We start from the raw sequence: 72,089 nt of genomic DNA on the forward strand, positions 1-72,089 counted from the left end.
CCACTAAGTTCAAGAAAGGCAAGGGTAAAAAGAACTTCAAGAAGGATGGCAAGGAGGTTGCCGCGCCCGGCAAGCAAGCTGCTGGGAAGAAGCCAAAGAATGGACCCAAGCCTGAGACTGAGTGCTTTTATTGCAAGGGAAGCGGTCACTGGAAGCGGAACTGCCCTAAGTACTTAGCGGATAAGAAGGCCGGCAAAACAAAAGGTATATGTGATATACATGTAATTGATGTGTACCTTACTAGTGCCCGTAGTAGCTCCTGGGTATTTGATACCGGTGCAGTTGCTCACATTTGTAACTCAAAGCAGGGGCTGCGGAATAAACGGAAACTGGCAAAGGACGAGGTGACGATGCGCGTTGGGAATGGTTCCAAGGTCAATGTGATCGCCGTCGGCACGCTACCTCTGCATCTCCCTTCGGGATTAGTTTTAAACCTTAATAATTGTTATTTAGTGCCAGCTTTGAGCATGAACATTGTATCGGGATCTCGTTTAATTCGAGATGGCTACTCTTTTAAATCTGAGAATAATGGTTGTTCCATTTTTATGAGAGATATGTTTTATGGTCATGCTCCTATGGTGAATGGTTTATTCCTTATGAATCTCGAACGTGATGCTACACATATTCATAATGTGAGTACCAAAAGAAGTAAGGTTAATAATGATAGTCCCACATACCTGTGGCACTGCCGCCTTGGTCACATAGGTGTCAAACGCATGAAGAAGCTCCATGCTGATGGACTTTTAGAGTCTCTTGATTATGAATCATTTGACACGTGCGAACCATGCCTTATGGGTAAAATGACCAAGACTCCGTTCTCAGGAACAATGGAGCAAGCAACCGACTTATTGGAAATCATACATACTGATGTGTGCGGTCCGATGAGTGTTGAGGCTCGCGGTGGCTATCGTTATGTTCTCACCCTCACTGATGATTTAAGTAGGTATGGGTATATCTACTTAATGAAACACAAGTCTGAAACCTTTGAAAAGTTCAAGGAATTTCAGAGTGAGGTTGAAAATCAACGTGACAGGAAAATCAAGTTTCTGCGATCAGATCGTGGAGGAGAATACTTGAGTCACGAGTTTGGGGCACACTTAAGAAAATGTGGAATAGTTTCACAACTCACGCCTCCTGGAACACCTCAGCGTAATGGTGTGTCCGAACGTCGTAATCGCACTCTGTTAGATATGGTGCGATCTATGATGTCTCTTACCGATTTACCGCTTTCTTTTTGGGGCTATGCTTTAGAGACTGCCGCATTCACTTTAAATAGGGCTCCGTCGAAATCCGTTGAGACGACACCGTATGAATTATGGTTTGGGAAGAAACCTAAGCTGTCGTTTCTAAAAGTTTGGGGATGCGATGCTTATGTCAAGAAACTTCAACCTGAAAAGCTCGAACCCAAATCGGAAAAATGCGTCTTCATAGGGTACCCAAAAGAAACTATTGGGTACACCTTCTACCTCATATCCGAAGGCAAGATCTTTGTTGCCAAGAATGGGTCCTTTCTGGAGAAAGAGTTTCTCTCGAAAGAAGTAAGTGGGAGGAAAGTAGAGCTTGATGAAGTATTGCCTCTTGAACCGGAAAATGGCGCAACTCAAGAAAATGTTCCTGAGGTGCCAGCACCGACTAGAGAGGAAGTTAATGATAATGATCAAGATACTTCTGATCAAGCTCCTACTGAAATTCGAAGGTCCACAAGGACACGTTCCGCACCAGAGTGGTACGGCAACCCTGTCTTGGAAATCATGTTGTTAGACAACGGTGAACCTTCGAACTATGAAGAAGCGATGGCGGGACCGGATTCCGACAAATGGCTAGAAGCCATGAAATCCGAGATAGGATCCATGTATGAAAACGAAGTATGGACTTTGACTGACTTGCCCGTTGAACGGCGAGCCATAGAAAATAAATGGATCTTTAAGAAGAAGACAGACGCGGATGGTAATGTGACCATCTATAAAGCTCGGCTTGTCGCTAAGGGTTATCGGCAAGTTCAAGGGGTTGACTACGATGAGACTTTCTCACCAGTAGCGAAGCTGAAGTCCGTCCGAATCATGTTAGCAATTGCCGCATTCTATGATTATGAAATATGGCAAATGGACGTCAAAACGGCATTCCTTAATGGTTTCCTTAAGGAAGAATTGTATATGATGCAGCCGGAAGGTTTTGTCGATCCTAAAAATGCTGACAAAGTGTGCAAGCTCCAACGCTCGATTTATGGGCTGGTGCAAGCATCTCGGAGTTGGAACATTCGCTTTGATGAGATGATCAAAGCGTTTGGGTTTACACAGACTTATGGAGAAGCCTGCGTTTACAAGAAAGTGAGTGGGAGCTCTGTAGCATTTCTCATATTATATGTAGATGACATACTTTTGATGGGAAATGATATAGAACTCTTGGACAGCATCAAGGCCTACTTGAATAAAAGTTTTTCAATGAAGGACCTTGGAGAAGCTGCTTATATATTAGGCATCAAGATCTATAGAGATAGATCGAGACGCCTCATAGGTCTTTCACAAAGCACATACCTTGATAAGATATTGAAGAAGTTCAATATGGATCAATCCAAGAAGGGGTTCTTGCCTGTGTTACAAGGTATGAAATTGAGCTCAGCTCAATGTCCGACCACGGCAGAAGATATAGAAGAGATGAGCGTCATCCCCTATGCCTCAGCCATAGGTTCTATTATGTATGCCATGCTGTGTACCAGACCTGATGTTAACCTTGCCGTCAGTTTGGTAGGAAGGTACCAAAGTAATCCCGGCAAGGAACACTGGACAGCGGTCAAGAATATCCTGAAGTACCTGAAAAGGACTAAGGAAATGTTTCTCGTTTATGGAGGTGACGAAGAGCTCGTCGTAAGGGGTTACGTCGACGCTAGCTTCGACACAGATCTGGATGACTCTAAGTCACAAACCGAATACGTGTATATTTTGAATGGTGGGGCAGTAAGCTGGTGCAGTTGCAAGCAAAGCGTCGTGGCGGGATCTACATGTGAAGCGGAGTACATGGCAGCCTCGGAGGCAGCACATGAAGCAATATGGGTGAAGGAGTTCATCACCGACCTAGGAGTCGTACCCAATGCGTCGGGGCCGATCAAGCTCTTCTGTGACAACACTGGAGCTATTGCACTTGCCAAGGAGCCCAGGTTTCACAAGAAGACAAGGCACATCAAGCGTCGCTTCAACTCCATCCGTGAAAATGTTCAAGATGGAGACATAGAGATTTGTAAAGTACATACGGACCTGAATATAGCAGATCCGTTGACTAAACCTCTCCCTAGAGCAAAACATGATCAACACCAGAAATCCATGGGTGTTCGATTCATCACAATGTAACTAGATTATTGACTCTAGTGCAAGTGGGAGACTGTTGGAAATATGCCCTAGAGGCAATAATAAAAGCATTATTATTATATTTCCTTGTTCATGATAATTGTCTTTATTCATGCTATAATTGTGTTATCCGGAAATCGTAATACATGTGTGAATAACAGACATCAACATGTCCCTAGTGAGCCTCTAGTTGACTAGCTCGTTGATCAACAGATAGTCATGGTTTCCTGACTATGGACACTGGATGTCATTGATAACGAGATCACATCATTAGGAGAATGATGTGATGGACAAGACCCAATCCTAAACATAGCACAAGATCGTATAGTTCGTTTGCTAGAGTTTTGCAATGTCAAGTATCTTTTCCTTAGACCATGAGATCGTGTAACTCCCGGATACCGTAGGAGTGCTTTGGGTATGCCAAACGTCACAACGTAACTGGGTGACTATAAAGGTAGACTACGGGTATCTCCGAAAGTGTCTGTTGGGTGACATGGATCAAGACTGGGATTTGTCACTCCGTATGACGGAGAGGTATCACTGGGCCCACTCGGTAATGCATCATCATAATGAGCTCAGAGTGACCAAGTGTCTGGTCACGGGATCATGCATTACGGTACGAGTAAAGTGACTTGCCGGTAACGAGATTGAACGAGGTATTGGGATACCGACGATCGAATCTCGGGCAAGTAACATATCGATAGACAAAGGGAATAGCGTACGAGGTTGATTGAATCCTCGACATAGTGGTTCATCCGATGATATCATCGTGGAGCATGTGGGAGCCAACATGGGTATCCAGATCCCGCTGTTGGTTATTGACCGGAGAGTCGTCTCGGTCATGTCTGCTTGTCTCCCGAACCCGTAGGGTCTACACACTTAAGGTTCGGTTACGCTAGGGTTGTAGGGATATGTATATGCAGTAACCCGAATGTTGTTCGGAGTCCCGGATGAGATCCCGGATGTCACGAGGAGTTCCGGAATGGTCCGGAGGTAAAGATTTATATATAGGAAGTCCTGTTTCTGGCATCGGGACAAGTTTCGGGGTTATCGGTATTGTACCAGGACCACCGGAAGGGTCCCGGGGGTCCACCGGGTGGGTCCACCTGTCCCGGGGGGCCACATGGGCTGTAAGGGAGTGCGCCTTGGCCTAATGGGCCAAGGGCACCAGCCCCACATAGGCCCATGCGCCTAGGGTTTAAGGGGGCAAGAGTCCTAGGAGGGTAAGGCACCTCCTAGGTGCCTTGGGGGGGAGGGAAACCCCCCTTGGCCGCCGCACCCCCTAGGAGATTGGATCTCCTAGGGCCGGCCACCCCCCCTTGGCACCCTTATATATAGTGGGGGAGAGGAGGGACTTCATACCTGAACGCCTTGGCCTTTGGTTGCCTCCTTCTCCCTCCCCAACACCTCCTCCACCTCCATAGTGCTTAGCGAAGCTCTGCCGGAGTACTGCAGCTCCATCAACACCACGCCGTCGTGCTGCTGCTGGTGCCATCTCCCTCAACCTCTCCTCCCTCCCTTGCTGGATCAAGAAGGAGGAGACGTGGCTGTTCCGTACGTGTGTTGAACGCGGAGGTGCCGTCCGTTCGGCGCTGGTCATCGGTGATTTGGATCACGTCGAGTACGACTACATCATCACCGTTCTTTTGAACGCTTCCGCTCGCGATCTACAAAGGTATGTAGATGCATCTAATCACTCGTTGCTAGATGAACTCCTAGATGATCTTGGTGAAACGAGTAGGAAATTTTTTGTTTTCTGCAACGTTCCCTATCAATATCTACCATCCATATTGCACTTGTATCACCATCTCTTTGTCAAACTAGTGCACCTATACAATTTACCATTGTATTGGGTGTGTTGGGGACACAAGAGACTCTTTGTTATTTGGTTGCAGGGTTGTTTGAGAGAGACCATCTTCATCCTACGCCTCCCACGGATTGATAAACATTAGGTCATCCACTTGAGGGAAATTTGCTACTGTCCTACAAACCTCTATACTTGGAGGCCCAACAACGTCTACAAGAAGAAGATTGCGTAGTAGACATCAATGTAGCATGCACTTGCACAATATGAGAAATTTGTGCGGTTTGGCTGTACTCACTTGCCAACAATTCGTGGCACCATAGCACTGATACGTCTCCAACATATCTATAATTTTTTATTGTTCCATGCTATTATATTACCTGTTTTGAATGTTTATGGGCTTTACTTTACACTTTTATATCATTTTTGGGACTAACCTACTAACCGGAGGCCCAGCCTGAATTGCTATTTTTTTTTTGCCTATTTCAGTGTTTCGAAGGAAAGGAATATCAAACGGAGTCCAAATGGAATGAAACCTTCGGGAGCGATTTTTTTGGAACAAACGCAATCCAAGAGACTTGGAGTGGACGTCAAGAAGCGAACGAGGCGGTCACGAGGGTGCCTGGCGCGCCCCCACCCTCGTGGGCCCCTCGAGCGTCCACTGACCTACTTCTTGCTCCTATATATATCCACGGACCCCGAAAACATCTAAGAGCACCACGAAAAACTATTTCCACTGCCGCAACCTTCTGTATCCGCGAGATCCCATCTTGGAGCCTTCGTCGGTGCTCCGCCGGAGGGGGAATCGACCACAAAGGGCCTCTACATCATCTCCAAGGCCTCTCCGATGAGTTGTGAGTAGTTTACCACAGACCTTCGGGTCCATAGTTATTAGCTAGATGGCTTCTTCTCTCTCTTTGATTCTCAATACAAAGTTCTCCTTCCTCTTCTTGGAGATCTATTCGATGTAACTCTTTTTGCGGTGTGTTTGTCAAGATCCGATGTATTGTGGGTTTATGATCAAGTTTATCTATGAGAAATATTTGAATCTCCTCTGAATTCTTTTATGTATGATTGGTTATCTTTGCAAGTCTCTTCGAATTATCAGTTTGGTTTGGCCTACTAGATTGATCTTTCTTGCAATGGGAGAAGTGCTTAGCTTTGGGTTCAATCTTGCGGTGTCCTTTCCCAGTGACAGCAATGGCAACAAGGCACGTATTGTATTGTTGCCATCGAGGATAAAAAGATGGGGTTTATATCATATTGCATGAGTTTATCCCTCTACATCATGTCATCTTGCTTAATGCGTTACTCTGTTCTTATGAACTTAATACTCTAGATGCAGGCAGGAGTCGGTCGATGTGTGGAGTAATAGTAGTAGATGCAGAATCGTTTCAGTCTACTTGTTGCGGACATGATGCCTATATACATGATCATGCCTAGATAATCTCATAACTATGCACTTTTCTATCAATTGCTCGACAGTAATTTGTTCACCCACCGTAATAATTATGCTATCTTGAGAGAAGCCACTAGTGAAACCTATGGCCCCCGGGTCTATCTTTTATCATATAAGTTTTCCATCTACTTTTATTTGCATCTTTTATTTTCCAATCTATATCATAAAAATACCAAAATTATTTATCTTATCATATTATCTCTATCAGATCTCACTTTCACAAATTACCGTGAAGGGATTGACAACCCCTTTATAGCGTTGGTTGCGAGGTTCTTATTTGTTTGTGTAGGTGCGTGGACTTTTAAGGAGCCTCCTACTGGATTGATACCTTGGTTCTCAAAAAATGAGGAAAATACTTACGCTACTTTGCTGCATCACCCTTTCCTTTTCAAGGGAAAAACTAACACATGCTCAAGAGGTAGCAAGAAGGATTTCTGGCGCCGTTGCCGGGGAGGTCTTCGCTCAAGTCAAGACATACCAAGTACCCATCACAAACTCATCTCCCTCGCATTATATTATTTGCCATTTGCCTCTCGTTTTCCTCTCCCCCACTTCACCTTTGCCGTTTTATTCGCCCTTCTTCTGTTCGTCTTTTTGTTTGCTTTGATGTCTTAGTTGGCTCGTTTGCTCGTTTGGTTGGAATAGTTGTTTATTTATTGCTAAACAAAGAACCTAAGATCTATGGATCCTCATCGGCTTGCTAATCTTTTTAAGGGATCCAATTATGATGAACCAATTGCTAGTGAGTTTTGTGCACTAGATTATCTTTATGAAGCTTTGCTCGAAATTTGTGAATCTGAAAATTATGATGAAGAAAGTTATGAAGAGATTCACGATAACTCCTTGAATAACAAGCATGATTGCAATGATTTTACTATAAATTCTCTTGATGTCAATTGTGCTAATAATATGCAAAATCCTAAGCTTGGGGATGCTAGTTTTGCTATGTCTACTACTTGTTGCAATGATCATGATTGGAGTGATTCTTCTTATGATCTTGAAAATTTATTTAACCCCCATGATGAATATGAGATTTATAATAGTGTTTGCAATATTATTGAAAGTGGGTTTGGAAGAGTGTCATCTTTAGATCCCACATATTTGGATTTTGATCAATCTTATGAATTTTTTGATAAAAGTGGGTTTGGAGAGGTCATGACTTTAGTTAATATTAATCCCACTATTTTGGAAGAGTGTCAACTTTGCATGCATGTGGATCATGTTGAAAATATTTTATGTGATAGCTATTTTGTTGAATTTGCTTATGATCCCACATGTAATTATTATGAGAGAGGAAAATATGGTTGTAGAAATTTTTATCCTACTAAATTACCTCTCGTCATGTTGAGATTGCTATCGTCTCTTTATTCTTCCTTGCTTATGCTAGTTTTTGCTTGCCTTGCAATTTTTTTTGTTTATAATATGCCTATGCATAGGGAGTATGTTAGACTTAGATGTTTTTGTCACATGTTTTATGATGCTCTCTTTATGCTTCAATTCTTGTTTTTTATGTGAGCATCATTGAAATCTCAATGCCTAGCTAAAAAGGCTTCAAAGAAAAGTGCTTGTTGGGAGACAACCCGATATTTTTCCTTGCTGTTATTCAATAAATATCTCATATAGCCTCTGGTTATATGTGTTTTTATGTTTTAATTAGTGTTTGTGCCAAGTAGAACCTATAGGATAACCTTGGGTGAAAGTTAATTTGATTCTGCTGAAAAATAGAAACTTTGCGCTCATGAGAAAAAAATCAATAAATCACAGAAACGTGATTTTGCGTTGATTCTTTTTGAAGTAGATCAATAGACAAATTACCTAGGACTTCCTATTTTGGTAGGATTTTTAAGGTTCCATAAGTATTCGAAAGTTTCAGATTGCTACAGACTGTTCTGTTTTTGACAGATTCTGTTTTTCATGTGTTGTTTGCTTATTTTAATGAATCTATGGCTAGTATCGGGGGGTATGAACCATAGAGAAGTTGGAATACAGTAGGTTAACACCAATGTAAATAAATAATGAGTTCATTACAGTACCTTATGTGGTGGTTTTTCTTTCTTGCACTAACGGAGCTCATGAGATTTCCTGTTGAGTTTTGTGTTGTGAAGTTTTCAAGTTTTGGGTAAAGATTTGATGGACTATGGAATAAGGAGTGGAAAAAGCCTAAGCTTGGGGATTCCCATGGCACCCCAAGATATTCAAGTACAACCAAAAGCCTAAGCTTGGGGATGCCCCGGAAGGCATCCCCTCTTTCGTCCTCATCTATCGGTAACTTTACTTGGAGCTATATTTTTATTTACCACATGATATGTGTTTTGCTTGGAGCATCTTGTATGATATGAGTATTTGATTTTTAGTTTACCACAATCATCCTTGTTGTACACACCTTTTGGGAGAGACCCACATGATTTAGAATTTATTAGAATACTCTATGTGCTTCACTTATATCTTTTGAACTAGATAGTTTTGCTCTATGTGCTTCACTTATATTTTCTAGAGCACGGCGGTGGCTTTATTTTAAAGAAATTGTTGATCTCTCATGCTTCACTTATATTATTTTGAGAGTCTTTTAGAACAGCATGGTATTTTCTATGGTTATAAATTTGGTCCTAGAATGATGAGCATCCAAGTTGGGTATAATAAAAGGGCCATTTGCATTTCTGTCCCTAACTCGAACCACCTAATCAGATATACCCCTAATTCGAAAGCCTGCTCAAAATGCCCCTCCGCCGTTATGTGCACTTATAGAAATGCCCTTCCGCTTTGTTACCGTCCGGACAAAGGGGTTTGACCATTTTCTGGACGTTAGTTGGACAATTTGCCCCTGAATCCATGTGACACTTACATGCGGGACCCCCTCTAAAAAAATAAAAGGAAAACTAGGCCAACTCAGCCCTCCCGTGGGTCAGCCACTTATCGGTGGGACCTACCTAGGAAAAAAAATCTCTCTCATCCATCTCCTCCCAACGGGACCCACTATGAGGGTAAACACCCCCGGTCCACGCATTCCCGCCCGTGAGTGCCTGCGCTCGCCGGCGGCTCGCCGTAAGGGGAGGAGGATGACCGTGGGAGGACGGGGCCTACTCCGCGAGGCACGCAAGCTGCGCGAGACGCGCCAAGCAAACTAGGAGCGGCAGGGTGTAGATGGGGGCATGCACGACCGAGCCAACCAAGGTTGGTCATGGCGGCCGGATTCTGTCAGGGTGCTTCGGGCACGGAATCGGGCGGGGGAAGAGCGGAGTAGGGGCACCTGCTTTCCTTGACGACGGAACATGGGTTGGGTAGGTCAAGAATGGCTTAGAGCGGCCGAATTTAGGACGGGAAGAGCAATGGCCATGGCGGATTTCGACATCCCGGGCGTCGTCTACGGGCAGCCCCAGGCCAGATCCACTGCGCAGGATGAAGGAGAGGCGCCCGCCAAAGCTCATGGACATGCTCGTGCTGCTCGATTTGGACTCCGACCGCGGTGGCTAGCAACGGCGTCGCCGGCAAAAGATCTCATGCGCTCTCAGGATTTAGTTCCGATGATAGCTTCGGCGATAGCTGCGGGCGGCGGCTCCACCCCCTCAGCCGTACCACCCCGAGCCTGCCACTGTGGTCCTCAGGCGCAGGCACGCTGGCCCTCGCCGGCGTAGGCCACCGGCCGAGCCGCCAAGAGGGAGAGAGAGATTCCGAGAGAGGGAGAGAGTTTTTTATATTGGTGGGGTCCATGTGTAAGTCAGAGAGGGGATGAGAGAAAGAGAGTTATTTTTCCCGGGGTAGGCCCCACCTGTAAGTGGCATGTGCATTGAGGGGCGAAAATGTCCATTAAACATCAGGAAAATGGTCAAAGCCCTTTGACCAGACGGAAACGGCACGGAAGGGCATTTCTGTAATGGCACATAACGGCAGAGGGGCAAATTTGAGCATGCTTCGAAACTAGGGGCAAATCCGATTAGTGGGTTCGAGTTAGGGACACAAATATAAAAGATCCATAATAAAAACTATCATAGAAAGTGCATTAAAAACTATGATCAATTTGATGCTTGATAATTGTTTTGAGATATAAAGGTGGTAATGTTAGAGTCATGCTAGTCGGGTAATTATGAAATTGAGAAATACTTGTGTTGAAGTTGGCAAGTCCCGTAGCATGCACGTATGGTAAAAGTTATGTAACAAATTTGTAGCATGGGGTGCTCTTTGATTGCTTTCCTTATGAGTGGCAGTCGGGGACAAGCGATGGTCTTTTCCTACCAATCTATCCCTCTAGGGGCAATGCGTAGTAGTACTTTGCTTTGAGGGCTAATAAATTTTTGCAATAAGTATATAAGTTCTTTATGACTAATGTGAGTCCATGGATATACGCACACTTACCCTTCCACTTTGCTAGCCTTTATTATACCGTGCAACTTTCACCGGTATCATGAACCCATTATTTACCTTCCTCAAAACAGCCACCATACCTACCTATTATGGCATTCCCATAGCCATTCCGAGATATATTGCCATGCAACTTTCCACCGTTCTGTTTATTATGACACGCTCCATCATTGTCATATTGCTCTTTGCATGATCATGTAGTTGACATTGTATTTGTGGCAAAGACACCTTCATAATTTTTCATACATGTCACTCTTGATTCATTGCATATCCCGGTACACCGCCGGAGGCATTCACATAGAGTCGTATTTTGTTCTAAGTATTGAGTTGTAAATCAATAAAAGTGTGATGATCTTCATTATTAGAGCATTGTCCCAAGTGAGGAAAGGATGATGAAGACTATGATTCCCCCACAAGTCGGGATGAGACTTCGGACTTTATAAAAAAATAAAAGAGGCCAAAGAAGCCCATACAAAAAAGAGGCCAAAGAAGCCCACCAAAATAAAAAAAATGAGAGAAAAAGAGAGAAGGGACAATGTTATTATCGTTTTACCACACTTGTGCTTCAAAGTAGCACCATGATCTTCATGATAGAGAGTCTCCTATGTTGTCACTTTCATATACTAGTGGGAATTTTTCATTATAGAACTTGGCTTGTATATTTCAATGATGGGCTTCGTCAAAACGCTCTAGGTCTACGTGAGCAAGCAAATTGGATGCACACCCACTTAGTTTCTTTTGTTGAGCTTTCATATATTTATAGCTCTAGTGAATCTTTTGCATGGCAATCCCTACTCACTCACATTGATATCTATTAATGGGAATCTCCATAGCCCGTTGATACGCCTAGTTGATGTGAGACTATCTTCTCCCTCTTTGTCTTCATAACCACCACCATATACCACACATAGTGCTATGTCCATGGCTTGCGCTCATGTATTGCGTAAGAGTTGAAAAGGCTGAAGCGCGTTAAAAAGTATGAACCAATTGCTCGGCTTGTCATCGGGGTTATGCATAAGGGGAGTATTTTGTGTTACGAAAATGAAGCATAGCCTAAATATATGATTTTGTAGGGATAAGCTTTCTTTGGTTATGCTATTTTGATAAGACATGATTATTTGTTAGTATGCTTCAAGTATTACTATTTTTATGTTTTATAAGTTTTTATCTTGAATCATTTGGATCTGAACAATCATGCCACAATAAAGAGAATTACATTGAGAATTATGCTAGGTAGCATTCCACATCAAAAATTCTGTTTTTATCATTTACCTACTCGAGGACGAGCAGAAATTAAGCTTTTTATAATTTTTTATTGTTTCATGCTATTATATTACCTGTTTTGGATGTTTATGGGCTTTACTCTACACTTTTATATCATTTTTGGGACTAACCTACTAACTGGAGGCCCAGCCCGAATTGCTGTTTTTTTGCCTATTTCAGTGTTTCAAAGGAAAGGAATATCAAACGGAGTCCAAACGGAATGAAACCTTCGGGAGCGATCTTTTTGGAACAAACGCAATCCAGGAGACTTGGAGTGGACGTCAAGAAGCGAACGAGGTGGTCACGATGGTGCCCGACGCGCCCTGTAAGGGTGGGCGCGCCCCCCACCCGTGTGGGCCCCTTGAGCGTCCACCGACCTACTTCTTCCTCCTATATATATCCACGGACCCCGAAAACATCCAGGAGCACCACGAAAAACTATTTCCACCACCGCAACCTTCTGTATCCACGAGATCCCATCTTGGAGCCTTCATCGGCGCTCCGCCGGAGGGGGAATCAACCATGGAGGGCCTCTACATCATCTCCAAGGCCTCTCCGATGAGTTGTGAGTAGTTGACCACAGACCTTCGGGTCCATAGTTATTAGCTAGATGGCTTCTTCTCTCTCTTTGATTCTCAATACAAAGTTCTCCTTCCTCTTCTTGGAGATCTATTCGATGTAACTCTTTTTGCGGTGTGTTTATCGAGATCCGATGAATTGTGGGTTTATGATCAAGTTTATCTATGAGAAATATTTGAATCTCCTCCGAATTCTTTTATGTATGATGGGTTATCTTTGCAAGTCTCTTCGAATTATCAGTTTGGTTTGGACTACTAGATTGATCTTTCTTGCAATGGGAGAAGTGCTTAGCTTTGGGTTCAATCTTGCGGTGTCCTTTCCCAGTGACAGCAGGGGCAGCAAGGCACGTATTGTATTGTTGCCATCAAGGATAAAAAGATGGGGTTTATACGAAAATCCGTTTCGATGCCCAGGCTCAGATGCACCTGAAATCTATGCCGCCAAGTTTTCTCGAGATGTGTGATGCATGTTGTATTCCTCGCTGTATCTGCTTCGTATCTTTAATTCATGATGAACTCGACCCGCATCATTCAATGAAGCTTGGTGACGTTCGCGTTCTTACGGCCCATCTGAAAGGCCGATGGCCCAACTCACTTTCTGAGCCGTTCCGTGTCTTCATGTGTTCCTCGATCCCAAACAACCAACGTCATCTGCTGCCGATTCTTTTCTAAAAAAAACTACTGTTGATTCTCCCCTAAAAAATTCTACTGTCGATCCACTTTCTTCCTTGATCTCACTCAACAGTCAACACCACATCTCCGCCACCACGTTCGCGTACTGGACAGAACCATGAGCTACTCCAGTCCACCATCGGCCATTGCATCGGTGATGTTTTCCTCCTCTGTCCCGCTTTCAGTCCGCTCCCATCGACCGGCGCCTGGCCAACATTCAGCGAAGGGCGACGCCCCATTGGATTTGACGGGCACGGTGGAAACTGCCTCCTTCTAGGACACAAGCAGCAGCCCGACCGAATATAGATGCTCCTAGCTATCAGCGAACCATCCGGAACTCCAGTCCACCATCCGCCATTGCAGCTCCGTCAATTTCGCCTGCTGAAGCCACCCAACGATCTGCATGAAAACTCACTGAAAGCAACGGCTGCACAGCAATCAACACTCTCAATACACTACCTTCGGATATTGGGAACGTGCCTACCAAACTAATCACAATTTTGGTGCTAGCAACCCAGATTCAAAATAGGTGTCACCGGCTTCAGACTGGGCAATGGCCTAGATGATCTGCACTGATCCTAAGCCACGGTTCAGAACGCACTACCACACGCCACTATCTGTCCCAGTCACCATATGCATTGTTGCCCTACAGAATGACCCCACCATACATCCTTGTTCATGTGTGTATTCTCCGGCACCATGCTTTTTTGATGCACCAAACCTGACACCTGCCAGCCAATTACTCGGATCCCCATACATCATTCAAGGGACATGATATCAGGTCCATATGAGACCGGGCACCAAAACGCCCCTCCCGGGGTTTATATCATATTGCATGAGTTTATCCCTCTACATCATGTCATCTTCCTTAATGTGTTACTCTGTTCTTATGAACTTAATACTGTAGATGCAGGCAGGAGTCGGTCGATGTATGGAGTAATAGTAGTAGATGCAAAATCGTTTCGGTCTACTTGTTGCGGACGTGATGCCTATATACATGATCATGCCTAGATAATCTCATAACTATGCACTTTTCTATCAATTGCTCGACAGTAATTTGTTCACCCACTGTAATAATTATGCTATCTTGAGAGAAGCCACTAGTGAAACCTATGGCCCACGGGTCTATCTTTTATCATATAAGTTTTCCATCTACTTTTATTTGCATCTTTTATTTTCCAATCTATATCATAAAAATACCAAAAATATTTATCTTATCATATTATCTCTACCAAATCTCACTTTCGCAAGTTACCGTGAAGGGATTGACAACCACTTTATCGCGTTGGTTGCGAGGTTCTTATTTGTTTGTGTAGGTGCGTGGGACTTTTGAGGAGCCTCCTACTGGATTGATACCTTGGTTCTCAAAAACTGAGGGAAATAGTTACGCTACTTTGCTGCATCACCCTTTCCTCTTCAAGGGAAAAACCAATGCATGGTCAACAGGTAGCAAGCACCCCCACGGAAGTGTGATGTATGTGCCATTGTGAGTGAATCGCATAATCTTGCACCGTCAATCCACCCACTTGGGGCGATATGGCTCCAACCAATCTACGGCCAGAATAATGTCATAACACCCAAAATCTAGGCCGTGCATGTCATCTACGAATTTGTGGCCATGCACAGACCATTCCAGCTGGGGCACATAGGTGTCACAAGAAATTGAGCGCCATTTTCCACTATGAGATCTACAGGAGGGCACAACTGGATCTTGCAGTGGAGCCACATAGCCATATCTGTGCTGATGAATGTGCCCACGTTGTGCAAGTCCATGCGAATCTGAACATGGTGCTTGCCCACGTAAACATGCAATTGGAGTGCATGTTTGCGCTTGGGTGTACTCAAATATGAACCAATTAGCATCACCTCTGAAGCTTGTTCTTCATTGTCGTTGTTCTCATGCTCATTTTCGTCCCTCGGCTAAGAGATAACGAGCACCTCAAGCAACCCTTTGATGATATGAAGTGGGACTTGTCGGTCTTACTCTAGGGTTCGTCGTAGGTGAAACATAGCCCTTTAGAACAATAGAAGGCTTTGTGTGCCTCCACCTTGTCGTCAATATTGGCCAGTTCACTACGTTTGCCTTGATCCACCTTGGAGTGGAACTGTGACTTACCATATCACTAAGTGCCCCCGGCTGGACCAAGCTTGCTGGAAGAACAATGCTTGCCCAATTCCATGTCATCTTCATGCAGCAATGCCAACAAACTCGCAGTATCCTGTCTTGAGGTCGATGGAGCCAAATAGCAGATCAAATTTCCTCTTTCAACCCATTTAAGAACTCATCAACGCAAAATGCTTCCTCTAAATTGAATGTGCAATAGCAATTGGTGACGGAGGTGTTCAAATTTGTCGACATACTCGGTTATTGTACCGGTTTGCCTTAATGCACGAATCTATCTACGACATCTATCATAATTAATTTTACCATGTCCATGTTGCACACGCTCACAGAACTCACTCCAATCAATTCTACCTATTTTGGTCTCCACATTCTGAAGCCATAATGCAGCAATGTGCTGGAAGTTAAGAGATGCATAGCGCGTACGCAAATCAGGGTGAACATGGTACATCTCAAAATAGGTTTCACGTTGTTGCCATAGTTTGGGGTTTTGACCATCGAATTTAGGGAATCCAGCCTTAGGCGACGGGGTATGCCACTCCCGTGGCCGTTGCTCGTCCAATTCATGCTACTGGTGGAAAGCAGGATGGTGTTGGGGCAAATTTCCCATACCTGTTATCGGGGATGGCTTGTGGACCCCAAGGATCCCAGGTGCGTCTACTGGGTGCTCGAGGATCAAAGGGGCTATTTGGCCCGAACATGTTGTCGCTCGTCGATGCTTGGAACGACGGGCTGTGGTTCCGGGTTGCTGCTCCATTGGTTAAGGGTGCGCTATATAGGTGAGGCTATCGGCGATTGCAATGGCCTTCACCCCCAAGGTTCAGGTCCCTTGTCCCGAGTCCTGACCTGTGGCACCATCCCGATCTGTAACGTGGGTGGTGGCCTTGTCGCTCTCACCTCCCCCAATGGCTTGGTTAGCTACATTTTGATCCTTCACATTGAACTCTATATACTGTGCGCTTACGCATTTAGAGGTCCCAATGGATAATAACATAGAATTTTGAAAATTGAAGATTCTGCTAAAAGTTAAGATTTTCATGTGGTATCTTCGGAGAGGTGTTGTGCTAAACAAAGACATCTCGCCAGTTGCAATTGGCAAGGAAGCAAGAAGTGTAGTTTTTGTACACACGATGAGACAATTAAACACCTATTTTTCTAGTGTAAGTCTGGACGTTCTACATGATTAGTCATCCAAATAACGTCCAATTTAGATACGCCCACAAATATTGTCAAATTTATTCCTTTGTCCCTGTTTGAATGGAATTCCAAAAGATTTAGATTGCCTACAAGCGTATGTCTTACTATGGTTGCTTTGGCTATGAAGAAATATTTTGTTTTAAATAGCAAAAACTCTTCTCCATTGCAATGGTTGCTTTGGCTGTGAAGAAATATTTTGTTTTAAATAGCAAAAACTCTTCTCCGTTGCAGGTTATTTTCCGCAGTACACATTGGTTTCGTACATGGTCTATGCTACATTGAACGGAGTACCAACCGTTGTTCAATCTGGCTCAGTGACCAACCAGGAGATACCTCACATGCTGACACCAAGTTATAACTATATACTGGAATCTCTGAGCTTGACATTAAAGGCGTTTCAATCTGCCTTCGCAACAATTTGCACGTACTAAAAATTACAAACCTATACCTGAAAACAAAGTGGTCATCCAGCTAGAGCCTAGGGATCAAACATGTTTGCTGCAACACGGAGATAAATACACAAGTCGATTATTCCTGCATGGTGTGTCATGCAATTTTTCTTTCACCAGAAATGCAAACAGAACGATACAAAAACGAATGCAACCAGAGCTGGAAACAGAAGGACGTATGGAAAACTTTCTTCCATTGGACCCAATGTACACCAGGTCAAATAAGAATTGCATACATATTAAATGCGACCACAGTGCACTAGATATAAGTTGAATATATGAAAATGCCAAATGTTGACCTACATGTAGCAAACCAAGCTTATGGGTGGAAACGGAAAAGAAAAATGTTATATTACCAAGGGTACAAATACCCAATCTAAGACTTGACCTTGTCACCGATGGGACGCTTGATTTGCCAGGTGACACTCTTATCACCCTTCAATGGGTTCCTTTTCATGGCTACTGAGCAATGGTCAACCCTTCTACCATTTGCATTCATCTCCACTTGTGCCTTCCTCCGCCTCATGCGGTTCTCCTGCCTCAGACTCCTTAAAGCCTGTGCCTTCTTCTCAATCTCCAGTGCTTCTGAGAAGTTCCAGACCCTGACAGCGCCATCCTCGCCTCCACATATGATTCTATCTGCACCGATGCCGATGGAGAAAAGATAGCATCCAAAGCCATGAAGCATTCGCTGTGGAGGCTCTACGGTGCTTGGATCGAAGGGCTTAACCCTGAATCGGCGCTTTGATGAGTTTAGGGGGGTCAGGATCTTCCTCAAATCAATTAGTGCGATCCTGCCATCACTAGAGGCAGAAACAAGCCATGGGTACTCAAAAGCAAGAGAATGAACAGGGCCAGAATGCGGCAACCAAGTGGCAGCTGGTTTAATATTCTCATTATCAGATATCTCAGAAACATCGAACAAGCGAATTGCCCCATCCTCTCCTCCAGTAAACAGCAAACCTGCCAGGTGTGTTCGAGCTACAGAATATGCATTACCAACATGGGCATTGGAAATTATAGTTGTTAATTCACCACTTCCGATATCCCACACATATGCGTCTCTACCAGCTGTACTGGCAACAGTATTTCCATGAGGAGCCAGGGCCAAAACCCAGTCAGCATGCATGAACTTTTGCACGCACTTCATCTCGGCTCTGTCCCAAACACGAACAGTCATATCCCAAGAACCACTGTAAATCCTTGTTGAATCCAAGGAAAGACAAGTCACAGGCCCTTCATGCCCCCATAGGCGAAATTCAGAATTCTGGTTAGTACCATTCCCAGAAATGTGGAAAAGGTGCGAGGCCCCCTCAATAGCCCTCCAACACTGAATGAAGGCTTTGGATCCTCCAGTTACCAAAAGCCTACTGTCAGCTGCAATTGCCCGGATAGTGCAACCAAATGGGCGGGACTCATCAATCAGTAGACCTTCCTCCATATTCCACATCCGAACCACAGAATCATGGCCACCAGTGAATATCAGATTTGCTGACGCCAGAAGGTACACAGTGCGTACATCCTCATTGTGACCGCGGAGAACATCCACACTAAATCTTCCCAGGAATGATCTACTTTGAAACTCCCGATCCACAAACAATGCTTTCCACGACCTCCCATCTGGGGTTCCACCTGGAACTAGGGGTCCGATGGGAGCATTCGGAAGTCCCCACCTCTCACAGTAGAATTTCTTCCATCCCTGATGATCTGTGGCTAGGGTCTGCAGAACTGTGGAGACACAAGATACAACCCCAAGCCCCTTTGGATCAAGGCGCGCAAGGACTTCACAGACCAATGCAGACGGCAGATCAGTGAAGCACATAGTGCTACACTCTGAGGCAGTTCCATCATTTCCTGTCTCACCATCTTCCTTGGGGTCAGTAACCCTTGGAAGTGATCCATGACTTGACTCCGGGTTGTTCAACTTGTTGAGGCTATTCCACTTTTTAGCCTTTCCACAATGAGTTAAGGTGTTTGCCTGGATGAGTGTGCCCTCGTTGCAAATGCTAAAACAATGCTTGGCTGAAGACTCTCCTGCCTTATTGCAATCAAAGTCCATAAAATTCTGAAATCCTATCTTGTGATGAACTTCCCTAGCCTTCCCCCAAACCCAGGCAAATACAAATACAAATCCCTGCAATGCAATAATCAAACACTTCAGCTCAAAATTCATTAAGAAAAACTGATAAGTTCAGACAAGCATCATCAGGAAAAATAAACCCTTGGTCATCTAGTCACCGAGAGGAATACAAAATCTAGTTGTTCACCGCACCGCGTGCTAAAAGGGAATGTACATAACAACTACTCCCTCCGTAAAGAAATATAAGAGCGTTTAGATCACTAAACGCTACGGAGGGAGTACAATCCACTTATTTATGAATATATTCAAAATCAGGAACCTAAATCTGCGAAGCAAACCGAGTAAACTCAGCTACAAACTTGTAATCAGATTCTCTGTTGAAGGTAAAAACATGGAATAAGGTTGAAAGGACTAATCCCAGGGGTGACTAAACTCTAGTTCGAACCAAAATTGAAATCCTCAGCCTGCACAAAAAGAGGCGTCTTTTTCCTGTACAAAACATCCGTGATAAAGCTGTGAATTCGCTTCAATTGAAGCAAAGCAACACCCCGCACTACACAGAGCGAGAAGCTCCGATAACCCGCATCTGAGATTGGAGCGACCAGACCCACCAACAATTGCTCCAATTAAGCATACGAAAACGGGAAACCAAGCATCGAATCGAAACATGAGGAACATATCCGACGATTCTAGGCCAATACATCCTAATTCGAAACCCTAATTCGAAACCAAATCCACAGCCGCGCAGAAGAGGGAGGCGTAGACAAATCACAAGTGGTTCCTCTCGAACGGGATGCGTGCGAGCGCACGGAAAATTGATGGTAAAATTAGCTGACGGAATTATAAGAGCGAGAATCACCTCGAGCTGTGCCTCCGATCTCGATTTCTGCAGACTTTCTCCTCTTCTCTCTCTCTTTTTTTCCCCTTTGGGAAGGAAAACTGCGGCCGCAGGGAGCCAAAGAGACGGACGCTTCGTCTGCACCGCCCGTGCTCGAACGGGAACTGACGGTCGGGATCCTGTCCTTGCTCCCGATCCGGACCGTCGGTGCACGAGATGGCAAAAGGGCTCGTGCTGTGGCTTTTCTCTGGGCCAAACTCTTCCGTACCGCCCGAGCAATTCGACCCAGAAACTCTTCCATACAACAAACCAGCCAGCGACATTCGACTGGCCCATTTAGCAGTTGTGAATCTGATTTTAGGAACTTTTGCAGTTTTATTACTACTGTCCGGTTTTTCTGGGTTTGGCAACCTTCTTAGATGGTTTTGGGTTCGGTTTTTGTTTTTTATTCTTTTTTGTATTTTTTTTAAAATGCAGAGAGTTTTTAAATTTTAGTTATAATTTAAAATGTATTGGAATTAAAAAAAATGGAATTTTCAAAATTTGTTCCTATTTAAAAAAGTTGGGGAATTTCTAAAAATATTCTCAATTTTTTCAAAATAAATACGTTTCCCAAAATATGTTTGAGAATTTTTTTTAAATGTTCATGTTTAAAAAAGTCAGAATTCAAAAGTCCTTTGTGTCCCATCACCAAGTTGCCAGAGAAGAAGCTTTGTTGTAATGCCCCGGTCCACACCACAATCGAGGATCGGGAAAAACACCACACACCGGGCAATTGTTGAGACGCTAGATCTGCCATCACATACAACGTCCAACATGCTAACACACTCGCCGATATCGGGTACACCCCGACCATCACAAGAACACGAGGGATAGTAACTGGAGATGATCAGTTGCAAGGCAGGACGCATGGGGTGCCCCGCCACACAAAGTGAAACAACCAAGTCATGCGTCCCACCACAGAGAAGCCACCACTACCAAGTCCATCGGCCGCTCCACCGCATGTACACAGGAAGGAAATATGCCCTAGAGGCAATAATAAAGTTGTTATTTTATATTTCCTTATTTCATGATAAATGTTTATTATGCATGCTAGAATTGTATTAACCAGAAACTTGATACATGTGTGGATACATAGACAAAAACACTGTTTCCCTACTAAGCCTCTACTAGACTAGCTCGTTAATCAAAGATGGTTAAGTTTCCTAACCATAGACATGTGTTGTCATTTGATGAACGGGATCACATCATTAGGAGAATGATGTGATGGACAAGACCTATCCGTTAGCATAGCATATTGATCGTTCAGTTTTATTACTATTGCTTTCTTCATGTCAAATACATATTTCTTCAACTATGAGATTATATAACATCACAACGTAACTGGGTGATTATAAAGATGCTTTACAAGCATCTCCGAAGGTGTTTGTGGGGTTGGTATAGATCGAGATTAGGATTTGTCACTCTGAGTATCGGATAGGTATCTCTAGGCCCTCTCGGTAATACACATCATAAGAAGCCTTGCAAGCAAAGTGACTAATGAGTTAGTTGCAAGATGATGTATTACGGCACGAGTAAAGAGACTTACCGGTAACGAGATTGAACTACGTATAAAGATACCTACGATCGAATCTCGGACAAGTAACATACCGGTGGACAAAGAGAATAACTTATTTTGCCATAATGGTTCGACCGATAAAGATCTTTGTAGAATATGTGGGAGCCAATATGAGCATCCAGGTTCCGCTATTGGTTATTGATCAAAGAGTTGTCTCGGTCATGTCTACATAGTTCTCGAACCCGTAGGGTCCGCACGCTTAACGTTTGTTGACGATATATTATCATATGGTTTATGTGATTTGGTGACCGAATGTTGTTCGGAGTCCCGGATGTGATCACGGACATGACGAGGAGTCTCGAAATGGTCAAGAGGTAAAGATTGATATATAGGACGATGGTATTCAGACACCAGAAGTGTTCCGGAGTGTATCGGGTATTTATCGGAGTACCAGAGGGGTTACCGGAACCCCCGGGGGGAGATATGGGCCATATGGGCCATGAGAGGGGAGCACACCAGCCCACAAGGGGTGACGCGCCCCCCTATGGCAGGAGGCCGAATTGGGAGAAGGAAAAAGGGGGTTCGGCCCCCCTTTCCTTTCTCTCTTCCCTTCCCTTTTCTTCTCCGATGAAAAAAGGCAGGGGGCGCCACTTGGGGAAACCCCAAGTAGGATTCAGATCCTACTTGGAGCGCCCCCTGGCTGCTCCCTCCTCCCCCTGCACCTATATATATATGTGTGGGAGGGGGTGCCTAGCACACCCCAGACATTATCTTAGCCGTGTGCGGCACCCCCCTCCAAAGTTTACGCCTCCGGTCATAACTTCATAGTGCTTAGGCGAAGCCCTGCGGAGATCACTTCACCGTCACCATCACCACACCGTCGTGCTGACGGAACTCATCTACTATCTCGACATCTTGCTGGATCAAGAAGGCGAGGGACGTCAATGAGCTGAACGTGTGTAGAACTCGGATGTGTCGTATGTTCGGTACTCGATCGGTGGATCGCGAAAAAGTTTGACTACATCAACCGCGTTGTGAAACGTTTCCGCTTACAGTCTACGAGGGTACGTAGACACACTCTCCCCCTCGTTGATATGCATCTCCTAGATAGATCTTGCGTGAGCATAGGATTTTTTTTGAAATTGCATGCTACGTTCCCCAAAAGTGGCATCATGAGCCAGGTCTATGCGTAGATGATATGCACGAGTAGAACACAGAGTTGTGGGCGGTGATCGTCATACTCCTTACCACCAATGTCTTATTTTGATTCGGCGGTATTGTTGGATGAAGCGGCCCGGACCAACCTTACATGACCACGTTCATGAGACCGGTTCCACCAACAGACATGCAACTCGTTTTGCATAAAGGTGGCTGACGGGTGTTTGTTTCTCCTACTTTAGTTGAATCGAATTTGACTGCGACCGGTCCTTTTTGAAGGTTAAAACAACAAACTTGATAAATCACCGTTGTGGTTTTGATGCTTAGGTAAGAACGATTCTTGCTAGAAGCCCGTAGCAGCCACGTAAAACTTGCACAACAAAGTAGAGGACGTCTAACTTGTTTTTGTAGGGAATGTTGTGATGTGATATGGTCAAGACATGATGTGGTATACATTATTGTATGAGATGATCATGTTTTGTATTCTATTGGCAACCGGCAGGAGCCTTATGTTTGTCTCTTTATTGTATGAAATGCAAACGCCATGTAATTGCTTTACTTTATCGCTATGAGTTAGCAAGTCATAGAAGAAATAGTTGGCGAGACGACCATGACGCAACGATGGACATCAAGGTGTCGAGCCGGTGACGATGGAGATCATAACGATGCTTTGGAGATGGAGATCAAAAGCATAAGATGATGATGGCCATATCATGTCACATATTTTTGATTGCATGTGATGTTTATCCTTTATGCATCTTATTTTTCTTAGAACGGCGGTAGCATTATAAGATGATCCCTTCACTATATTTCAAGGTAAAAGTGTTCTCCATGTGTATGCACTGTTGCTACAGTTTGACGTGTTGAGACACCATGTGATGATCGGGTGTGATAGACTCTACGTTCACATACAACGGGTGTAAGAAGATTTACACACGCGGAATACTTGGGTTAAACTTGACTAGCCTAGCATGTATAGACATGGCATCGGAACACTAGAGACCGAAAGATCGAACGTGAATCATATAGTACATATGATCAACATAGATATGTTCACCATTGATGACTACCTCATCTCACGTGATGACCAGACATGAGTTAGTTGATTTGGATCATGTTACACTTAGATGACTTGAGGGATGTCAGTTTAAGTGGGAGTTCTTAAGTAATTTGATTAATTGAACTTTAATTTATCATGAACTTAGTCATGATAGTATTTGCAAATTATGTTGTAGATCAATAGCTCGCGTTGTAGCTCCCCTATGTTTTTTGAGATGTTCCTACAGAAAACTAAGTTGAAAAATGATAGTAGCAATGATGCGGACTGGGTCCTTGATCTAAGGATTATCCTCATTGCTACACAGAAGAATTATGTCCTCAATGCACCGCTAGGTGACAGACCTATTGGAGGAGCAGATGCAGACATTATGAACGTTTGGCAAGCTCGATATGATGACTACTTGATAGTTTAGTGCACCATGCTTTACGGCTTAGAACAGGAACTTCAAAAACATTTTTGAACGCCACGGAGCATATGAGATGTTCTAGGAGCTGAAATTGGTATTCAGACTCATGCCCATGTCGAGAGGTATGAGACCTCTGACAAGTACTTTGCCTACAAGATGGAGGAGAATAGCTCAACTAGTGAGCATGTGCTCAGAATGTCTGTGTACTACAATCGCTTGAATCAAGTGGGAGTTAATATTCCAGATAAGATAGTGATTGACAGAGTTCTCTAGTCATTAACACTAAGCTACTAGAACTCCGTGATGAACTATAATATGCAAGGGATGACAAAAACAATTCCTAAGCTTTTCGCGATGCTGAAATCGGCAAAGGTAGAAATCAAGAAAGGGCATCAAGTGTTGATGGTTAACAAGACCACTAGTTTCAAGAAAAAGGCTAAAGGGAAGAAAGGGAACTTCACGAAGAATGGCAAGCAAGTTGTCACTCCCGTGAAGAAGCCCAAAGCTGGACCTAAGCCTGAAACTGAGTGCTTCTACTTCAAAGGAAATGGTCACTGGAAGCGGAACTAGCCCAAATATTTGGTGGATAAGAAGGATGGCAAAGTGAACAAAGGTATACATGATATACATGTTATTGATGTGTACCTTACTAGTGCTTGTAGTAGCCCCTGGGTATTTGATACCTGTTCGATTGCTAAGATTAGTAACTCGAAGCAGGAATTGAGAATAAATGGAGACTAGTTGAAGGTGAAGTGATGATGTGTGTTGGAAGTGGTTCCTAGATTGATATGATCATCATAGGACAATCCCTATACTTTCGGGATTAGTGTTGAACCTAAATAAATGTTATTTGGTCTTTGCGTTGAGCATGAACAAGACATGATAGTGTTTATTGCAATAGCGTTATTCATTCAAGACAAAGAATAATTATTATTATGTTTACATGAATAAAACCTTTTATGGTCATACATCCAATGTTAATGGTTTATTGAATCTCGGAGGTAGTGGTACACATATTCATAATATTGATGCCAAAAGATGCAAAGTTGATAATGATAGTGCAACATACTTGTGGCACTTCCGTTTAGGTCATATTGGTGTAAAGCGCATGAAGAAACTCCATATTGATGGGCTTTTGGAATCACTTGATTATTAATCATTTCATACTTGCGAACCATGCATCATGGGCAAGATGACTAAAACTCTGTTATTCGGAACAATGGAGTAAGCTAATAACTTGTTGGAAATAATACATACCGATGTATGCGGTCCGATGAGTATTGAAGCACGCGGCAGGTATCGTTATTTTCTCACCTTCACAGATGATTTAAGTAGATATGGGTATATCTACTTGATGAAACACAAGTCTGAAACATTTGAAAAGTTCAAAGAATTTCGGAGTGAAGTGGAGAATCATCATAACAAGAAAATAAAGTTTCTACGATCTGATCGTGGAGGCGAATATTTGAGTTACGACTTTGGCCTTCATTTAAAACAATGTGGAATTGTTTTGCAACTCACTCCACCTAGAACACCTTAGCGTAATGGTGTGTCCAAATGTCATAACCGCACTTTATTAGATATGGTGCGATATATGATGTCTCTTACTGATTTACCACTACCATTTTGGGGTTATGCATTAGAGACAACCGCATTCACGTTAAATAGGGCACCATCTAAATCCGTTGAGATGACATCATATGAACTTTGGTTTAGCAAGAAACCTAAGCTGTCATTTCTTAAAATTTGGGGTTACGACATGTCAAAAGCTTCAACCTTATAAGATCAAACCCAAATCGAAGAAGTGCGTCTTCATAGGATACCCTAAGGAAACAATTGGGTACACCTTCCATCATAGATCCAAAGGAAATATCTTTGTTGCTGAGAATGGGTCCTTTCTAGAGAAGGAGTTTTCTCTCGAAAGAAGTGAGTGGGAGGAAAGTAGAAGTTGATGAGGTAAATGTACCTTCTCTCGAATCGGAAAGTAGTACATTAGAGAAAATTGTTCCCGTGATGCCTACACCAACTAGAGAGGAAGCTAAAGATGATGATCATGAAACTTCATATCAAGTTACTACTGAATTTCGTTGGTCAACCAGAGCATGATCTGCACCAGAGTGGTACGGTAATCCCGTCCTAGAAGTCATGTTACTAGACCAAGGTGAACCTACGAACTATGAAGAAGCTATGATGAGCCCAGATTCTGACAGATGGCTTGAGGCCATGAAATCTGAGATAGGATCCATATATGAGAACAAAGTGTCACTACTAGGGAAAAGCTTATAGGCAGACGCTTACTAGTAGCGCAGGTTTATAACCCTCGCTACTGCTACTTACTAGTAGCGCGGGTTTTTACCCCTCGCTACTACTAAGTTGATAGTAGTAGCGCGGGTTTTTAACCCTCGCTACTACTAAGCGGTCTCTATCGTTCCCTCCTGGGACATGCCATAGTAGTAGCGAGGGGTATAAACCCGCGCTACAACTAAGTTGATAGTAGTAGCACGAGTTTATACCCCTCGCTACTACTAAGTACAAGGTAGGTGAAGTCCCCATATCCTCGGCCGAATCCCTCCTCTCTCCCTCACTCTACCCCCTCTCTCCATAGGCTCTCCGGTGGCGAGGTGCTCCTACCCAAGCACATCTCCTCCTCCATGGCATCAAATGAGTCCGCTTCCTCGCGTCACTGGCGTCGAGGAGCTCGCCCATCTTCCCCCTCGCCTCCATGCACTACAAAAAAAAGACACATCCATGACATTTTGGGCCGAACAAAAAAAAATTATGTCATACTTATGACACTTCTATGACGATAATTGTGAAAAAACCCGGTATCATCATAGATGTGGTGGGCTCCTACTTCTATGACAAAAAATCATGATAGAAAATGGGATTTTCGTCCTGGGCGGGCCAGAGACGCAGCTGCATGACATTCTTTGGGCCGTCCATGATGGAAAAACCGTGGTAGAAGCGAGGGCGAGGAAAATTTCGGGGAGTTCCCGGTTACGGTCGGTGTCGGGGGCCGAGCGATGCGCGTTTCTCTAGTACACGTACGCGCATGTGTGTGATGTTGTTTCTAACTGAACCCAAGCAAGACATTGGGCTCTAACTGAACCCGATCGATTGAACTGCAGGCTACGCGTTACTGAACCCGAGCGATCGATCGATGGCTATTAACTGAACCCGATCGAGCAATTCCTTCGCTACTGCTGCAAACTGAAGCCGATCGATGCTGCCTCTGGATGAACAGTGAGTGTTGCGGGGGGGAGGGGTGGATGAACAGTGAGCGGTGGGGGTAGATGAACAGGACCCGTGGCGTTGCCTCTGGATGAACAGGACCCCGATCAATCGAGCCGGTTGGGGCTGGATGAACATGACCCCGTGGAGGGCTGGATGAACAGGATGACCCCGTGGAGGGGTGGATGAATAGTAGCCCGTGGAGGGGTGGTTGAACAGGAGCCCGTGGAGAGGGGTGGTTGAATAGTAGCCAGTGGAGTAGCGCGCGGTGGAGGCTGGATGAACAGGAGCCCGTGGATGAACAGTTGCAGGTGGAGGCTGGAGGAGGTCGACGGTGGATGAACAGTAGCCCGTGGAGGCTAGAGGAGGTCGACGGTGGAGCTGAACAGTATCCTGTGGAGTCTCGTTTTGTGGTACGCCACACCCCTCCCGATGAACAGGACCCCCATTTCGACCGTAGCGCTCCAACACAAGTCCGTTTCGTCCGTTTTGCGGTACACTACACCCCTCCCGATCAACAGGACCCCCGTTGTCGGTGTCAAAACTGGCGGATCTCGGGTAGTGGGTCCCGATCTGTGCATCTTAGGCTGATGGTAACAGGAAGCAAGGGACACAATGTTTACCCAGGTTCGGGCCCTCTCGATGGAGGTAAAACCCTACTTCCTGCTTGATTAATATTGAAGATAGGAGTAGTACAAGAGTAGATCTACCACGAGATCGTAGAGGCTAAACCCTAAGAGCTAGCCTATGCTGGTATGATTGTAATTGTGATCGGCCTTCTAAGGACCATCCTCTCCGGTTTATATAGACAGTGGAGAGGGCTAGGGTTTACATGGAGTCGGTTACAAGGAAGGAAACATAATATCCGGATCGCCAAGCTTGCCTTCCACGCAAAGGAGAGTCCCATCCGGACACGGGCCGAAGTCTTGAGTCTTGTATCTTCACGCTTCAATAGTCCGGACGATGTATATAGTCCGGCAGTCCGGATACCCCCTAATCCAAATACTCCAAATACTCCAAATACTCCAAGGTAATTATCGAACACGTAGACCGTGTCCGGATCTGCAAAATGATCTTCATATAGCACCGTAGAGAGAATGATATTTCACAAACGTACTCTGCCGACAACTTTTTAGACGTAACATGTCATTACGGTCAGGTCATTATTCGAACCGTTTTCCTTCGACCAGCCACAATGCATATTGCGAGGCTGTTTCCTTGACACGTCTTGTCAAAACATAGATCGTGTCCCCTTATCACGGGATTCTCATCAATACGGGTATGGGTAATCCCGCCAAGCCATCAATCGTGGCGCTCGGGAGGTGAGCGATTCCCAATGGGCAAGTGGGGAGGCGCACCGCTTCCGTCGCCTCTATAAAGGGATAAGAGTTCCCCATTTTTACCCACGCCTTCTTCCTCCTTTGCACACTCTTGCCCCCTTGAGCCCCAGCGCCGTAGTCCAAGTATTCTCCGCACAGCAAAACATGTCCGGAGCAGGAGGTAAGTGGGTGGCTTCCACCGTGAAGGAGAAGGATATCGCGAATTTTCGGGCGGACGGATACTTGGCCGCACACATAGCGCACCGGCTACCAGACGACGGGCAGGTCATTCCAACTCCTAGGACCCCATGAGAGGGTCGTGTTTCTCGCCCACTTCGTCCGTGGACTGGGGTTTCCACTTCACCCCTTCATCCGCGGGCTCATGTTCTACTACTGGCTAGATTTCCACGATCTAGCCCCGAACTTCGTCCTCAACATCTCGGCATTCATCGTCGTATGTGAGGCTGATAACCCACAAGTATAGGGGATCGCAGCAGTTTTCGAGGGTAGAGTATTCAACCCAAATTTGTTGATTCGACACAAGGGGAGCCAAAGAATATTCTCAAGTATTAGCAGCTGAGTTGTCAATTCAACCACACCTGGAAACTTAGTATCTGCAGCAAGGTATTTAGTAGCAAAGTAATATGATAGTGGTGGTAATGGTAACAAAAGTAAAGACAACAAAGGTAATGATTTTGGTATTTTTTAGTGATTGTAACAGTAACAACAGAAAAGTAAATGAGCGAGAACCAGTATATGGGAAACTCGTAGGCACCGGATCAATGATGGATAATTATGCCGGATGTGGTTCATCATGTAACAGTCATAACATAGGGTGACACAGAACTAGCTCCAGTTCATCAATGTAATGTAGGCATGTATTCCGAATATAGTCATACGTGCTTATGGAAAAGAACTTGCATGACATCTTTTATCCTACCTTCCCGTGGCAGCAGGGTCCTATTGGAAACTAAGGGATATTAAGGCCTCCTTTTAATAGAGAACCGGAACAAAGCATTAGCACATAGTGAATACATGAACTCCTCAAACTATGGTCATCACTGGGAGTGGTTCCGATTATTGTCACTTCGGGGTTGCCGGATCATAACACATAGTAGGTGACTATAGACTTGCAAGATAGGATCAAGAACTCACATATATTCATGAAAACATAATAGGTTCAGATCTGAAATCATGGCACTTGGGCCCTAGTGACAAGCATTAAGCGTAGCAAAGTCATAGCAACATCAATCTTAGAACATAGTGGATACTAGGGATCAAACCCTAACAAAACTAACTTGATTACATGATAAATCTCATCCAACCCATCACCATCCAACAAGCCTACGATGGAATTACTCACGCACGGTGGTGAGCATCATGAAATTGGTGATGGAGGATGGTTGATGATGACGACGGCAACGAATCCCCCTCTCTGGAGCCCCGAACGGACTCCAGATCAGCCCTCCCGAGAGAGATTAGGGCTTGGCGGCGGCTCCATATCGTAAAACGCGATGATTTCTTCTGTCTGATTTTTTTCTCCCCGAAAGCCAATATATGGAGTTGGAGTTGGCGTCGGAGGGCCACCAGGGGGCCCACGAGGTAGGGGGCGCACCCAGGGGGGCGCCCCCACCCTCGTGGACAGGGTGTGGCCCCCCTGGTCTTCATCTTTGGCGAGGATTTTTTATTATTTATTCTAAGATATTCCGTAGAGTTTCAGGACGTTCCGAGAACTTTTGTTTTCTGCACATAAAACAACACCATGGCAATTCTGCTGAAAACAGCGTCAATCCAGGTTAGTTCCATTCAAATCATACAAGTTAGAGTCCAAAACAAGGGCAAAAGTGTTTGGAAAAGTAGATACGACGGAGATGTATCAACTCCCCCAAGCTTAAACCCTTGCTTGTCCTCAAGCAATTCAGTTGACAAACTGAAAGAGAAAAAGAAAAACTTTTACAAACTCTGTTTGCTTTTGTTGTTGTAAACATGAAAAGCCAACATTCAAGTTTCAGCAAATACTATGAACTAACCATACTAACAATAACATAAAGGTCTCACAATTACTCATATCAATAGCATAATCAGCTCGCGAGCTATAATAACAAAACTCGGATCACAACACTTTCTCAAAATAATCATAACATGATATAACAAAATGGTATCTCGCTAGCCCTTTCTGAGACCGCAAAACATAAATGCAGAGCACCTTCAAAGATCAAGGACTGACTAAACATTGTAATTCATGGTAAAAGAGATCCAGTCAAGTCATACCCGAAATAAACCAATAATAATGAATGCAAACGACAGTGCGCTCTCCAGCGGGTGCTTTTTAATAAGAAGGGTGATGACTCAACATAAAAGTAAATAGATAGGCCCTTCACAGAGGGAAGCAGGGATTTGTAGAGGTGCCATAGCTCAGTTTTAAAATAGAGATTGAATAACATTTTGAGCGGCATACTTTTGCTGTCAATGCAACAACTATGAGATGACGATATCTTCCATGCTAAACAAATTATAGGCGGTTCCCAAACAGAATGGTAAAGTTTATACTCCCCTTCCTCCACAAGCATCAATCCATGGCTTTCTCGAAACAATGAGTGCCTCCAACATTCAACGGGTCCCGAGGGGAGTTTTGTTTGCAATTATTTTGATTTAGTTTGCATAAAGCATGGGACTGGGCATCCCGGTGACCAGCCATTTTTCTCGTGAATGAGGAGCGGAGTCCACTCCTCTTGAGAATAACCGCCTAACATGGAAGATAAGGGCAGCCCTAGTTGAAACATGAGCTGCTCAAGCATACAAAATATAATTTCATTTGAAGGTTTGGAGTTTGGCACATACAAATTTACTTGGAATGGCAGGTAAATACCGCATATAGGAAGGTATAGTGGACTCATATGGAACAACTTTGGGGTTTAAGGAAGTTGGATGCACAAGCAGTATTCCCGCTTAGTACAGGTGAAGGCTAGCAAAAGACTGGGAAGCGACCAACTGGGAGAGCGACAACAGTCGTAAACATGCATCAAAATTAATTTACACCGAAGACAAGCATAAGTAGGATATAATCCACCATGAACATAAATATCACGAAGGCTATGTTGATTTGATTCAACTACATGCGTGAACATGTGCCAAGTCTAGTCACTCAATTCATTTAAAGGAGGATACCATCCCATCATACCACATCATAATCATTCTAATAGCATGTTGGCACGCAAGGTAAACCATTATAACTCATAGCTAATCAAGCATGGCACAAGCAACTATAATATCTAAATGTCATTGCAAATATGCTTACTTCATAGTAGCTAACCCAGGAATGATGAATCATCATATTTATAAAAACAAGAGAGGTCGAGTTCATACCAGCTTTTCTCATCCCAATAAGTCCATCATATATCATCCTTATTGCCTTTCACTTGCACGACCGAACGATGTGAATAATAATAAGAGTGCACGTGCATTGGACTAAGCTGGAATCTGCAAGCATTCAATAACCAGGAGAAGACAAGTAATATGGGCTCTAAATTAAATAATCAATCATGCATATAAGCGCCACTTCAACAATTTAATCATGGGCTTCTCCTACTGACCTCCAAAGAAAAGAAAAGGAAAACTATTTACACGGGAAAGCTCCCAACAAGCAAAAGAAGAACGGAAAATATTTTTGGGTTTTATTTTTAATTACTACAGCAAAGAAATAAACTACTACTAATTTTTTTGTTTTTTCTTAAGGTTTATTAAACACACAAGAAGAAAGCAGGAAAAAGAAAATAAACTAGCATGGATATTACAGTGAAAGAGTATGAACACCGACATCTAGCAATGAGTGTGTGTGAACATGAATGTAATGTCCGTGGGAAATACGTACTCCCCCAAGCTTAGGTTTTTAGCCTAAGTTGGTCTATTGCCAGGGATGGCCTGGCGGATACCCGTAAGTGAAGCTGGGGTCATACTGTGACGCAGCGGCTATCGCCTCCTGAGCTGTAGTGTAGCGTCTAGCTGCCTCCGCTCTCCTCTCGTATTCATCTGCCTCCTCTCTGGTAATAACATATCTTCCTTTCATCTGAAAATCAAAGAAGGCAGGAGCAGGAAGAGCAATATGGACTACATGACATCTGTTAAAGATTAGTCGATACTGGAGAGGTGGCTCTGTCCTCTCAACAAACCAGTGAGAAACCATAGAATCAAAATCTAAATAAGAAGGGGGTAACTCCATTTCACCTTCACGAATATCTATCTCAAGAAAATTAGCTAGGCGGGTTGTATAAATTCCTCCAAAGAAATCCCCGTTATGTCTATTCTGATGCAACCTATGAGCTACGATGGCTCCCAAATGATAAGATTGGTCTCCTAGCACAGCACTTCTGAGAATGCTGAGATCAGGATCACACAAGTGACATACTTCATCCTTAGCATTAATGCATCTACCTATAAAGAGAGCAAAATAATATATAGCAGGAAAATGAATGCTCCCTAAAGTGGCTTGTGTTATGTCTCTAGATTCCCCCACAGTTATTTTAGCAAGAAAGTCTCTATAATCAGATTTAAGGGGATCCCTGACATTACCCCATGATGGAAGCTTGCAAGCAGAAGTGAAATCCTCTAAGTCCATGGTATAAGATTTGTCATAAAGGTCAAACATGACTGAAGGAGAATTACGCGAAGATGTAAACTCAAACCTCCTTACAAATGAACTTGTGAGATCGTGATACTGGGGCATTTGTCAGCTTCAAAGTCCTCAAGACCGGCGTTGCGCAAATATGCGCTAAATTCTTCTTTGATTCCAACTTGATTCATAAAATTTTCTGAAGGTCATTCACAGGGCCTAACCGGAGCATCTCTTGGTGGTTCCTCATCAGCATCACGTATTGCAAGCCTGGGACCTTGTTTCCTTGAAGATCCACCTTGGAACATCCTCCTAAACATATTGTTTACTCAAGGAACAATCTCCCCAAGCAGTTTTGCGAGAGGTGCTTTGAGCAAGGAGATCGAAAATCACAACAACGAGGGCTGGAACTCGTGCTTGAGTTGGTTTTTCGTGTTTGTGTGAGACAGAGGAAGAAGATGGGTGCAGGAATAAGTGGAGGAGGGCCACCGTGGGCCCATGAGGCAGGAGGGCGCGCCCAGGGGGGTAGGGCGCGCCCTCCACCCTCGTGGCCAGGTGGCAGCTCCCCCCGCGGTGATGTTTGCACAGTAAACTCTTAAATATTCCTGAAAAAATCATATTAAATTGGCATGGAATTCTGAGGACTTTTATTTTTGGGAATTTTTTTATATTGCACGGATAAGTCGGGAGACAGACAGAAAAGTACTATTTTACTTTATTTCTACTAAATAACAGAAAATATAAAGAGGGTACAGAAGGTTGTGCTTCTAGTTTCATCCATCTCGTGATCATCAAAATGAATCCAGTAACAAGGTTGATCAAGTCTTGTTAACGAGCTCATTCCGATTAACACAGAACCGGAGAAATTTCGAATAGCACTAAGTTACCTCAACGGGGATATGAAAATCCCCAACAATAAGTATATCATACTTTTTCTTGACAGTAGGGAGAGGAAATTCAAAACCTCCAAATATAATCGATGGAATTTTTCCAATAGAGTTGATGCTGTGGACCTGAGGTTGTTTCCTCGGAAAGTGTACCGTGTGCTCATTGCCATTAACATGAAAAGTGACATTGCCTATAACAGCCCCTGTAGTATTAAGAAATGGTCTTCCAAGAATAATAGACATACTATCATCCTCAGGAATATCAAGAATAACAAAGTCCGTTAGAATAGTAACATTTGCAACCACAACAGGAACATCCTCACAAATACCGACAGGTATAGCAGTTGATTTATCAGCCATTTGCAAAGATATTTCAGTAGGTGTCAACTTATTCAAGTCAAGTCTATGATATAAAGAGAGAGGCATAACACTAACACCAGCTCCAAGATCACACAAAGCAGTTTTAACATAATTTCTCCTAATGGAGCATGGTATAGTAGGTACTCCGGGATCTCCAAGTTTCTTTGGTATTCCACCCTTAAAAGTATAATTAGCAAGCATTGTGGAAATTTCAGCTTTAGGTATCTTTCTTTTATTAGTAATAATATCCTTCATATACTTAGAATAAGGTTTTGTTTTGAGCACATCAGTTAATCGCATACGCAAAAAGATAGGTCTAATCATTTTGGCAAAGCGCTCAAAATCCTCATCATCCTTTTTCTTGGATGGTTTCGGGGGAAAAGGCATGGGTTTTTGAACCCATGGTTCCCTTTCTTTACCATGTTTCCTAGCAACAAAGTCTCTTTTATCATAACGTTGATTCCTTGATTGTGGGTTATCAAGATCAACAACAGGTTCAACTTCTACATCATTATCATTACTAGGTTGAACATCAACATGAACATTAACATTAACATTATCAGTAGGTTCATGTTCATTGCCTGATTATGTTTCAGCATTAGAAATAGAAGTATCATTTGGATTCTCAGGTGGCTCAGTGATAGGTTCACTAGAAGTTTGCAAAGTCCTATCATTTTTCCTTTTCTTCCTTTTAGAAGAACTAGGCACATCAATATCATTTCTCTGAGAATCTTGCTCGATTCTCTTAGGGTGGCCTTCAAGATACAAAGGTTCCTGAGTCATTCTACCGGTTCTAGTAGCCACTCTAACAACATAATCATTTTTCTTACTATTCATTTCATCAAGTGCTTCTTTTTGAGCCTTAAGTACTTGTTCTAGTTGAGTGGTAACCATAGAAGCATGTTTGCTAACAAGTTTAAGTTCACCTCTAATATCACCCATATAATCACCCAAGCGTTTAATCATATAGGCATCTTGTTTTAATTGTCTACCAAAATAAGCATTAAAGTCATCTTGCTTAAACATAAATTTATCCAACTCATCCAAACACTGACGAGCAATTTTAGTAGGAGGGACTTCAGCTTTATCATATATATAGAGAGAATTTACCTTTACTACCTGTGTCGGGATATCGGGAGGTTCTTCAGTAAATAAGTAATTGAGATCATATACTTCTTCAACAGGCGGTAAATTAAGACCATGTATTTCTTCAATAGGAGGTAAATTCTTAACATCTTCAGTTTTAATACCTTTCTCTTTTGTAGATTTCTTTGCCTCTTGCATATCTTCAGGACTGAGAAATAGAACACCTCTCTTCTTCGGAGTTGGTTTCGGAATAGGCTCAATAATTGGCTCAGAAATTGGCTCAGGAGCTGGCTCGGGAGGTGCCCAATTATTTTCATTTGTCAACATATTGTTCAATAGAATTTCCGCTTCATCCGGTGTTCTTTCCCTGAAAAGAGAACCAGCACAACTATCCAGGTAATCTCTGGAAGCATCGGTTAGTCCATTGTAAAAGATATCAAGTATTTCAGGTTTCTTAAGAGGATGATCAGGCAAAGCATTAAGTAACTTGAGAAGCCTCCCCCAAGCTTGTGGGAGACTCTCTTCTTCAATTTGCACAAAGTTATATATTTCCCTCAAGGCTGCTTGTTTCTTATGAGCAGGGAAATATTTAGCAGAGAAGTAATAAATCATATCCTGGGGACTTTGCACACGACCAGGATCAAGAGAATTAAACCATATCTTAGCATCGCCCTTTAATGAGAATGGAAATATTTTGAGTAAATAAAGATAGCGCGATCTCTCATTATTAGTAAATAGGGCAGCTATATCATTCAACTTAGTAAGATGTGCCACAACAGTTTCAGATTCATAACCATAGAAAGGATCGGATTCAACCAAAGTAATTATATCTGGATCAACAGAAAAATCATAATAATCCTTATCAGGAACACAAATAGGTGAAGTAGAAAAAGCTGGGTTGGGTCTCATTCTATCTCTAAGAGATTCTTTACTCCATTTAACTAGCAACCTCTTAAGTTCATATCTATCCTGGCAAGCAAAAATAGCGGCAGAAGATTCTGCATCAAAAAGATAACCTTCAGGAATAGGAGGCATATTTTCATCATCACTCTCATCATTGTATTCAGGTGTAATAATTTCTCTTTCTCTAGACCTAGCAATTTGGTCATCAAGAAATTCACCAAGGGGCACGGTAGTATCAAGCATAGAAGTGATTTCATCACAAGTATCATGCATAGCAGAAGTGGTATCATCAATAACATGCAACATATCGGAATTCATAGCAGTAGCAGGTTTAGGTGTCGCAAGCTTACTTATAACAGAAGGAGAATCTAGTGCAGAGCTAGATGGCAGTTCCTTACCTCCCCTCGTAGTTGAGGGTAAAATCTTGGTCTTAGCGTCTTTTCAAGTTCTTCATAGTGTCCAGCAGATATAAATCCCAAGTGACTCAAAGAATAGAGCGATGCTCCCCGGCAATGGTGCCAGAAAAAGGTCTTGATAACCCACAAGTATAGGGGATGGCAACAGTTTTCGAGGGTAGAGTATTCGACCCAAATTTGTTGATTCGACACAAGGGGAGCCAAATAATATTCTCAAGTATTAGCAGCTGAGTTGTCAATTCAACCACACCTGGAAACTTAGTATCTGCAGCAAGGTGTTTAGTAGCAAAGTAATATGATAGTGGTGGTAATGGTAACAAAAGTAAAGACAACAAAAGTAATGTTTTTGGTATTTTGTAGTGATTGTAACAGTAACAACGGAAAAGTAAATGAGCGAGAACGAGTATATGGGAAACTCGTAGGCACCGGATCAATGATGGATAATTATGCCGGATGTGGTTCATCATGTAACAGTCATAACATAGGGTGACACCGAACTAGCTCCAGTTCATCAATGTAATGTAGGCATGTATTCCGAATATAGTCATACGTGCTTATGGAAAAGAACTTGCATGACATCTTTTATCCTACCCTCCCGTGGCAGCGGGGTCCTATTGGAAACTAAGTGATATTAAGGCCTCCTTTTAATAGAGAACCGGAACAAAGCATTAGCACATAGTGAATACATGAACTCCTCAAACTCTGGTCATCACCGGGAGTGGTTCCGATTATTGTCACTTCGGGGTTGCCGGATCATAACACATAGTAGGTGACTATAGACTTGCAAGATAGGATCAAGAACTCACATATATTCATGAAAACATAATAGGTTCAGATCTGAAATCATGACAGTCGGGCCCTAGTGACAAGCATTAAGCATAGCAAAGTCATAGCAACATCAATCTTAGAACATAGTGGATGCTAGGGATCAAACCCTAACAAAACTAACTCGATTACATGATAAATCTCATCCAACCCATCACCGTCCAGCAAGCCTACGATGGAATTACTCACGCACGACGGTGAGCATCATGAAATTGGTGATGGAGGATAGTTGATGATGACGACGATGATGAATCCCCCTCTCCGGAGCCCCGAACGGACTCCAGATCAGCCCTCCCGAGAGAGATTAGGGCTTGGCGGCGGCTCCGTATCGTAAAACGCGATGATTTCTTCTCTCTGATTTTTTTCTCCCCGAAAGCCAATATATGGAGTTGGAGTTGGCGTCGGAGGGCCACCAGGGGGCCCACGAGGTAGGGGGGCGCGCCTAGGGGGGCGCCCCCACCCTCATGGACAGGGTGTGGGTCCCCTAGTCTTCATCTTTGGCGAGGGTTTTTTATTATTTATTCTAAGATATTCCGTAGAGTTTCAGGACGTTCCGAGAACTTTTGTTTTTTGCACATAAAACAACACCATGGCAATTCTACTGAAAACAGTGTCAGTCCGGGTTAGTTCCATTCAAATCATACAAGTTAGAGTCCAAAACAACGGCACAAGTGTTTGGAGAAGTAGATACGACGGAGACGTATCACAGGCCTTCCTCCGCATCAAGCCTCATTTCGGCTTGTGGCTGCAAATCTTCTGCGTGAAGCCGAAGATTGTGAGCGGCCAGCAAGCGGAGTGCGGAGGAGCCATGGTGGGCAAGATGCCTAACATCACCTGGCTTGACGGCTCCTTTGCGGAAACCATGAAGGGGTGGCAGTCGGGGTGGTTCTACATCACCGAGCCGCGCGACGCCAACTGGGCGGCGGCCCCCAAGTTCCGATCCGGAACCCCCATGCGGCTCACCTCCTGGGAACAGAAGGGCCTGTCTTGGGGCGAATCTACAGAGCCGACCGGACTCCAAAACTGCATCAAGGGCATGAAGGACAAGAACATCAAGCTTGTCAACATGATCGAGGTCATGCTCGTTTGTCAGATTCTGTCGTGCCAAAGGCGGGCATTCAATCTGTGGGAGTTCGTCCCGGCCGAACACCAGACGCTTCAGAGGCTCTATGGCATGAAGCACAAAAACGCATGGAAGGCATTGTTCAAGGCCTCCGAAGTACCTCCTTCCATATCCGAGGACCGTGGGCTCCACGCCGCACGGCCTCCTAGTCAGGTGAGTTCTCAGGCTGCCACCAGATTCGGTTCTTCCCAATTTATTCATGGGGGAGCCTTAAGTAATTGTGCATATTTGTTCAGGATTATGTGGAGACAGCGGAGAAGATTGACTGTCCGGCTCCGCTGCCAGAAAGCCCAGTTAATGGTCTCCTGACGGAGATGCTGGTCCTGGCGCCCTACAAGGGGCCAGAGAAGAAGGCCGATAAGAAGGCCCCCGGGATCCGAAAGGGTCTCCGACGTAAGGTTGCGCCAGAAGCCTCATTCGAAGAAGACGAGCCACACTCCTCCCTCGAAGGGGAAGAAGAAGAAGAAGAAGAAGAAGAAGAGGCCGCCCCATCCGGAAAGGACGAGGGGACTGAGAGGGCGGACCAGGGGGCTAGGAGAGGCCCCCAGCGCAAGGCCGTCATACCCTCATCGTCTGATGACGACGAGACAGATTCCTTCCATGGAGGCGGGGGGAAACAAGAAGAAACTCCACCTCCCCGTATTGGGGGGAGAAAAAGAGGAAGGCCGCCCCAGAGGGGGAGGCTGGGACGTCCAAGAAGGGAAAGGCGTCCCTTCCGGACTACTCCGCCACTGCCATCGATAGCGAGGAGGGGTGGCTGCCCAGGAAGAAGCCCCTAGTGCGATCGTAAGTATCCGCACTCTATCGTAATTTTGCTTCATAGTTTTGTTATAACACTGAACTTGTATGTAGTCTGGCCAAGGTCCATCCTGAGGCGTCGTCTTCGGATGGGTCCTTGAGCGATTCTGCGATGAACTCGCTCCCGACGGCCACTACTCCTCAGCCTATAGATGACATGGAGGTGTTATCCCAAAGGCTCCTAGAGCGGGGGAAGGTGGCTTTGGAGGCGCCCCAAGGTGGCATTCCAGACGTCGGACACGCGGGGTTCAAGATCCCCGCGGACCGTGTTTATGAGAGCCACCGTAGGCCGGGCTCTCAATCGAACACTGTTCAGGAGCCTTCAATGGTTCCGGACTCAGGCGGGCAGCCCCTCGTTAAGGGGGGAGAGCCGTCTTTGTCGAGGACTTCTGTTGCGCCCGAGGCGCCGGATTGTCTACTGGAAGCGCTTCACGGCGCTTCCATAGATGAAGAGCACCGTACTCTTATGAGTGCGGTGGTTTAGAAGGCTTCGTCCGCCAAGAGCGGACTAACCGAAGCCTGCACCAGCCTCTTGACAGGCTTTGAGGTAAGTAATAAAAATGTGTGAAATTACCACCCGATAGGTAGTAGCCCCTGATACTCTGTTTGGTGTTCGGAAGGAAAAACCAAATGGAGGGTCAATTATAATCCGTAGGAGTCTAACAATAAGTTTGAATGTGAATAAGCAGGCTGTGCTGCTTGCCGCTGCGGTCCATACGGCCGAGATCGCCGGACTAAAACAGGACCTGGAGCAGGCGCAGGGAGAGCTCGACCTCACGAGGAGGCAGCTCGAAAAGAACAAAGGTGAGTGATTCCCCGCTCTCATATAATGAAGGATAGATAAAATTGGTTATTCTAACAACGAAGCGTCATGATTTTGTAACAGGGGCCACCACCGAAGTGGCGTCTCTGAAAAAAGCGATGTCCGAGGCCGAACACAAGGCGGCCTTGGAACGCAAGGAGTGAGAGAAGCAAGATGCCCGTGTGGGCGAGGTACAACAAGAGCTCCAGGAGCTCGGCAAAAAGTTCGAGTCCGTGGAGCATGAGCTTAAGGCAAAAGAGGCCGAGCTTGCGAAGGCCCTTGCAAGTATAAAAGACGCCAAGGCCGAAGTCGAGAAGGCACATCAGGAAATCCAGGAGGCCAAAAAGATAACGGCGGGTAAGAAATTCTTTGTGCAAAGCAAACATGTGGGGGAGGCGTTTCTTTTACTTACCCGAGTCCGGAGCTCTCCAGGGGCATTCACAGATCTGCCATGCAGCGTATCAGATGCCACGGAGTTCTACCGTGCTCAGGAGGGGAGCTCAACGGAGAAGTTGTTCTGGTCCTAGTATGCTGGGGCCGAACATCCAACGCCTCTGAGTGACCAACTGAAGCAGTTGGTTGAACTCCACAGGGCGGCCGAAGTGGCTATGAAGGATTTCATAGTCCGGATGTGGCCTGGTGAGCCCTTACCCATCAGCTACTTCAGCCTGATCAAGCGGATGGCTTCCTGTCCGTGACTAGAAGTCATCAAGCGATCCGTTTGCATTGAGGGTGCCCGCCGGGCCTTTGCCCGTGCGAAGGTGCATTGGGGCAAGCTGGATGCGGAGAAGCTAGTGAAGGACGGGCCACCGGAGGGCAAGGCGCATCGCTATCCGGAGAAGTATTATGATGGCGTTATCAAGGGCACTCGCCTCGTGGCCGATGAATGTACCAAGGACATAATTTTAGAATGAATTCACTTATGTCATGTTTGTAATTTAAGGACGAAGTTACTTGCGCTATGTAGTGCTTTTGTTATTTCAAATATTACCTTCTGTGCAGCTATTTATAAAATTTTGAAAGTAGGCCAGTCATCGGCTTTCGCCCCCATGTAACTAGTACTGGGGTGTTCGTGGAAAACCCGGACACTCTTTATACAAATGTTTGGTCCCTTAAGGAGATGTCCGGCGCAGCGAACAAGGCAATAGACTCTGCAGCTTTATAACCTTCACTTAGCCATAGAAGTCTACAATTTTAAATTTCGGCGAAGCCCCTAGAATCTGGAAGGTCAAATTGGGGCGCTATATACGCCTAGATCGGACGAAGCCGAATTATCGCCTAAAGTGGAAAAATCTTTAAGGATTTTAAGACCTCTCGAACAGCGACCAGCTCTCGCCACATCATGCTGGTCAGTTTTCGGCTTTCTCTACTAAGGTGCTCGTCCGGAAGAACCGGGACACAATCGCAGTAGTTCTCCCTATGCTACCTTAGCCAATATAACGGAATGTAAGGCACCAAAACAAGGGAGCCGGGCTATCCCAACCGTACACCCAAGACATGATTAGGAGCTAATGCATATAATGCTATAAGTTCGGGGTGCCGCACTGTTGAAAGTGTTCGGACTTGTCTTGCCGTATTATGGGGCACCATAAGAAGCCCCTGGCAAACTGAACATACCAAGGTGTACGGATGCAATATCACATAGACATTTGTAAGAAAAAAAATGCTCAAATAAGAATAATAAGCTGACGCTATATATGATCTCCCATTGATGAATAATACGTTTAAGCATATGTTTACAATGAATGCATTAAGCGGAGATAAATAGGATTATTTGACATACCCTATCCAGGGGCAGGCTACGTACAGATAGATAAAGCAGGTATAACGATCGTAAATAGATTCCACCTAGGTATTTCCTTCTGTGCGCAAAGCCTGTTGCCTCCTTGGTTTTCTCAACTATGTAAGTCCGACAATCCGGCTCTTCTGGAGAGGCTGCACTAAAGCAATGTCCTGAAAGGTGAAAGGAAAGGTTACGAAGGTATGTGGCGGTGATACCGCACTGTTGACTGAGCCACTGCTGTGCCTCCGCATGTGCCCATGGTATTTTAAGTGCGTAATTGTGTACGCGTGGCACGAATGCTTCTTTGATGGGATTTGAGCAGAGGCCGGACTGCTAGTCGTGCTCTTGGCGTGCCTGGTGGTCCTGTTGCGGGGTGCTCCAAACTCGCTTGACGGTGCTTGAGGTTGTCGTTGCCGGATTGGTGGTTTGCCGGAGGAGGCCGCATTGTACTTCTGCCGCGAGGGATGCAGTATGCTCTTCTGTACGGAGAGAGCGGTCCATGTTTCCGTTGACTGTTATGACCTCGCGCGGGCCCGGCATCTTGAGCTTGAGGTATGCATAGTGTGGTACCGCATTGAATCTAGCGAATGCGGTTCTCCCGAGCAGTGCGTGGTAACCACTACGGAAAGGGACGATATCGAAGATTAACTCCTCGCTTCAGAAGTTGTCCGGAGATCCTAAGACCACTTCCAATGTTATAGAGCCCGTACAATGGGCCTCTACTCCAGGAATTACACCTTTAAAGGTGGTTTTGGTGGGCTTGATCCTTGAAGGATCGATGCCCATTTTGCACACTGTGTCCTGGTAAAGCAGGTTCAGGCTGCTGCCGCCGTCCATAAGGACTTGCGTGAGGTGGAATCCATCGATGATTGGGTCTAAGACCAATGCGGCCGAGCCGCTGTGACGGATGCTAGTAGGATGATCCCTACGATCAAAGGTGATCGGACAAGCTGACCATGGGTTGAATTTGGGGACGACTGGCTCCATCGCATAGACGTCCCGTAGTGCTTGCTTCCGTTCCCGCTTGGGGATGTGAGTGGCGTAGATCATGTTGACCATTTTCACCTGGGGGGGGGGGGATTTCTTCTGTCCCCCCGTGTTCGGACGTCGGGGCTCCTCGTCATCGTTGCTGTGCAGCCCCTTGTCCTTGTTTTTGGCGTTTATTTTGCCAGCCTGTTTAAATACCCAGCAGTCTCTATTGGTGTGGTTGGCTGGCTTGTCCGGGGTGCCATGAATTTGGCACGAGCGCTCCAGTATACGGTCTAGACTGGACGGTCCCTGATTGTTTCTTTTGAATGGCTTCTTCCGCTGACCGGATTTGGATCCGCTGAATCCGGCATTGACTGCCGTGTCTGTGGTGTTGTCGCCGTTGTTCCGTCGCTTGTGTCTGTTGCGCCGTAGCTTGCCATTATTGTCACGGACATCTGACGTGCCAAAATGTGGCGTAGTGCTGCTGCGAGCCAACCAGCTGTCCTCGCCTATGCAAAAGCAGGTCATTAGTGTCGTGAGAGCTGCCATGGACTTGGGTTTCTCCTAGCCGAGGTGTCGGGCAAGCCACTCATCGCGGATATTGTGCTTGAAGGCCGCTAGGGCTTCGGCGTCCGGACAGTCAACTATTTGGTTCTTTTTAGTTAGGAACCGGGTCCAGAATTTCCTGGCTGATTCTCCGGGCTGTTGAGTGATGTGGCTCAAGTCATCGGTGTCCGGAGGTCGCACATATGTGCCTTGGAAATTGTCAAGGAATGCGTCTTCCAAGTTTTCCCAACTGCCAATGGAATTTGCCGGCAGGCTGTTAAGCCAGTGTCGGGCGGGTCCTTTGAGCTTAAGCGGAAGATACTTGATGGCATGTAGATCATCTCTGCGTGCCATGTGGATGTGGAGAAGGAAGTCTTCAATCCATAACGCGGGGTCTGTTGTGCCATTGTATGATTCGATGTTTACAGGTTTGAACCCTTCTGGGAATTCATGATCCATCACTTCATCAGTGAAGCAGAGGGGGTGTGCGGCGCCTCTATGCCGAGCTATGTCACGACATAGTCCGGCCAAATCTGGCTTGTTGTGTTCGGCCCAGCCGGATTTACTGTTAGTGTATCTGGTATGACGGTCATCGTCATGTGCTGCAGCGCGCCCCCGTGATCCGTAGATCGATCTTGGTTGTCATGCGGTGCTATCCAATCTATCACACAGGTCCTGAGTATTGCCCCGGGCCGTAGTAAACTGGCGCGGGGGTGTAGGCCGGTATTCGGGCTGATATGCCGTTTTATCCCGACCTTGAGGCGGCCGGTCAATCGTGTGGCGCTCGAGTCCATATTCCTCGGCTGCCAGGACTTCCGTCCATCTGTCTGTGAGCAGATCTTGATCAGCTTGAAGCTGCTGCTGCTTCTTCTTCAGGCTCCTCGCAGTGGCAATAAGCCGACGCTTGAAGCGCTCCTGCTCCGCGGGGTCCTCAGGCACGCCGAACTCGTCGTCGCTGAGGCTAATCTCGTCTTCGGAGAGGGGCATGTAGTTTTCCTCCTCCGGATACCTGTCCATTCATCTGGGTTGTCCTGCCCATCCTCCTGCTCGGCCTGCTCAAAGGCGGGTTGATCGGGGTTGTATTCATCTTCGGCACCGTCTGGATTGTTTTCGTCTCCGGTGCCGGTATTGCCTTGGCGGGGCTTGGAGCGGCGCTGGCGACGCCCATGTTTTGCTTTCTTCTTGGAGGGGTTATCCTCCATTGCCTCATCGCCATTTGTTTCTTTCGGAGTGTCCACCATATATATATATCGTATGAAGAGGTGGCTGTCCACCGCCCTGTGGGCGGTGGCTCCTGTGTGTCGAACATTGGTGCTTTCATTTGCGGAGACTTGATCTGGTGACCACTGTGTAGTTCAAGTTTCCGAACCTGATCTGGTGACCAGGGGCGTAGCTGTCGATCTGCTCCAGATGACCAAGCGAATTGGCCCGCGGTGCGAAGCCGCCAAACACAAAGATCTGTCCGGGGAGAAAAGTCTCGCCCTGGACCGTGTTGTTGGCGATTGAAGAAGCCATCAAGCCTCGAAGCGACGACACAGAGGAACTCTCAATGAAAGCACCAATGTCGGTGTCAAAACCGGCGGATCTCGGGTAGGGGGTCCCGATTTGTGCGTCTTAGGCTGATGGTAACAGGAAGCAAGGGACACAATGTTTACCCAGGTTCGGGCCCTCTCGATGGAGGTAAAACCCTACTTCGAACTTGATTAATATTGAAGATAGGAGTAGTACAAGAGCAGATCTACAACGAGATCGTAGAGGCTAAACCCTAAGAGCTAGCCTATGATGCTATGATTGTAATTGTGATCGGCCTTCTAAGGACCATCCTCTCCGGTTTATATAGACACTGGAGAGGGCTATGGTTTACATGGAGTCGGTTACAAGGAAGGAAACATAATATCCGGATCGCCAAGCTTGCCTTCCACGCAAAGGAGAGTCCCATCCGGACACGGGCCGAAGTCTTATCTTGTATCTTCACGCTTCAATGGTCCGAACAATGTATATAGTCTGCCAGTCCGGATGCCCCCTAATCCAGGACTCCCTCACCCGTTTCGACCGTAGGAGGTCTGTTTCCTCTGTTTTGCGGTACGCCAGACCCCTCCCAATGAACATGATCCCGTTTCAAACGTGGCCGGTCAAACACAAGGTTGTTTCCTCCGTTCTGCGGTACGCCAAGCCTCGTTTCCATCGCCTGTTCCGTCCAAGCCCTCCCGATGAACACGACAACGCATTCCGTTCCAACCCAGCCGATTGGCTCCCCATGAACACGACGACGATGTTGTTTCTCCTTCCGACTCAGCCATGTACACGAGCCCTGGTCGTACGTATGCGCAAGTAGGCGTTCAAGGCCCCGCCCGTATGTATGTACGTGGTCGTCTTTTCTTTCTTGCACACTGGCCGCTGTACGTACATGTACATGCTATGTGCGCGCCTCTACTACGACACGTGCGCGCCTCTACTAAGACACGTGCGCGCCTCTACATCGACCAGCATGTATATACACGTTCGCGACCAAAATGACAACGCTATGTACGGTTTGACCAGGTAGGTCCTGACTGTCAGGCACTTCCTTGCGTGCGAAGATGTAGCTGGTGGGTCCCAGCAGTCAGGGGGGCGAATCATTTTTTTTCAGACACACTTCCTTGCGTGCGAAGATGTAGCTGGTGGGTCCCAGCAGTCAGGGGGGAAACATTTTTTTCACGAAATAAGGTGGCCCATCCGGTGGGTCCCTGCTGTCAGGTGGAGGAATAATTATTTTGCGCGTAATAAGGAGGCACTTCCTTGCGGCCGCCGTGGACCCAGCTGTTAGCCTCTCCACGTATATCACGACAACACTATTTTTTTTACATTGCCCCCCCCATAGGTTCTTGTCCAGCTCCGCCACTGCGTCCATGGGCGTGGTGTGTCCCCACTGTCAGCCTCTCACGTACAGTCATCTTTCAATGACTCTCGGTTGTTGACCACGTTGACCACACCGTGCCGAGTGCACCAAGGCCGACGGACGACGGCGAGGCCCCAGACTAGAACGACCCGGAAATGGGGAAGATGGGGCAGTGGAGTCACAGATGGAGAGGAGTGGGAAACTTGACTGGTTCGGGTGCGCGGCAGCACAGCCGTGGTGCCGCCCACGGGAGACAGAAGCAAGAACAGAGGTTGAAGAAGGAGCACGGCTGTTGGATTAACATCCAAAGGTCCAGCTGCTAGAATCATTTGTTAATTAAGTTGACAAAGCCCTGCATACACATCCGCTTAGTAGGCCCACAAGTCAGCCACCAAATCTGACGGGTCCCAGCTGTCAACGGGATGAATAATTCTTTTAGCAAAACAAGGAGGCACTTCCTTCCGTGCGAAGATACAACCGGTGGGTCCCAGCTGTCAGGTGGAGGAAACATTTTTTCAGCTTAATAAGGAGGAACTTTCCTTGCGTGTGACCATGCACCTCGTGGGTCCCATCCGTCAGGCTCTCCACGTATAGTCCTCTTCCGATGACTCTCCTTTTTTGACCATGCCGCACCGAGCGCAGCAAGGTAGTGGATCCCGGCGATGCCCCGGATGGGAATGACTAGGAGATGGGAAGACGCGACAGTGGAGTCGCAGATTGAGAGGAGGAGAAGGGTTATAACTGGTTCTGGTGCGGTATGGGGCTGCAGTCGATGGAGAATAACAGGAGGTGCGGAGGGGTGGAGGGATAGCCTGGCCGGCAGTGGGGTAGCGCTTCGCAGCGATGCATGCTAAGCGGAGCCGCTAGCCGCCGGAGGCTGGACCAGGTGGTCCCGGCAACGCTGGAGGAAGAAGACGAGAGATTGAAGGTGCATGTCGGTCGTTGGATATAAATCCAATGGCTGTGGATGTCACAATCATTTGTTGACAAAGTTGACAACGCCCTGCATAGGCTTCGACCTATTGGCCCACATGTCAGCCTGCAAAAATGTGGCATATATTTAACCCATATTTTCTAGAATGTACAGTCCATTTGCTGGGCTGGGTGAACAAATAATTTCACGTCAATCAGGCCCATTTATATTTTCTAAGAAATCCCAGCCCATTTGCACTTCCTTGAAATACACGAATTAGCTAGGCTCGTTATATATATAATGTTATGTTGGAAGGAGCAATTAATATCAAAGAATAAACCGGAGAGGCACATTATATATATATATATATATAATTAGCAAATTAGCGAGTTATTGCTCAAAATAAAAATGAGCGCGTTATTATTAAATTGGTCCTTAAAATCTTCGCAAGCTTTTGTACGCAATCACCAGGATTTTCCTTGCATGTGAGTCAAAAACAACTAGGATTTTCCTTGCCAACTTCTGTTAAACATTTACTTTTATAAGTTAATAACATGTGGGATGTTTTTATAATGTATATATAAGTATCTATAAAATATACGACAATAATAATAATATAAATATATATAATGTGGTTAGAAGGGAAAACATAAATTGGACACATCATTATTATTCTTATATATAGATAAATAGAACAGAGACCTGCGTTTTATTAAAAAAATACATTGGGCTGTGGATCTTTAAGAAGAAGCCCATTGCCGGTATGGACCTCAAAAAATAAGTTGAAACCACTGTCTCTGTATGTCGTGGGCTACGCATGTTAAAATACAAAACCTAGGCCTAGCTAATACTTGTTCGCCCTCTAGAAAAAAATGATACCAGATCCCCGAGCGAACTGGATTAAAGAGGGGTCCGGTGGCATGACTGAAGAAGCACATCATGAGCCATTTTTTTTCTTCAATGGATGGCTCTCGATAGCGTTTTTTACTTGCCTCTGCACCATACAACTTGTATTTTTAGCCTCCCAGTCCGTCATGGTGGACCAGTAGCCCATTTGCTGGGTGGGCCAACCTACAGAAACCAGCACTCGATTTTTCATCAAGCCCCAAAAACAACGAAGTACTATGTTTGTTTTGAGGCCGAAAACATTACGGCAGGGGTTGAGCGGGGGAGAGGGGAAGACAGAGTAATAAAAAGATTAAAAAGAGCTGATGCGCCGTTGCTACCCTAACAAAGCTGGTGCAATTCTTCTCGGGGAGAAGGTGTGCTGTTGACACCCACACGTCACATACCCCACAGTAGGCATACTAACAAGTTCACACACCAATACAACAGAAAAGGTAAGCATTCGCATCAAACTCAGGTTCACAGGACACGTTCATATTCATAGCCAACATTCACTATCAACAACTCAAAAGATTCATATATACACAAGCTCAGCATATCTATGCATCCAAATGATTGATAGATCACACGACAATATTCATGCATAATTCACAAAAAGATTCAGATATACACATGTTCAGTATGTTTATGCATCCAAATGATTGAGATCACAACCAATATGATCCATGGACGAACTTTTATTACCTAGGGTACAGACTGGTAAATGGTGTTCAGTCGGAGGTACTTCTTGCTAAAATTAATTCTTATATGAGTAAACTTTCGAGTACATAAGAGGCAGCACAGACAATCTGAACTTTGCTTGTAGGTTTATCCTCAAATAGTGGCCTCGTGCCGAGCGAGGTTTGAGAAACTTGGCCACTACTTTCATCCAACTAGTTTACTAGCTCATCTTGGTCCTGTAGCTCGCCAAAATTCTACATTGCAGACGAGAAAGGAGGCAGTTGAGAAAATGAACCACCCAAATTTTTTGTGCAATTCAACTAAAATGGAGCATGTCTGGCGTGCAGACTGATTAAGTGCCAGATGAATATACGCGTCAACCAACTTCTCTGGAATCTTTAGACTCCATGCCATACAGTTCACTACCATATCTGCCGATAACCAAAAGGCACAAGTTGGGACCAAAGACTGGATTGTGTTCTTCTAGGCTATGCGCCAAGCAATATTTTTGGCTTTCACTCTCCTAATACTTGGGAGTTTGACAACTAGTTGACGCCAGTTGATACTTGAATGAATATAGGCACTTCTTGTCAACATCGATGATTGTCTGAGTGAACTTTGGAGTACATAAGCAGCAACATAAGTATCTATCCATCTGATCATTTTGTGCAGTTCTACTGAAATCACCCAATGCAATGATTTGCCTGCGAGTTCAGGCTCCAAGTTACTCCTTTATAAAATCGGCAAACAGTAGCACAATACCAAATTACCCATACATGACAAGCACAATAATCGAGATAAAGACCAGTACCAACCTGTGTGAGGTAGCATATCAATTACTATTTCCTTTGACTGGAAGCCGAGATAGGCAAAGCGACTGACAGCGAAGGAAGAAAGCAAGCCGAGATTAGCGACTGACGGGAAAGGACGGAAGTTGTCGAGGCAATGAAGCACCCAAAGTTTTTGTGCAGTTCCACCAAAATTGAGCATCCATGTTGGCACATATATTGAGAGAGTGAGATTGCTGTAATAGTGGGACTAGTTGATGAAACATACACTAACAAATAGAAGCACCCTCATTATTTTAATGGGTAAAGTTAGCAACATAGTACTCTTGCTTAAAGAGAGGTATTAGTTTATTTAATCAGTGCCAATTAGCTCAACACTCAAAGCATTGCCATTTATCATAGGTTGCAAAACTTTAACGTGCAAATATAAAGGAGTTTCTCATGACAGTAGCACGATACAAATAGAGATGCAGCAAACTAATATGGATGAAGGCCTTAGGCCCGTACCAACCTGAGAAAAAAAGCTTATTCATGTAGTCCCATAAGAGATGATAAAGCACTCACTAGAATCACTCAATAGTATATATTTTTGTGCACTTCAAATGTATGGTTGAAATCACTCTTGTTTACCAGTGTTGAGATTATATTGAAATATTATCAAGAACTTCCAGCAGAGTTAAAGCACTAGCTGGGATACAGTTCATTGTATTGTCTTGTGTAGTTTGACACAACATGATCCCTATTTGCATAAGTAGGAACAAGGTGAAACCTTCATTAGCTTAGTGAGAAAGGATAGGAAGACATTAGCATATTACTCTAACAGTACCATCAAATTCATGATGGACAATACACAAAACATTGCCTCATTGAACCAATGGAAATAAATTGACATGCAAAACAATAGCACTATTATGTCATGACACTAATAATATTCCCTCCCTGCTCCACCACATGATTCACCTCCATAGACAAACATACACACATACATGATTCAGCATAGGGTCCTACTAAAGATTTGTTTAACTCCGACAGGAAAATTAGGCAGCAATAAATTAGTGGTACTTAAGTACTCCTAATTAATTAAGTGAGACATCAGAAGTGGAAGGGCTCCCTGGAGGATCGTCTCACATGTAAGGTAGTCATTGCCGGAGCCCTTGAATGGCCTCGATTGAGGCCTCTGGCTTCAGCAAGATCGCCTTGGCACTATTTATTCTTCTTCTTCTTCCTCTTCATGCTCTGTTTCTCTTTCTCCTCACCAGTTGGTGAAACCAAGTACATGATTGGCCTTCTATTTCAGAATTGGTTTTGTCAGCGAGGGAGTACAAGTGTACTAGTAAAAAATAGCATTATTTTCTCATGGCAGTCAGAAAATAGAGATGAACACATGCATTAAATATCATTCTTACCTAATGGAAGGTTATGGCTCCAATATGGATGATGAGGATTGGAACACATATCTCCCTTTGTGCAGTTCAGCCGAAATGAACCAAGCGTTCCATTCTAACATTCCAGTTAAACAACACAAAAGTCACTTCTTTTAAGATGAGTTTTGTGTAGTGCACCAAAAGGTCACAACAACAACCAGATGAATTGGATATCCCTGTTTGCACAAAAAGGTATAGAGGAAATAGTCAGAGTCTCAAACAATTACAGGCAAAAACATTTGGCTAAACTTGTCATGGATTCTAATAGTGGCATGGCTTCATTTTTACCAAGGACATTAGATTAAGAACAACTAAATATTTGGTATAAGGGCATGGGACAGTGGGTGCACCAGCAGTCCAACACCATGTACCTAAACAGGGGCATAAAGTGGTGATTCATAGTTTGTTGCCCCGAGAAACAAACATCCAAGAAACATATATGGGTTGGTCCCATTTTTGTTCACTCTAGCCACCTACTCCTATGTGTGGATAGCAAATCTAGTCCTGGTCATACCACTGTGTACAGCCTTACCCCTATATTTCCCTTTTTGACCAAGAGACCGATTGGATGACCAGTCTGTACTACTTATACCCCCTTTCCTTCCTGTTTGTACCAAGTCCGATGTACATACTAAATTCCCCCACCCCCACTTTATTTCTTGTTTGAACCAAGTACTCCCTCCGTCCAGAATTACTTGTCATCAAAATGGATGTGTCTAGAACTAAAATACATCTAGATACATCCATTTCAATGACAAGTATTTTCGGACGGAGGGAGTACAAGATTCGACTCCATGAAGTAGCTTTACCTCTAACAATAGAAGAAAAAAAAGGTGACGTTGGACCATCCGATCTAGAGGGGCTGAGAGGTAGAAAATGATACACATGCAGCGACGTAGCGAGCTGGGGAAGTAGAGCTAAGGCGGTTACGAACAAAGATATACCTGAAGGTTGTCGGGATGTGGATAGGTGGGCGGCGGGAGGCTAGATCTGCCCACAGGCAACGAAGAAGGGATCGGAGGACCTCCCATGCCGGCGCTCGACCAGAGATAACGGTGCGGCCGGCAGTGGGTCTCCTCCCTTGCTGTCGACGACGGCCTAAACGCTGCCCCTCCTCCCCTTTACCGGCGGAGGGGGATACGTCCGGATCTGTAACCAGCGGTGAGGATAGAAAGACAGTGTTTTTTGAAGGGAGAAAGACAGTGTTACCACCCCTATCTTGTTTAGATCTAGAGAGGATGAGATTGTGTGAATAGAGCAACCCTAGCAAGCAAGCGCGGAGGCTGCGCCCTATATATACATAGTGGGGTAGTTTTCCTTTTTCACGCCATCAAAACAATTGTTTAAAATTGTGTACTACATGCCAGGTCGCGGTTTTTTTAGTTGTTGATTGTGTTTTGAGATAGCTACCCACTTGTTCCAAGTGGTGTTACGGTGTGCCAGGTCACACTTTGTATCGTTCAAGTCTGATACTACAAGTCCCTCCATTAATTGAACAACCACCCCCTCGTAAAAATTCTGAACAAGCCCACAGCTAAAATTAGTGGAAACGTGGGTTGCCCCAACATGCATTATTATTTATATTTTCTACTCCCTCTGTTCCTAAATATAAGTCTTTTTTACTAGCCACACCTAAGACAAGAATTTTATTATTAGCAGTGAACCCCACATGTCATAGACACAAAAATTGTGGCAAGATTCCCTTAAGCAAGCCAAAGTGTGTCTAACAATTTGAGCAACTCAAGTTAGGCAAGTGTGGGAAAAATAATGTGGCAACATAAGACAAACATAGTCACAATCCAAACAACCCCGTAATTTTTTGTGACGTGCATGAAAATTTGGTTAGTTAAATTTATAGTCAAAATTTGGCAAGGTGCATCAAATCAACACATGCAAGTATCAAAAGGAAAGTCACGGCATGCATGCATGCGTTGTACTCCCTACGTTTCCAAATATAAGTCTTTTTAGAGATTGCAACAAGTGACTACATACGGAGCAGAATTGTCTACATACATCCGTATGTTGTAGTCCATTTGAAATGTGTAAAAAGATTATATCGAGTGCAGTGCTTTGATGTGTCGCGTCAACTCATACAAGACCAAGAAGTTTGATTACTACAACACCCTCTCCCTCGCGGACTGAGCTCCGGTGCCTTAACTGCACCTGCCTTTGGCTGCATGACAGGAGGGCCAACCACCTGTTGGGCCCACCTGTCATAGACGCAAAGGCAGGAGTAGTAAGTAGAAGCTTTCTCTACACGCTATCCCTCCCGCACGAGGTGGATGGACATGCAGCACTGGATTCGATACTGTAGAAGTAGTAGTAACATCATTGTTCGTCTTCTCGAAGAGGCGAAGAGCCAAGCGCAACCCGAACGTGGCAGTTGTGAACGCTCGCGTAGTGCGGTGCCTTGCAGCACGCATATAGCCAGGCTCTTGCATGAGAGCCTATTTGCTATTTGAGCCCACTATTGTAGTAGTACTAGTACTTGCTACTCCCTCCGTCTAGGTGAGTAAGTCATTGAATTTGTAGCTAAGCTTCCCTCATTGAATTGTTTAACAATTAAACTCCATCATCCATTGGTTGATACTCATTCTGCATAGGTCCACACGCTTAGCACCGTTTCCTCCTGGGGTCACCAATGTTTATTTGCTAATTAATAGCATTGCATGCAATGAACTAGCCACTGCATGTCGTGTTTGGTAGTCTCAAGTCATTAAAAGCATGCACACCTCTCATCTCTTATTGGTTGATATGTCAAGAAACAAGAAACAAGGTAGAAGTTAATGCACCGCGCCTAAGTGTTTTGGGACTATTTGGTTTTCGTAAGATGACTTACACACCTAGACGGAGGGAGTAGTATAGCCCTATAAACCGGAAAGGAGCACTTGCCTTTCTAGAGATTTCAACAAGTGACTAGACTACACCGTGTGCAGTACCCCATCCCTTCCGGTTTATAGGGCTCAAATCTCTAATCTCATGAACCAAGACATTTTGCGATTGGAGGAGGAATGTATCTCGTACTTTAAAAAACTACCCTAATTAAACTCGTGCATTAATTACGTAGTTCTCTCGTTTTCCTCTCCGCCTTGGTCGATGTCGGTGTCAAAACCGGCGGATCTCGGGTAGGGGGTCCCGAACTGTGCGTCTAAGGCTAATGGTAATAGGAGACTAGGGACACGATGTTTACCCAGGTTCTGGCCCTCCCGACGGAGGTAATACCCTACTTCATGCTTGATTGATCTTGATGATATGAGTATTACAAGAGTTGATCTACCACGAGATCGTAGAGGCTAAACCCTAAGAGCTAGCCTATGATTATGATTTTTGTTGTCCTACGGACTAAACGCTTCGGTTTATATAGACACCAGAGGGGGCTAGGGTTACACAAAGTCGGTTACAGAGAAGGAGATCTAACATCCGAATCGCCAAGCTTGCCTTCCATGCAAAGGAGAGTCCCATCCGGACACGGGACGGAGTCTTCAATCTTGTATCTTCATAGTCCAACAGTCTAGCCAAAGTATATAGTCCGGCTATCCAGATACCCCCTAATCCAGGACTCCCTCAGTAGCCCCTGAACCAGGCTTCAATGACGATGAGACCGGCGCGCAGATAGTCTTCGGCATTGCAAGGTGGGTTCCATCTTCGAATACTCCAAAGTAATTTTCGAACACTTAAATCGTGTCTGGCTCTGCAAGACAAATTTCATGTACCACCGTAGCGAGAACAATATTCCACAAATCTAATCTGCTGACAACTTTAGATAACGTGACATCACACCATGGTCGGGTTTTTATTCGAACCGTTTTCTCACTACCAGCCACTGCACATATTGCGAGGTGGTTTCCTCGGCACGTCTTGTCGAAGCAGAGATCGTGTCCCCTTATCACGGGATTCTCTTTAATACGGGTACAGATAACCCAACAGTGCCATTCAACATGGCGCTTGGAAAATAAGCGATTTTAACAGGCAAGTGGGGAGGCACACAATTTTCGCCGCCTCTATAAAGAGACAAGGATCCCCCATTTTTACCAACGCCTTCTTCCTCCTTTGCTCATCCATTCTCGCACTCTCGAGCCCCAGCGCCCAAGTTCTCACCTTCTCTGTAGGACCATTAGCAGCATGTCCGGAGCGGGAGGCAAGTGGATGGCCTCCTCCGTCATGGAGGAGGACATTACCAAGCTTCGGGCGGCCGGATACCTGGCCGCAAACGTCGCGCACAGGCTTCCAGCAGAGGGACAGATCACCCCCACCCCAAAGTCTCGGGAGAGAGTGTAAGGGCATATTTATCCCCAATATGTTTTGGTGATTGATGACAATGCTTGTGTGGACTAATCGTGTGTGTTTAGTTCTCTAAGAGATTCATCCATTGGCACGATACGATTTCCTCCCCTCGGTGTTGTAATTCAAGACGGTGTAGCTCCTTCATTTCGTTGTTGGTGGACTAGTTTCGTAGGAGTCACCGTACTATCAAGAGGGGATTCGCTGTGGTAAGACTTGGGTGGAATCACACGTACACATCCCTATCACACCCGTCGTCTTTCCTTCCGCATCTCTGGAGCTGCCGTTTTCCCCTTGCTACACTTTGCTCTGCCCTAGCGGTAGTACCGCGACCACAGCGATAGTACCGCCGAAGCTCCCCAGCGGTAGTACTGCTCCAAGCGGTAGTACCGCGCTCCGAGCGGTAGTACCGCTTGGGTTTTTCGGCCATAGTACCGCTGTGCATATGGGCTACTTCCTCCTCGATTCTCGAACGAATTTTTCATGTCAGGTTTTGCGGCACTAAGGGAGGTAGTAGGAGCGGTAGTACCGCCCTTCCCTAGCGGTAGTACCGCCCTGGGCTCAAGGCCCCGGGCATCGCGGCAGTACCGCTGGGTCGAGCGGTAGTACCGCCCTAAGCGGTAGTACCGCTCTTCCCTAGCGGTAGTACCGCCCTAGGGTCAGGGCCCCGGGCAGCGCAGCAGTACCGCTAGGTCGAGCGGTAGTACCGTCCGGAGCGGTAGTACCGCCCTTCCCCAGCGGTAGTACCGCTCTGTGCGGGGCTGGTGAGTGGGATAATGGTTAGATTGCTCCTCCCACTATAAAAGGGGGTCTTCTTCCCCAAAGTTGACCTACCTCTTTCCCCCAAAGCTCCATTGTTGCTCCAAGCTCCATTTTCGCCCGATCTCTCTCCCTAGCCAATCAAACTTGTTGATTTGCTCGGGATTGGTTGAGAAGGCCCAGATCTACACTTCCACCAAGAGAAATTTGATTCCCCCCCCACTTATCCCTAGCGGATCTTGTTACTCTTGGGTGTTGAGCACCCTAGACGGTTGAGGTCACCTCGAAGCCATACTCCATTGTGGTGAAGCTTCGTGGTGTTGTTGGGAGCCTCCAAGTGTTGTGGAGATAGCCCCAATCTTGTTTGTAAAGGTCCGGTTGCCGCCTTCAAGGGCTCCAATAGTGGAATCACGACATCTCGCATTGTGTGAGGGCGTGAGGAGATTACGGTGGCCCTAGTGGCTTCTTGGGGAGCATTGTGCCTCCACACCGCTCTAACGGAGACGTACTTCCCCTTAAAAGGAAGGAACTTCGGTAACACATCCTCGTCTCCACCGGCTCCACTCTTGGTTATCTTGTCCCTTTAATTTTGCAAGCTTGCTTGAGTTATATCCTTTGCTTTCTTGTGTGCTTATTGTCTTTGCATCATATAGGTTGTGCACGTAGTTGCACATCTAGACAACCTATTTCATTGCAAGTTTTAATTTGTTAAAAGAAAGTCTAAAATTTCTTAGTTGCCTATTCACCCCCCCTCTAGTCAAGCATATCGATCCTTTCAGAGAGTAGTATTCCTCTCTCATTTCGTCCGCGGACTGGGATTTCCACTTCACCCATTCGTCCACGGGCTCATTTTTTTACTATGGGCTAGATTTTCATGATCTAGCTCCAAATTTCGTTCTCAACATCTCAGTGTTTATCGTCGTGTGCGAGGCCTTCCTCTGTATCAAGCCCCACTTCGGCCTGTGGCTACAAATCTTCTGCGTGAAGCCGAAGATCGTGAGCGGCCAGCAAGCGGAGTGCGGAGGCGCCATGGTGGGCAGGATGCCCAATGTTACCTGGCTTGACGGCTCCTTCTTGGAGACCGTGAAAGGGTGGCAATCGGGGTGGTTCTACATCACCGAGCCGCGCAACGCCAACTGGGCGGCGGCCCCCAAATTTCGATCCAGAATCCCCATGCGGCTCACCTCCTGGGAAAAGAAGGGCCTGGCCTAAGGCGAACCCGCGGAGCTGACCGGACTGCAGAACTGCATCAAAAATATGATAGAGATGAAGATCAAGCTCGTCAAGGTGGTCCAGGTCATGCTCGTCCGCCGGATCCTCCCGTGTCAAAGACGGGCATTCAATATGTGGGAGTTCAATCTGGCCGAACACCAGACGCTGCGAGAGCTCTTCGACATGATGCATAAGGACGTCTGGAAGGTGCTGTTCAAGGCTGGTGAAGTTCCTCCTCCCACTTCCGAGGACCACGGACTTAGCGCCACGCAACTCGCCAATCCGGTAAGTTCCCTAAACATCACAAGATGTACCTTTCCCAGCATATTCGCGGGAGGATTTTAAGTCACCATGCTTTTATCCAAACAGGAGTACGTGGCAACGGCGGAGCGGATCAATTGTCCAGCTCCGTTGCCAGAAAATCCAGCAACCGCACTCCTGACGGAGATACTGGTTCCGGCGCCTTATAAGGTGCCAGAGAAGAAGGACGAAAAGAAGGCCACAGGGACCAGGAAGGGTCTCTGGTGCAAGGTTGCGCCAAACGCCTCATCCGAAGACGACGAGGCGCGCTCCACCCACGAAGGGGAGGAGAAGAAGAGGAAGGCCGCCCCATCCGGGGAGGCCGAAAGGTCCAAGAAAGCAGCCACGGGGACCAGGAAAGGTCTCCGGTGCAGGGCCATAATAAACTCGTCGTCCGAGGACGGCGAGGCAGATTCCTCCCACGGAGACGGGGGGAAACATGAAGAAATTCTCCCTCCCTGCATTAGGGAGGAGAAGAAAAGAAAAGCCGCCCCATCGGGGGAGGCTAGGACGCCGAAGAAGGGAAAGGCATCCCTTTCGGATCACTCCACCACGGCCGCCTATAGCGAGGAGGACTGGCTGCCCAGGGGCAAGCCCCTCGCGAGATCGTAAGTATCCGCACTCTATAGTATTCTTCATGCGTCTTAACTTCATGGTTTGTGATGATGCCGAACATGCATATGCAGTCTGACTGGGTCCCATCTCGAGGTATCCTCTTCGGATGGGTCTCTGAGTGAATCAGAGATGAATTCACTCCCGATGGACACCTCCCCTCGGCCTGTGGATGACACGGAGGTGTTGTCCCAAAGGATACCGGAACAGGGGGCGGTGGTTCTGGAGACGCCCAAGGCGAAATTCCAGACACCGGGCACATGGGGGGTAAGATCCCCATGGACTATGCTGACGGGAGCCGCAGCAAGTTGGGCTCCCAGCCGGACACTAGACCGGAACCTCCAAGGGTTCCGGACTCAGGTAGGCAGCCCCTCACTAAGGAGGGCGGGCCGGCCGTGCCGATGACCTCCATCTTGCCGGAGGCACCGGATAATTTGTTGGAAGTGCTTCGCGGCGGTTTCATTGATGAAGAGCACCACACACTTATAAGTACAGTGATTGAAAAGGTTTGGTCTGCCAAAAGTGGATTGACCGAAGCCTGCACCAGCCTCCTAACAGCCTTTGAGGTAAGTAATCAAAAGTGTGAGAAATTATCACCCAATAGACAGTAGCCCATGATACTCTGTTTGGTGTTCTGAAAGAAAAGCCAAATGGAGGGTCAACTCTAAACCGCAGGAGTCTAACAGTACGTGTCTATGTAAATAAGCAGGCGTTGCTGCTGGCCGCTGCTGCTTGCACAGCGGAGGTCGCCGGACTCAAACGGGACCTGAAGCAGGCCGAAGAAGAGCTCAGCCTCACGAAGAGGCAGCTCGAAGAGAACAAAGGTAAGTGATACCCCGTCCGTGTGTCATATAGAGGAGAAAAAATTGGTGACGCTAACAAAAAGCATCATGATTTTTTAATAGGGCCACGACCGAAGTGGCGGCCCTGAAGAAAGCGCTATCCGAGGCCGAAGACAAGGCGGCCATGGAGCGCACTGAGCGTGAAAAGCAAGATGCTCGGTTGGGTGAGGTACAGCAAGAGCTCTAGGAGTTTGGCAAGAAGTTCGAGTCCTTGGAGCGTGACTTCAAGACACAAGAGTCTGAGCTTGCAAAGGTCCTCCAGAGCGCGAAAGACGCCAAGGCCGAAGCCCAAAAGGCCCTCCAGGAAATCCAGGCGGCCAAGAATATAGCGGCGGGTAAGGCATTCATTATGCAAAGCAAGCATGTGGAGGAGACATTTCTTTTACTTACCCGAATTCGGAGCTCTCCAGGGGCATTCGCAGATCTGCCACACAACATATCGGATGCCACGGAGTTCTACCGTGCTGAAGAGGGGGCTCGACGGAGAAGCTGTTCTGGTCCTAGTATACTGGAGCCGAACACCCAATGCCCTTAAGTGATCAACTGAAGCAATTGGTCAAACTCCACAAGGCGGCCGAACTGGCCATGAAGGACCTCATAGTCCTGATGTGGCCTGGTGAGCCCCTGCCCGACAGCTACTTTGGCCTGATAAAGCGGATGGTAAGTGTCTGTCCGCGGCTTGAAGTTATCAAACAATCCATCTGTATTGAGGGTGCCTGTCGGGCCTTTGCCCATGCGAAGATGCATTGGCCAAACTGGATGCAGAGAAGCTGGTGAAGGATGGATCGTCGGAGGGTAAGGAGCATCGCTACCCCGAGAAATATTATGATGGCGTGATGAAAGGCGCTTGCCTCGTGGCCGATGAATGTACCAAGGACATAATCTTTGAGTGAATGTACTCATGTCGTCTTTGTAATATGAAAACGAGTTTGTTTGCGCTATATGACGCTTTGTTGATTTAAAATATTACCTTCTGTGCGGCTGGTTATAAAATTCTAAAAGTAGGCCAGTCGTCGGCTTCTGCCCCCACGTAACTAGTACTGGGGTGTTCGTGGAAAACCCAAACACTCTTTATCCAAATTTTTGGTCCTTTAAGGAGGTGTTTAGTGCAGCGAACAAGGCAATCGGACTATGCGGCTTTATAACTCTCACTTAGCCATAGAAGTCTACAATTTTAAATTTCGGCGAAGCCCCTAGTATTCGGAAGGCCGAATTGGGGCACCATATACGCCTAAATCAGACAAGGCCGATTCCTCGCCTGAAGCGGAAAAAATCTTTAAGGATTTAAGACCTCTCGAACAGCGACCAGCTCTCGCCACATCATGACAGTCAGTTTTCGGCTTTCTCTAATGAGGTGCTCGTCCGGAAGAACTGGGACACAATCGCAGTAGTTCTCCCTGTGCTACCTTAGCCGATATAATGGAACGTAAGGTACCAAAACAAGGGAGCCGGGCAAACCCAACTATTGACCCAAGACATGATTCGGAGCTGATGCATATAATGTTATAAGTACGGGGTGCCGCACTGTCGAAAGTGTTTGGACTTATCTTGCCGTATTATGGGGCACAATAAGAAGCCCCTGGCAAATTGAACGTACCAAAGTGTACGGATGCAATATTAAATAAACATTCAAGGGAAAACATGAAGATAGAAATAATAAGCTGACGATGTATATTGTTTCCCGTTTGAATAATACGTCAAAGCGTATTGGTGCAATTAATGCGTTAAGCAGAAAAAATAGGACTATTTGACATGTCCTATCCAAGGGCGGGACGCATGCGGGTATGTAAAATAGGTATAACGATCATTAATCAGAGACCACCTGGGTATTCCCTTGTGCGCAAAGCCTCTTGCCTCCTTGGTTTTCCCTCTTGTGAAGAGTCCGATGATCAGGATCTCTGAAGGGGCTGCCTGAAAGTAGGGTCCTGAAAGAGAAATAAAGTTACAAAGGTATGCGGGCCTCATGGCGGTTGAACCGCACTATGGACCGCCTCGTCATCGCGCCTCTGCCTATGCCCATGGTATTTTGAGTGCGTAATTGTGTACACGCGGCGCAAATGCCGCCTGAATGGGGTTGGGGCGGAGGCCGGATTGCTAATCGCGCTCTTGGCCTGCCTGATGATCCTGTTGCAGGGTGCTTCAGACTCGGTTGACGGTGTTCAGGGTTGTCATTGCCGAATTGGCGGTCTGCCGAAGAAGGCTACTCTGTACTTCTGCCGCAAGGGCTGCAGTGTGCTCTTCCGTACGGAGAGAGCGGTCTGTGTTTCCATTGACTATTATAACCCCGCGAGGTCCTAGCATCTTGAGCTTGAGGTATGCATAGTGTGGTACCGCATTGAATCGAGCGAACGTAGTTCGTCCAAGCAGTGCATGATAACCACTACGGAAAGGGACGATATCAAAGATTAACTCCTCGCTTCGGAAGTTATCCGGAGATCCGAAGACCACTTCTAGTGTTATTGAGCCCGTACAACGGGCCTCTACCCCTGGAATGACACCTTTGAAGGTTGTTTTGGTGGGTTTGATCCTTGAGGGATCGATGCCCATTTTTCGCACTGTGTCCTGATAAAGCAGGTTCAGGCTGCTGCCACCGTCCATAAGGACTCGCGTGAGGTGGAATCCGTCGATGATTGGGTCAAGGACCAATGCGGCTGAACCACCATGACGGATGTTGGTGGGGTGGTCCCTACGATCGAAAGTGATCGGATAGGATGACCATGGGTTGAACTTTGGGGCCACTAGCTCCATCGCATAGACGTCCCTTAGTGCACGCTTTCGTTCCCGTTTGGGAATGTGGGTGGCATAGATCATGTTTACCGTTTTCACCCGGGGAGAAATTTTTTCTGTCCCCCAGTGTTCGGACGCTTGGGCTCCTCGTCATCATCGCTGTGCAGCCCCTTGTCCTTGTTTTCGGCATTTAACTCACCGGCCTGTTTGAACACCCAGCAATCTCTGTTAGTGTGGTTGGCTGGCTTATCAGGGGTGCCGTGAATTTGGCATGAGCGGTCGAGTATGCGGTCCAAACTGGATGATCCCTGATTGTTTCTTTTGAACGGCTTTTTCCGCTGACCGGATTTCGAGCCGCTGAATCCGGCATTGACTGTCGGGTCTTCGGCGTTGTTGCCATTGTTCTGACACTTATGTCTATTGCGTCGTGGCTTGCCATTACTGTCGCGGACATCTGTAGTGCCGGAGTTTCTTGGCATGGTGCTGCTGCGAGCCAGCCATCTGTCCTCGCCCGCGCAAAAGCGGGTCATGAGTGTCATGAGGGCCGCCATGGACTTCGGGTTTTCTTGGCTGAGGTGCCGGGCGAGCCACTCATCGCAGATATTATGCTTAAAGGCCGCCAGGGCTTTGGCATCCGGACAATTGACAATTTGGTTCTTTTTAATTAGGAACCGAGTCCAGAATTTCCTGGTTGACTCTTCGGGCTGTTGGGTAATGTGACTTAAGTCATCAGCATCTGATGGCCGCACGTAGGTGCCTTGGAAGTTGTTGAGGAACGCGTCCTCCAGGTTTTCCCACCTGCCGATGGAGTTTGCCGGCAGGCTATTCAGCCAGTGCCGGGCCGGTCCTTTGAGCTTAAGGGGACGATACTTGATAGCGTGTAGGTCATCACCGCGGGCCATGTGAATGTGGAGAAGGAAATCTTCGATCCATACCGCGGGGTCTGTTGTGCAATCGTATGATTCAATGTTTACGGGTTTAAACCCTTCTGGGAATTCGTGATCCATTACTTCATCAGCGAAGCAGAGGGGGTGCGCGGCGCCTCTATGCCGGGCTATGTCACTCCGCAGTGCGAATAAGTCTCGTCGGTTATGTTCGGCCCGGCCGAACTTGTTGTTAGTGTATCCGGCATGACGGTCATCATCATGTGTTGGGGCATGCCCCCGCGATCCATATATCGATCTCGGTGGTCCTGCTTTGTTTTCCAATATGTCTCACAGGTCCAGCGTATTGCCCCGAGCCGTAGTGTATTGGCGTCGGGGTGCGGGCTGGTATTCGGGCTGATACGCCGTTTTGTCCCGGCCACGAGGTGGTCGGTCAGCCTCGTCCTGTGCTGGTAATGTAGGCTCTACGGCCTCCTCCTCGAGTTGAGATAGCAACTTGTGCTTTGGGTAACCTTTGGTGGGGCGCTCGAGTCCGTATTCCTCGGCCGCCAGGACCTCAGTCCATCTGTCTGTGAGAAGATCTTGATCAGTTTGGAGCAGCTGTGGTTCTTTTTGAGGCTTCTTGCAGTGGCTATAAGCCGGCGCTTTAAGCGCTCCTACTCTACGGGATCGTCAGGCACACCAAATTCATCATCGCTGAGGCTTATCTCGTCTTCGTAGGGAGGCATATAGTTGTCATCCTCCAAGTATTCGTTTGTCGCCTGTTCATCTGGGCTAACCTGCCCGTCTTCCTGTTCGGCCTGCTCGAAGGTAGGCTGATCGGGATTGTATTCCTCTTTAGCACCATGCGGATTGTTTTCATCTCCTGTGCCGACATTACTGTGGCGGGGCTTAGAGCGGCGCCGGTGACGCCCATGCTTTGATTGCTTCCATAAGGGGTTATCTTCTGTTGCCTCATCGCCATTGTTTTCTTTGGGGGTGTCCACCATATATATATCATATGAGGAGGTGGCTGTCCAGCGCCCTTTGGGCGGTGGTTCCTGTTCTTCTCCTGCATCGTCGTCCATGCCATCGACATCTTCGGAGTCGAAGTCAAGTACGTCGGTTAAATCATCGACAGTGGCAATGAAGTGGGTGGTGGGTGGGTAACGGATTTCTTCATCATCTGCTTCCCACTTGAGCCGGACATAGTTCAGCCAAGAGTCTCCTGACAAAGAGAGAGACCTTAATGAATTTAGCACGTCGTCGAAGGGCGAGTGCTGAAAGATATTCGCGGCGGTGAACTCCATTACCGGAGCCCAATCAAATTTGATGGGCCCGGGTGTGCGTGGTCCGGAACCTACAGCCGGACGCAAGCCCGGGGGTCTGGTGACACAAATTTCCTTAGAGGTGGGGTCTGTGTTCGTCTCTAACGCCGATGAGTATACGGCCTCCATGGAGGGGTCTATCCACCCGTCCTCGGCCGGCGCGATCTGCTCCGGATTTAGGTCCGGAGCCGCTGCAGGTACGGTATCCCGAATATTGTCCGGCATCAGATCTAAGTCGTGCTCATCGTGACCGTTCGACGCTCCCGGCATGGGCCCGAATCCGTCGAAGATCAAGTCTCCGCGGATGTCAGTCGTGTAATTCAAGTATCCGAACCTGACCTGATGGCGAGGAGCGTAGCTGTCGATCTGCTCCAGATGGCCAAGCGAATTGGCCCGCAGTGCAAAGCCGCCGAACACGAAGATCTGTCTGGGGAGCAAAGTCTCACCCTGGACCGCGTCGTTGTTGATGATTGAAGGAGCCATCGAGCCTTACAGCGATGACACAGAGGAACTCTCAATGAAAGCACCAATGTCGGTGTCAAAACTGGCGGATCTCGGGTAGGGGGTCCCGAACTGTGCGTCTAAGGCTAATGGTAATAGGAGACTGGGGACACGATGTTTACCCAGGTTCGGGCCCTCTCGACGGAGGTAATACCCTACTTCCTGCTTGACTGATCTTGATGATATGAGTATTACAAGAGTTGATCTACCACGAGATCGTAGAGGCTAAACCCTAAGAGCTAGCCTATGATTATGATTGTTGTTGTCCTACAGACTAAACCCTCCGGTTTATATAGACACTGGAGGGGGCTAGGGTTACACAGAGTCGGTTACAGAGAAGGAGATCTAACATCCGAATCACCAAGCTTTCCTTCCATGCAAAGGAGAGTCCCATCCGGACACGGGATGAAGTCTTCAATCATGTATCTTCATAGTCCAAAGGTCGCGGTGCACAATACTGAGCACTCCTATATGACTAGCCGCTCTATCTACATGCGGGACATCAAAGCATCCGGGCCCGCGTGCCATCCACCAAATCACAGCGAGGTGCTACAATCGAGACTCACCTGTCACCCCGGCATGGCCGTCATGACCCGTCATATCACAAAACCCACACCTTTACCAGCAGTGGTAAGGTGGCCTCCAAGTTGGACTGGACGAAGCAACCATCATTTCACTGGAATGCTTGTTGAAGCCCTTTCTTCCCTTTCTTGAAGAAAACCTCACTCGAGGCTACTCAATTCTGCCATTTTTCTTCTGTAGCAACGAAGGAAAGGTGGGCGAATCAGTTATGCTGCTATATTTTCATTCCAAGAATCTTCTTTTTGCGAAGCACCGACCGATTCTCACAGCTTATTCTTTTCCCGTTTTCATTGCGATTGTGGTTTCCTTTCGATTGCCTTTTGTTTGTCAGTTCATTGATGGATCCTGGAGCACTAGGCAAAGAGTTACTGGCGGACAACCCACTGGAGACAGCAATCTCCAGGAAGCGAGCACCGACCAACGAGTTGACCATGTTGGCGGGCCAACCCATGGAGACGAAGAACTCCAAGAAACAAGCACTGGCCAAAGAGTTGACGAAGTTGGTGGACGAACTCCTCAAAGAAAGTTGGAAGAACAGCAAGGGCCCGCCCATGCCTACCCCAGAAACTCTGATGGCCACCTATGTGAGGCTCAAGGCCGAGTTTGAGGAGATAGTCGCCATTGAGAAGAAGTATTCCCCTGGCAAGGTGATGGCCCCCATCGAGGACGAGGAGATGGCCCCTGGAGGGATGAGATCCCCCGGTGAGCTGCACAAGGTAAAAAAATAATGGATTATTACCATAGTTGTGGTTTTTGATTATTTGCAATGTGCTTGCTAATATGTTAGGGTTGTGCAGGTGCTGGTGGACGTCCTTGATGATTCTGATGTCACGGCCCGTCCTGTGGACAAGGCCCTAGAGATCATTTTGGATGTCGCGGTCCGTCCTGTTGGCATCGCCCCAGAGATCGATTCCAATGCCGCTGTCCATCCTGTGGACATCGCCCCAGAGATTGATTCTGATGTCGCGGTCAGTCCTGTGGACATCGCCCCAGAGATCAATTCCCATGCCGCTGTCCGTGCTGTGGTCATTGCCCAAGAGATCGATGACAAGAAATAGTTGGTCGCGCTAATCCTTCAGGGTAGTTTGCATTGCCATGTGTTTAATTACCAGAACGATGTGTGTTATCAAACCATCTTAGGGCTAGTGCACTGCCTTGTGTGGGCGGTACTTGCTACTTTTGTTTGATAGTGAATCATGCGAACCCTCTCCGAGTTATGGAAACAGATGTATCCTCACCAGCTTTTGATGTAATATATGGCATGCTTAGATGTAAGTTTGAACTGTTTATCATATCAGCAGGGCTTGTTTGATGATTCTTGGTGTTAAAAGGCTAGCTACTATGCGAGCTATACTACTTGCAAAACACTCACCGAAGAGAAACGTTGGGGCTGATGAGCTCGTGGTACGCTTATACTTATCCGCTGTCAATCGACCAATAGCCCTAGCTCCTAAAATTGTAGGCTTAGCGATCGATCAAACAATAGTCGACATGGATACATTCAGGCCTCATTTGGTTCATAGGGTAGGAAAAACATAGCAAAAGTACAGAGACGTACAACACAAAATCATAGCAGTGCAGAGACGTACTCCCGACCTAGGCGGGCTAGTTTGGCCTAGTGGGTTTCAGTGATATGACATGGTACAGTGTTGTCCAGTCTTCGCGTGTGGAAGCAGTATTGCGGGTACAGTAAGTTTTCTTGAAGAAGCGGAATTCAACGAAGTCATGATGGTTCCTTCGTCCGAACAACTTACGGTGGGAAAGGTTGGGCCTGCGATACGACTGGGGTAGACCAGGATAATTTTGTGCATGGCATGTGGACTAGGATGGTTGACGTCCCACATGTCAGCGAATGGAAGTTTTATTTCTGATATAGAGGATGAGCAACGAGTATTGATTGTTTATTTTTGATGAAAGCTATTGTCTCCACTGTTACGAGGGAGGAGTGTGAAACACGGCAGCCCAGTGAACTTGGCATGTGCACCACTCCCTCCTTCCTCATGTAATGCTACCATACTGTTGACTATAAGGTTGGCTATAAGGTTACAACTTTTTCTCACTTTCTCTCTATCTATTTCCTCTCAAATGTTTTTTACCTTTCTTTTTTTAGACACAATTGTTTTTATGACTTTTTTAGAATTATTTTTTTATACCTAGGAGCACGTGTAGAGACGGGCTCTTGCAGAGCCCACTCCTTGACTTTGTCAATGCCTCTCACTCCTCCACATAAGCGGGATTATAGACCTGTTTTTGAGTACTTGCTATGCATGCATGCGGCGGGCAGTTGGCGTCTTGAGGGGCCAGGGCGGTCAGAGCAGGCTCCGGAAGCGGTCCGGACTCCAGCATGGCCCACCTCACATTATCACCATATATTTCTTGGAGTCTGTGCGAGGTGGGAGGGCGATCTCTTCTCCCTCCCCCGTTTCTCTTTTCTTAGCCGACGCCCACTGAGCGATTAGATTTCGGCTATCGATGGTTTATTTAATTACAGTCCCACATATCAGTGAAATTGCAAGACAACGCGTGTCCCCTCTGGTGAGCAGCGTGCGAGCCGGACTGTCGGGGGTGCCAGTCCTGGGGGGTGCGACGCGTACGAGTCGTAAGTGTGCCTCCTTTTCCTTTAGAACTTGCGAAGCGTAACATTTTCGCGCGATCGATCGATAGAAATCCAGAACAAAATGACGAGGGCGGTGCTTTCCCGCTCGTTAGGCGGGCTAGTTTGAGTGATATGACGTGCTACAGTGCCATCCACTTGCTCCATTTTTATGTAAGCAAGAGTTTACACTCTTACGCGGGAGGAGTGCGAAACACCGCAGATCTGATTTTGATCGAGGGATAACTGTTCCCTGCCAAATAATGGAGCATTGTTATCGATTATAGCATGATAGTTAGAGCATAACCAGCACTGGCCCACAAAATTTAGACCGGCATCTATCCGAGGACACTGATGGATGCCATCTGATGCTGCCCGCATACCTTTCGACAACTATATGAACTAACCGGACGAAATTCGTGCAAACAAAGCAAATTTCAAATTAACCGGATGAAATTCATTACATTTCGAAAACTTTTCCTACAAACTAGACGATATTCATTACATATTTCGCACAAACCATACTAAAACCTACTGTAAAACTAATCTAAAGGATCGCCGGCGCCCGACCACCATGTCCGGCCATGAACCCGAGAAAGTCGGCCATTGCCTTTGCCTCCTCCTCATCCGCCTCGATAACCTCCTCCTCCGGAACACAAGGTTATGAAGATTTCCGCCTCTACGTCGCCGTCAAGCGGCTAATCGGCCGCCGATGTTTACCCCACCAAGCTTGGTGTCGACTGAGTGGAGTAGCGGTGGCCTTCCTGGGACCAGAGCGGCGGCGACCTACCGTGTACTACTCTTCCTCGCTGCCGGCTGCGCCCACGCACATGTGCTGGCTTCGTGGTCATGGCGACGGAGGGCGGCCGGGGGGGTGCCGGCGATCTCCTTCGTTTGCTCCTACGATAGTACGCCGAAGAGAGCTTTGGAGCGCGCCCGGAGCGGAGCTGCCGATGTCCCTCGTCTGCTCCTGCGACAGTATGTCCAAGAGAGCTTCGGAGCACCAGGTGGCCATGGTTGGAGTGGTGCCGACAGCAGGAAGGGACCAGAGGAGAATAAGTGTGGGTCTTTTGCTATGGCTGGGAGCTGGGGCTCAAGTTAATATAGCGGGCGAATGGCAATGAGCCGCGGGAGACGGATGGACAACTAGCGCCGGAGTAGGTTCGTCGGGCGTGAATGCGGACGCTGCTTCAGTGACTTAACTACAGATGCATTGGGCTACTGGCATGTGGGCCCAACAGGCATCTGGCCCGCATGTCAGTGACACACCAATTGCACCTGCAATTAAGTCTAGTGAATGCGGCATTGACGTTCTAGAGAGACAGTGACCATTTTAGGCGGGAAGCGCGCGCTAGCAATGGAAGGGGTTTCGGTAGGCCAGGGCGGTCACACGCTGCCATGGTGGTAAAGTGTGAACTCATGGATGACGAGCCTTTGAAGCATATGCGGCACGTATTGACAACCGCTCTTGTCGCCAGCTACCCTTCGATGACCACCATTAGACACCACACAACCATGCTTAACATAGGAATAATGGACGAATCGATCAGACACACACTCGTGTGCAGTGGCACTAAGATTGATCGCTCACGATAGTACATACTCCGTACCATAGTACCCTCTCTAGCTAGGTTGTTTTATAGATTGTCGTTGTGATGAATGATATGCATGAGCAAGGCGCTCCGAGTATGACCGTTGGTGTTGAGCCAGGTGAATACATGCTCGGCATTCGCGTAGGCCTCCATCAAACATCTAAACAGTAATGTCAGGCACCGCCGAGGCGCGCAGGTGATGGGCTCGCCGTTTGTGTTGCGCCATGAGCAGGACTTTGATTTAGAGGGCGACGTGCATGCATTGGCATGCTTTGACAACGTGAGCGTGAGTGTCTGACGCGAAGTATTTCATTTTCATTTTGCTGACGAGGGTGCGTTGCAGCGACGAGTCCGTGGTTTGATTCCCCACATACGCATAATTTTGGTTTTTACAGTATTTCTTTCTCCATTGCCAGGTAGGCCCGTGTAGATAGATAAAGAACACGAGCTAATGAGGCGCATGCGAACTGCTTGGCTGGTCAACCAGACAAATACGAAGCTATATGCTGAGCCAGTGACCGTATAATCACCATATCTCGTATACAATGATCAAAGTGAGCTATCAAGACAAGTTCGATGACCGCCAGTGCATTTTACTCGGTAACAATTGACCAGAATTGAAGGGGAATCCAAATTTCCTTCGTCTTCTGTCCTTGAGCTCTTGACAAACCAATGCACTATACGGTTGTCCGGCCACTCCACCCCAGAGCTCCCACCAAGCGTCGTTCATGCCACCGCGCCGCACACTAACCGGTAAGGAAGTGATGGCATCCCCCCGCGCCGAGTTCGTCGCCACCACGACCGCACACAAAATGGTAGGGAAGCGATGGCATCCCGTCATGCCGAGTTCATCGCCGCTCGCGACCTCACACCTATGTGGGAGGAATTTGAAGATGCCAAGGCTGAATGGGCGATAGAGCAAGAGGCGGCCAAAGCCGCACAGAGGGAGCGGAAAAGTCAGAAAGCACTCAAGCAAAGAGAGGCCCGTCGCAGCAAGAAAGAAGAGGACGCACGCGCTGCTGCGGAGAGGTCGGCGGAGATCCAAGCACGATGGGTTGTCGCCGACAAAGACGGGAAGGAGAACGACGGCGTCTGGCCAGCATGTGAGAAGTAGTAGTACTAGTAGTTAGTGTGTGTGTCTCTGTCTGAGTACGAGCATGTACCAGTACTACTAGTTATTATTTTAGTTTTTAGAGCAAATTACCAGTACATTAGCCTAGACTAAATGAAAAAATTCCTATCATATGCATCAAATGGCATCTCTTTCTCTATAGGAATTGAGATGCATGTCATCTCACTTCCTATGATTTTCATACTCCTATAAAATTCCTATCCTATGAATGAAAGGAGGCCTCTATTGGAGTAACTACTGTAGCTAGTAGTACTGCTGGTACAGTAGTTTTCTTCAAGAAGCGGAATTCAACGAAGTCATGATGGTTCCTTCGTTCGAGCAACTTCAAAGTGGGAAGTGGGCCTGTGATTTGACGGCTCATTAGTCATTGTTACTGTGGCGCGACGACCAAGGTGACTCTCCCTTGGAGTTCTGCGTGCATGGCAAGTGGACCAGGATGGTCGACGTCCCACATGTTGGCGAACAGAAGTATTCTTTCCGATATCGAGGAGCAAGGAAACCGCGTGGTATAGTATCACTGCTGATTGGTTCTCAAAAAATAGTATCACTGCTGATTTATAATTATTTTTTATTTCTGATGAATGCTAGCATTTCAACTCTTACGACGAAGAGTGCCAAACACGGCACGTGCTGGATGTCCCACACACCAGCAAAAGGAGTGGGACTTGAACAACGTGGTAGAGCCCAGCGCAAAAAAAAACAGTGTGGTAGAGCGCCTCCACTTCTTCCACTTCTGGGTCGGAGACCACACGTAGTAGTACTTAGTGGTATGAACGAAACAAAGTGCGACCTGGAGAGAAAGACACATCTAGTTGGAAGGTCTCGGGGCATACACGTAAACAAATATAAAATTTAATATGTGCCTCCAACTAATATAGTAGTAGTAGAGTACTTAGGCACGTGCTCCATAACATGACCGTGCATTGCACATACAACATTTAGTGGTAGTACGTAGTAAGATATAAATGCCTCCCAAGAGTTCCCTTCTCGACTCACTTTTGGGTGTTTGGTAGAGTGTATGGAGGGTGCATGAGTCCACACTAGTTTAGCACAAATACACTAGAAGCATGCATGAAGAGAGCATGCATGGAGAGGGGTGTTGAGTTGAGCATGTATGAAGAGGGAACAACTATGCTGAGACGAGAATGCAACCAAACACACCCTATATGCCACGCATGTTCATACCATTTGTGCCTTT

At 46.4% G+C, this 72,089-nt stretch overlaps 1 protein-coding gene across 1 annotated transcript; it reads right to left on the minus strand.

The window, feature by feature from the left end:
- Window positions 1-17,418: 17,418 nt before the first annotated feature.
- LOC119365692 (F-box/WD-40 repeat-containing protein At5g21040-like) lies at window positions 17,419-20,317 on the minus strand. The gene is made up of 2 exons (XM_037631340.1): window positions 20,181-20,317; window positions 17,419-19,375 (listed from the first exon to the last, which is right to left on the minus strand). Exon 2 carries the CDS (start codon window positions 19,298-19,300, stop codon window positions 17,618-17,620), a length of 1,683 nt encoding a protein of 560 aa, XP_037487237.1. The 5' UTR covers window positions 19,301-19,375; window positions 20,181-20,317; the 3' UTR covers window positions 17,419-17,617.
- Window positions 20,318-72,089: the final 51,772 nt, after the last annotated feature.

The sequence above is a fragment of the Triticum dicoccoides genome, chromosome 2B (genome assembly GCF_002162155.2).
Source record: "Triticum dicoccoides isolate Atlit2015 ecotype Zavitan chromosome 2B, WEW_v2.0, whole genome shotgun sequence".
NCBI classification, from domain to species: domain Eukaryota; kingdom Viridiplantae; phylum Streptophyta; class Magnoliopsida; order Poales; family Poaceae; genus Triticum; species Triticum dicoccoides.

Excerpts from the sequence above, each read along its gene's own strand:
- LOC119365692 (XM_037631340.1), bottom strand. The coding sequence starts at position 19,300 with ATGGACTTTGATTGCAATAAGGCAGGAGAGTCTTCAGCCAAGCATTGT.